General features: G+C 40.9%; 1 protein-coding gene across 1 annotated transcript; it reads right to left on the bottom strand.

Moving 5' to 3' along the window:
* Window positions 1–29,322: 29,322 nt before the first annotated feature.
* ADSS (adenylosuccinate synthase) lies at window positions 29,323–68,756 on the bottom strand. The gene is made up of 13 exons (XM_027683884.1): window positions 68,493–68,756; window positions 52,065–52,167; window positions 49,537–49,605; window positions 48,168–48,218; window positions 45,882–45,948; window positions 42,706–42,813; window positions 42,325–42,406; window positions 40,462–40,588; window positions 37,488–37,642; window positions 36,946–37,070; window positions 36,203–36,300; window positions 31,399–31,548; window positions 29,323–30,634 (listed from the first exon to the last, which is right to left on the bottom strand). The coding sequence occupies exons 1-13, from the start codon at window positions 68,652–68,654 to the stop codon at window positions 30,582–30,584; spliced, it is 1,350 nt and encodes a 449-aa protein (XP_027539685.1). The 5' UTR covers window positions 68,655–68,756; the 3' UTR covers window positions 29,323–30,581.
* Window positions 68,757–72,089: the final 3,333 nt, after the last annotated feature.

Below are 72,089 nucleotides of genomic sequence, written 5' to 3'. Positions count from 1 at the left end.
AGAGCACCTGTGGAGACGTCCCCCATGCTCAGGGTTGTGCTCAGCCATGGCCATGCCCCGTCAGTTCAGCAGTGCCCATGGGGTTGCCAGTGGTCACCTGATTTTCAAGGCAGCAGCCGCCACGTCAAGCCCTGGAACCCTCCATGTCCTCACTAGCAGGGCAATCTGGCCCCAAGGATCTTTGTGAGAAGGGTTTGCTGCCTTTCTCCCACCCCCCAGCGTGGCTGCCTCCCTCACTGTGCTCCAAGTGAGGAGTGAGACTCCTCTCCCCTTTCATCCCTTGGCCACAAATATCTGTGGGCCGCTGGGCAGCTGGCAGGCTGACTGACACCTGTGTGCCAGATCTGTCCAGCTGTGCCTGTGACACACCATCCATCTGCAGCACTTCTCACGTGCTGCCGCCAGTTGCTTTCCCTGGGGCCAGCTGGGAGAGGAGCCGGGGCCAGTGTGAGGGAGGGAGCTACAGCGAAATTTTCAAATAATGCTTTGCCTCAAAACTGATTTCCTCCTGTCGTCTTCTAGCAAGGGACAGGGCTTGCAGTTATTGTGACCCGAGGGTGCCTACCCAATAGGGCCAGGTGTTGCTTAGATGCTTGCTCCAGGGCCTGGGGCTGGGAGCATCCCAGTGTCACAGTGCTGGGACACCCCTGGTGGCTCCTTCCAGGCTGGCAAGGGCTTCTCACACAGATAATAGGGCTGAGATCATTGGTGCAGCTACCCAATGCTTTGCGTGGCTTAGGCACTTGAGGGGTCTGCTGTACACTTTGTTTTCTCTCCCTTGACCCAGGACAGCAGCAGAACTTTCCCTGACTTTTCAGGGACCGGGGCTGGGCTCTGGGCAGGCGGCAAGGGAGAAGCAGACCATAGATCTTCTGAATTAATTTTGGGGTCTATCACACACTGGAAACTGAGACCTACATGATTTTCTCATTTTCAAAATCTCCATCTATAACAACAGCTTTGCAGGAAATTAAACAGTACTTGAGCAGGAGTGTGCTCATGGAGATTTGATGCAAAAACTTTTTCTGATGCAGTTAAAGGCACAGGGGAACCACCTTATCTGCTCTTCTCCAGTTGCTAACCATCTCCCCAGAGGCTCCTCAGCAACTCTGAGCCTGCCACCCCAGCTCTCCAGCCCCACCTCTGTGCACCCTGCCACACCAGATAAAAACAAGGCAAACGCATGAAAGACCTGATTGAAAAAGAAACTTTTAAAAAATACACCTCAAGAAATACCAGCCAGGGAAGAGGTTAACGTTGGTTAGCATGAGACGTGGCATTCCCAGAGTGAGACCCAACCACAGGCAAAGATGGTCAACCTCCTACATTGTGGATCCCTGACCCACCACTGGCATGCACAGGGCTGCTCTCTTGGCACGTGGCTCCCAGAGTGGCCACTCTCTGAATGTGCACCTCTCACTTAGGCACATGTCCAGGCGGCCACAAAGGGCCCTGCGGAGAAAGCAGGATACTCCCAGAAAAGTGCAAGATGTGGATACATTGGTGGGAGCCAGGCGAGCAGTCACAGCACGTACTGGCAGTGGCGTCATGGCCTTGCTTAACCCCTCTCGAGCAAAGGCTGGATGGTAATTAAAGGGATGCCGGGTGCCAGTGAAGCTGGCAAAGTTGCTGCTGATCTGCATCAGTTCAGTGGTGGAAGATTTCACAAAGAAAACATCCATCACTGCATTTGTTGCAGCAGAGGGGTTCACCCATTGCTGCCATGACCCACCATCCCATCGCTCACCACACGCCAGGGGACAGCAAGGCACCTGAAGGCACGAGGGCCCTGGGAAGGACAGCTGGGAGCAGCCAGAGCAGCACGTAGAAGCTGTTTTTCCCCTAATGGGAAGCTTCAAATCCCCAGTGCTTTTCCACAAACTCATCCACCACCCAAGAACTCTGCATCCTGCTTCTGCTTTTACTTTGCAATCAAAAGGCAGGAAAATTCTCCCACTACTCTCCCTGCCCTGAACGGAAAAGTCCCTTCCCCCGTGTTCTCTGCTATACTTCCCAAATTACTTTTGCATTTTTCCTTTTCTTTAAATACTTGCCCCAGTTGACTCGCATGGGTCAAAAAAGAGCCCACTGGTGCCCACGTCATTACGCTCCCAGATCAGCACATCCTTCTCCTCATCGTCATGCAGAGCATAATTTTCACCTGTTATTGAAAATTCAATATTGGGAGTTTTTAATTCCAAAGATTTTGATTTTTCAATAAAAAAGTGAAAATGAATCTCGGCGGGATTGCAGCAGAAATGTTGCAAATGAGCTGCTCACATAAGGCAGAGAGGGAAGAAAAACACGGAGAAAGAGAAGGACAGAGTGAAGGAGAAGAATACACAGAGAAAGCCCATCCAGAAAAGAGCTTAAATAATTCAGGTGAAAAATATGACCCATAGCAGAGATGTAGTTTTTTGGGCTGCCATGCACAATCCAATGGAAAGTATTGCTGCTCTGCTCACTGCCCCATCAGTTGGTTGGACCGTATCCCACCGCAGCATCCCTGATTGCCCTGCTTACTTCAGTGCTCATGTGCCTACAGCTCAGTTTAGGCCACTCGTGTATCAGGGTCCCCCAGATTTTGTAGCCATTCTATCACATCTCTGTAAGTCTTTGTCAATGTCATCCTTATTAAATTGAATGGGACTTTTCTATCAGGGTTAATTGGATGGTTAAAACAACAGAAAAGTGGTGTTTAAAAAAAAAGAATCTAATAACCAAACTTAACTATGAGCCTCTTTTCTCTATTATTTATAATAAAATAGCTATATTAAATATTAATAGATTGCTTTTTGATCTTCTGTGTAGTTGGAAATCTCAGTGGATGAAGGGGATGGTGTTAGTCCTTCATTAGCCATGAGGATATGTTGTCTCCTAGATCCAGTGCTTTACTTGGAGGCCTGTCTCCTACCTACATCTAAATCTGAAGTCTCTCAGCTTTGCGTGGACAAGCATGAATCAGCTTGCACATAGCAAGGTTAAAACACAGTTTCCCGTCTTTTGCCTCTCCCTTTTGCAGATGGATCCCTGTTTCTGATAGCTCTGCACAACCCCATCCATCCACCCAGACACCCACCCATCCCTCCATCCACCCCTCCATTCATCCTTCCATACGTCTCTCCTCACTATCTCTCCACAGAGTCACCTGGGCAGCGGCTCCTCTGGGTGCCTCCCCCAGGCTCACATCCAAGTTTGCTCTCTGCTGCTTGCAGATTCTTTCTGCATAACATCTCTGAGATATGGCCTTCCTTACCCATCTGTACAGCTAAAACTCTTGTCAAGACTCTCAGCATTTCACATCTCAATTACTGTAAAATCCTTCTCCTTGCTTGGCAAATGCAACTTCATCCAGCGCTTCCTACTCCATCTCCCTGCCCAGCCACTATCATACCCGCCAACCACAGCTTAAAATCATTTATGCTCAAAAGGATCACACACAAACACCTCTTGTGAGTTATTTTTCTTGCTGGCAATCACAAAACAACAGTGAAGGTACAGGCTCCCACCTGGATGTGATATTAGAGGTACAGCCCTTGACATTGGGAATGGTGAGCAGGAGCTGGCTTACACATCTCACCATCACGCTGAGATCAAATAAAGCACCTGGGGCCAAATTCGGCTGTGAAGTATCACTGCCTTTAGTTCCCCTGGCAATGCTCGAGGGCGCCAGCTCTAGCACAGAAACCCCACGTCCTGCAGTGGCATGTGCCATCCCCAGTGCTGACCTGTCTCCAAACCAACACAAGCTTATGCCTTCTGCCATACTGGTGTGTTTAATACTTACAAATCCTTCTGCTGTTGCTGTGTAGATTCTCCTTTTTTTTCTCTCCCTCATCCTCTCTTTGCTGAGCTGCTTTTCTTCTTCCTTCTCCTCCTGCTGCTTCTTTCTTCCCCTTCATCTCTCCTCCACCTTGCGAGGAAGCGTGGAGCTGGCTCCCCCATTTCACTCCTATTTATTCTCAGGTCTGTGTGGCTTTTACTTGGTGTTCTCTGTTATGAAGACGGCACACTGAGAGTTTAAACAAATTTGGCTTTAGGTGCTTTAATGAAAAATTAACGGGTTTAATACTGGCTTCACCATCAAAAAAAGAACATTAATGTTTAATATTTAAACAATGCATCTTCACAATAATTCCATCACATTTCACATAGAGAACCCCAGTAAATGCCTGGGGTAAGGCAATGAAAATACCAAACTGTAACACTATTTACTATTTTAACCATGTCTTTCACAGTTTATACAATGCTCCTTTACAAAGAGAATTGAATCATTTTTTAATGACAATTCCTCCTGTCCTCTGCCACTGCAATAGGTAAGAATATTAGAATTCAGATCATAGTCCCGGCTGCTTAAGCCTTTTCAAGACTGAGGATATGAAAGTGTTATGCAAACTAGTTGGCCTTTAAATGCATCTTTAGGAAAAAACAATGCAACAACATCTCGCTGAAGAATGATTGAGTTGACATTTCATCTTCAGCGCATACTGTCCAGGTACAGGTCTCAAAGAAAAGCTTCAAATGATAGAGTGGCTTTAGCATCCATAAATTTGTGATGTCTCCCCAAATTACTGTACTAAAGGGATTTCTTGCCTTAAAATGAATTCTGCCTTTCACTGTGGTCAGAGCATCACTCCACATGGGTCTGGACTCCCCATGCTCAGGAGCACCTTCCCTGGAAAGCGCAAATCCATCATGAGTGCCAGCACTTTGGAGCAGATGTTGATGGTGACACCTGGCCTCAGGAGGAGCTGTGGGTTTGTTCACTCTCCATTTTCCCTTCGGCCGAGGGCCAAGACTTCCGTATGCTCATTATTTATGCATAACTTTTTGACTACGCAGTGGTCTCCCTAATACAACATAAACAACTTGGAAAAAAACCCCCACCTCACAAAGGAGGAAACATCAATTACCTTGTATTGCCTGGATTGGGTTCAAGATCCTTTTGCACGTAAAATGAGAATGATTTCTTAAACTGAGAGTATTTAACTGGAGAAAAGATTCTCACTTCAGTAAATATCCGTCTATAAAAAAGCATACACTATAATAGAGAGGAAAGAAACTACAATGCTTCCAGATGCATATTGCAGGAAAATAATTAAATAGCAGCCTTGGTAGGAGACATCATGTTTGAAGTAGATAAAGAAGAAAGTTCTGTTGACGTGAACCCAGAAATAAAGCAGAGGAGGAAAGCACTTAAATATAAAAAGTAATCAAAGAAGTTACTTGTCTGCCTTGATGGTGCTTCCAGACAGTTTCTGGGTCATCTGTCCATGCAGTTTTCCTGCTTTCAAATCTAAATTCTGTAGCATAACAACTATTAGACAGGAAAAGATGGACAGTGAAACAGGATGCAGACAAGGCTTCTCAAGCCAAGACAAGAAACATCTCCTTACATTCCTGATCAAAATGTCTCAGTGCATTTTACCCAGTGTACATAAGAAGGTAAATATATCATTAGAAAAAACACTGGAATAAGACTTCCTCAGCCACAGAGCTGGGACCCCTGCTTGCACAAACTCCCTGCTGTCCCATATGCCATGAGGTCATACGTTAAGGTGTTTTGATTCCTCAGGTAATAAAACGTTAAGATCAAGAATGTTCTTCTAAGAGCTGCCATGTCCAAACAGTCGTGGATTATGTGTACTGAAGGTTAATGCTGCTTTTAATCATCTGTCTTCCTGAAGCAGCTTGGACAACTGTTCATATGAAGCCTAACAGCTTCCAGGTGTCACACTCAAAGTCCTGATGTCCCCACACAGCCAAAGTCTTCTTACTGATGGCTACCACATGCCCTCAGTCTGTGAGGCTGCGAGCAGTCTAACGTAAGAGCCAACACCCTCCAGTCCTGTTCCTTGCAGTGTTACCCTTTACCCAACTGCCCTTCTGGTTCTGCAGTCTTCTGCAATACCCTTATAACTGGGAGCACTTCTTCCTGCTCTTCTCCCCGTGAATTGTGCCCTCCGCTCCCAGTGGAGCCAGTTTCCCTCCCCCAGGCAGGCTGATGGGCTTTGGCTGGGGGCCATTTTGGCGGGTTGCAAGGAAGCACCCTGCTCAGATTGCAATCAAGTGGAGAACATGCCGTCCTGTAATTATGCAGTTGTGCATGGCGCAGTGCAGAGAGTCCTGCAATTCAAACTGCAGCTGCAATTCATATCACAAGCAAAATGAGTATATTTCTGAAGGGGAAACAGTGACACACGAGCCCTGTCTTAACTATGGCTAATTCCACTTTCCTTGGCTATAATTTACTCCCCTGGCAATCACTGCCCCATCTGTGAGGTCTTCAGCAAGAGAAAAACCTCATATCGAGGACCTCAGAAGAGCAATGTGGGGACACATTGTGATGCTCAAGAAACTTCCTTCCATGCTGAGTGGCAGTTTTGTAACAGGTTCAGATTCTCGATGGTCTGTTTCACATTCAGCAGCAGCGTTCCATGTGCAAGATAAAGCCTTTTAACTCAGCTTTCTCACTTGTTTCCAGAAATTTTCACTTGTGGCAAGTACTAGGAGAGGGAGATGCTGCTTCCCTGCAGGGGCAGGTGATACCTGCTAGTTTAGGACGGTTTCCATTAGCATACAGGGCCAGGAAAATGTCAAACTAGGAAGGAGAAGAGGAATGGCCTCAGATGCACTCGCTGAACTACTCCGGTAGGAAAAGCATTTACTTCATTCAGTTGCTTGTCACAGCTTTTTTGTGTTGGTGCCATACACAAATATGCACTCAGAGCCAATTTTTGCACACCCTTGCAGTCCCTTCGCCTTGGGTACAGGAACCTGGACCTGTGTCTGTGTGCAATGCAAATAAACAGGGTTTAATCCAAGAACTTTTTACTGTTTTGTAAGTTTGCAAAGAGCTTCACATGAAAGCCTACATTGTTTTGAAGTGCTAGACATTTTCCTGCTCTAAAGTTTCTAACAGGGAACTTCTGCTTGGTTTTGGATTCAGGTCTTGTCGGTTCTTTGGCTGCCAAAATGACTTTTGTGAGGAAGATAAAACTTGGAATAGATCTGGTTCAACCTTTGCAGCCAGCTCCTACGCCTAAGAAGTTTCTGAAACAAAACCCAGAGTCTCTGCGGGAAGAAAAAAAAAAAATCCACCTCCACTTTCGATTGCGGTTCGGTTCTCAGCCGGGTTTTATGGTTTGGTCTTGTCGCTGCCCTAAAACCGGTCAGTGAAACCGCCTTTTGCGCTGGCCATCGCTTTAATCCTTTTTCCCTTTAGAGGTGCGAGCCCCTCGCAGCGCGGGCACGGCGTGCGCGTCGCTAACAAAAGAGTGAGCGGTGGCCGGGGCTGGCCGGGAGCCGCTCCGGCCGGCCCGAGGCTCCGGCGGGCACACCCGTCATTCCTCCATCCGTCCCGGCACGGGGCATCCGCGTGTGCCGCTGGGAAAACTACCTGCGTAACATGGCAGAAAAGAAAAAGAAATAAAAAGACAAAGGCGCGCTAATGCCCGGGGTGCTGACTTTGAAAGCCCCGTTCACTCCCCCGGCCCCTCTCCCCGGTCCCCGCTGGCCGCGCTCCAGCGGTGACTCCGACCGGGCCGCTCGGCGCGGCAGGAGCGGGCCGCCCTGCGGGGCTGGCGGGCGGCGGAGCGGCGGCGCTGCCCCGGGGGTGGAGGGGAGGGGGAAGGCGGCGGCGGGGCTCCCGGGAGCCGCCGTTCCCCGGCGCCCGCCCGCTCTCCGTCCGGCGCAGTCCCGCCGCCGCCGCCGCAACCGTGAGCGGCGAGGGACCCCTGGCGGCCGCCGCCCGCCCCGCGCCGCCGCTCCGCTGCCCCCGCCCCGCCACCTCCGCCCGCCCCGCTCCGCCTCGGGGTCCGGACAGCAGCCGGGGCAGTCGGGGGTCATCCCTGCGCCGAGGGATTTGGGGCGTTGGCGGCCCTGTGAGGCGGGAAGGAGCCCTCGCGTCCCCCTGCGACGGGGCGCAAGTTCCCCCCTGCCCTCGCGTTGGGCTCTTCGACCTCGACAGGAAACATCAAACAAAAATAAATAAGCGTGAGCGGGTGTTGGCGTTAGTGTCAGTCCCCGGCGATGTCTCACAGCCTCGCAGAGCCGAACCCTCAGCGCCGCCCTCGGGCGAGGAGCAGCCTGGGCCATTCCACCCCGGTGTTGCGCGTCCCCACCCAGCTCCTTCCGGGGGGCGCGGAGGGCGTAGGGGATGCGCATTCCTGAGCGGCGCCGCGCCTTCCCTGGAGGGGCGGCAGGAGAGTTTGTGCTTGGGCAGCCGTCGGCACTTTGCAAAACTCTTAAGACTCAGCCCATGCCCAAAAGTACAAAACACAGAAAATACAAAACGTATGTGCAAGTACAAATAAATATTTAATAAAAATAAATATTATACATAAATATTAAACAGACTTTTGTATGGGACTAGCTCTGGAGACCTCTTGGCTTTTTCCTCTGCACTTTGGTAGCATCTTGTGTGCTCATGGGCTTCCCTATCCACACGTCTGTCTCTGCCCCTGCTCCCTGCTGCATCTTCCTCCCTGGCCTTTTATCCTTTGAGGAAAAACTAAAAGTGTCCTTAAAAGAGTAGAAAGGTTGCATTTGTGTAACTGCACATGAACTGCAGAGATGATGCTGCAGCAATCACCCCACTCCCTCTCTCTGGCACATGCCTCGCTCCATCGTGCAGGCACAAGCACCTCACTTTTCCCAAAGCTCAGCCCAAGACTCAGCCACAGCTGTCCTTGGCGTGGGGGTTGATACCACTTTCACGCTGAGCCTGCACCAGCGAGCAGCCACATCTTATCAGGAATGGTCGATAGCATTGCGTTTGTCTGCTTCAGAAATGAGAAGATGGAGGGAGGACATGGTAATGAGGAAAGAAAGAAGCAGTTTCTCATTCTGGCTGGAAGCAGAGAGGGGAGCACCACTCACAGATATCTGCAAAAGAGGGTATCACCGGGAGAGGTGTTGCTTCTTGGCTCAGCAAGCAGGCATTTACTGTGTTCACTCTTTTTCTCGGAAAGGGCTTTTGAACCTTTTGAGCTGGGAAGCGAATGTGCTGGTGCTCTTTGTGCATGTTTCCCTGCCTTCCACAAGGATTAGCAGCAGTGTTTGGGCACCCACACACCTATGGACAGCACCTGAGCGAACGAGGGTTTACTGGTTATCTGGGGAGACCACAAAGTGTGTGCATTTTCAGATTTGGGAGTCCAAGGAAAGCAGTGGCCTGGCCAAAGTCCCCAGTTGCCTCAGCAAAATAGACATCAGAACTGCAGAACCAGCAACAACCACAATGCCAGAGCCAGCGTACAGGCTGATGCTCAGCATCCCGAGCCTCAGGGCTCTGGCATTCAGCATCCTTTGAGCAGACACCATCCCATTGCCCCTTCTACTCTCCCCACAGTCTGGAACTGTCCTCTGCTCCCTCTACCCAAAATCATCGCCCCTTGTTCTCAGCCTGCAGGCCGCCAATGTTTGCCCTCCAAGGAAACCATCCACAAGCAGCTGTTGAGTACATAGTGGCAGCACCACACCCATTCCTGGGTGTTTATGCACCCTTCTACTGCTCTTGTCCTTCCCCTGCTGAAACACTCAATGCTTCAGTAAAGCTATTTCTGATTCCTGCTCTTTATCTCCTCTTGTTTGAGCTCCCAGACTCAGATGCTGATGTACAAATACATGGATAATGCTGTATTCGTTGTTTTGTGTGAAAGAGAACAAGAAAAATTCACCTACAATACAAAGTGGCGTCAATCTGTTTTCCCACCATACAAGGTAATGTCTGTCTTGCCCTGCATTTTTTCTTGGAAGCCTGAATGGATGACACCGGAGCTTGTTAGATTGAGACAGAGGAGGAAAAAAAGCAGGTGAAAATTGATTTGCAAGGAAGTTACTTAATCATATTTTTGTACTTTTGGTTGTGCCTTGAGCTTTTGTTTATATCTGCATATATTTGAGAGATGCTTGAGACGCATGACAGCCCTGTTGATGCATCAATTAAGGGCCACAGTGACAAGTGCCATGCTCTCTGAGATGCCCAATGAGCTCTCCAAGACAAGAATCAATGTTTCTGGAAAATGAACCTCAGAGGGAAAACAAATGTCTTGACCAGGATATCTTATTTCATTTTATCTAGAAAAATAAAAAAACGCTTTGTCCTAGCAGCTATATATCACGAGCAATGAAACAAGTGTGTCCTTTTATTTCTTTCCACAGAAAGTTGCTTCCAAAACAGGCAAAGAAGAGCTGAAAGAACTGAGTATAGAGGAGGAGAAGCAGAGTTGTGCATGCCAATGCCATTGGACCCCAATCAATCTTCCCACAATTATACAGAAAGATGCAGACAAGCACACATTGCCACCTCTGAGCCAAGTACATCCTGAGTTATGCAGAGCCCCTGTGTCCTCCCTGCCATGGAAGTTGTGCTAGACCCACAGTGCTCATAGCCTGGAAAACATCATCTTAAACACAAGGCAGTGTGATGCCCTCTGGGGCTGAAAGCTGCTGGAGGCTCTTTGGGGATGGGGACATGTCAGCTGTCCTGAGATAACATCCACCAGTTCCTGGGAGGTGGTCTCCCAGGATCAGCAGCAGACAGGCAGGGGGACCATGTGCAGGGACAGGCTTGTGGTGAGGCCTGTAGACCATTCCCAAATCAACAGTGCCAAAAACTGTGAGGCCCCATCAGCTGAGTTGTGGAGGAGGCAAAAGCAAGGAAGCAGAAGTACAGGAGAGGTATGGAATCCAGGAGAGGAGGAAACAGCTGAGGATACTGCAAAAGAATGCAACTAAGACATGATCTCCACACTGACATCATGACCCAAGAAGTTTGCATGCGAGATTGAGTGAACTGGGAGAAGAAAATAAGTCACTCAAAGGCTGATCCATGCAAAGTTACCAACGCTGGCTCCATCCCTGAGCTGCCAGGGAACGTGCATAAGGGAAGCATTGCAAGGTAGCTGCTTGCCACCTGTCTCCCAGTATTGGGAGAGACAGGCTGGAGAGCTGTGGACCACTCTGCTCCAGCACAGCCTTCTTCTGGCTAGGTATCACACCACCTTACAAACGCCAGGACCAGGGTCAGGAGGAGCAGGGAAACACTATCGCTGGAGACGAACAGAGCCAGACTGCAGGGGAGATGGCAGTGGGTGAGGTTCAGCTTGCATCGTGACGGAGTGCTGGGCTTCTTGTTAGCTCCACGTTTTCCTTTCCTCTCCCTGCTGGTGTGAGAAAACGCACGCTGCATTTGTTCGGCTGCCAGGAATATGGCAGCTCAAGCACCATCTTGTTAGCTTTGCTGTGTGTCTTTTCCCACAGCATTGCTTTAAATAATGAAGGGAGTCATGATCCACCAGCTGGATTAGACGTTATGAACTTATCTGGCTCAAATCCAATGGTGATATATTTGGCCTCATTATTTTATGCACAAATGCCACAAAACAGCACAAGATTTTTTTTTTCTTTTCCTAAATACTCCTTTTCTTTTAGCACTGACATTTCTCTTATTTGCATTAAGATTTGCAATGAACAGTCTGTGCCAGACCAAATTTGTCAGATACTTCTGCTTTTATGGCTGGTTTGTTCCAGGAAATCAGGGTTGGAATTGTATCCCCTGACCTCAGGGATGGGCCAACGAGTGCTCCCAGGGTGGGGAACATCTTCTCGCCTTCAGGGACTGGCTGTGTGAGGAAATGGGGAAACTGGTGCCTTGGCCAGGACATCAGTTCAGGAAAATTGAAATCGAGTTCCTCATGTGTTGTGGCTTTTAGCAAGCATCTGAGCTGTAGTCTCCCTAGCTGTATGGGGAATATGATAACATTCAGCCTGCTTTATAAAGTACTCAGAGGCTTACAAGACTTTTATTAAATGGAGATCTAGATTGAAGTGATGGGAAGTGCTGTTACATGAACTTCACTTATGCTCTTGCTATTTCCAGTGCAGGTACCCAACAGTATGCATGCAGAGTGATAGATGCAATGGGGCAGGGAAGCAGACACGCTTGCTGTGGAGAGCAAGATTTCCCCCTGCAGTGGGAATCAGCCTCCCTGTCACTTGGGAGACAGAGACAGGGAAAGTTTTGCACAGGAGGACAGAAAACTGCCTGCAAAAGCCAGAGATACAAGAAGATCAGAGGTCAGGGATGGATAAGAAATGCTTTGAGCATAGAAAGATTAGAGGGCAAAAGCCTTCACTGTGGATGCTTTGATCTTGCAGCAGTACAGATCCTACAGAGTTTGGCCCTACCTAAAAAGCATGAAATTGCCTCAGACCAGGGTCTCGTGTCCTTTGCTATTCCAGGAAAGTAAAATAAAAAATTCACAAAGAGATGTGAGCCACCTGGGATAGGAATGCCCATCAGCTTCTAAAATATGATTTCTTAGTGATTAAAGTGCAAGAAATGAGGGTGTTGTGTGGGATGCTTTACCTAGCCATCCTGGCATGATCGCACTGTGTTACAATTCAATTCAGCCTTCAGGCAATGCACTCCTGCTCTGCTTCCAGAACCAGACAATGTCTGCTCTGAGTATTTCATCTGACAACCCAGAGAGAAAGGAAGATTAGAGAAGCAGAAATCTACAACATTTTTTTGGGGGGGAAGTCTTTTTTTCCCCCATTTGTTTTCTGTTTCATATAGTGTTAGTTCAGTATGTGCCGTTGTGCTGAGTCTGCTATTTGAAGTAGTTTCTGCAAAGTCAAGACCAAGTTTGGGAGAATCTGGAAATAACGTAAACACACTGAATCTGAAAAGCAAAATCAGACTCTCCTCATTTTGTTTTTCATTAAGCAGAGAAAGGGAAGAGCGTGCTCCATGTATTCAGCCATTCAAGTGCTATGTACTCGGATACCGTCTGGGTGAGCCGAAGCATCGCTCTGCAAATATTGACAGTCTCTTCATTCAAGCAAGAGCTCTCAGAGTCTAATTTTAAGTGCTTATTTTGTGTATTCCTCAATAAAAGTCAGGCAATTAGGGGAAGAACAAGCCCAACTGTGGTTGGTGTCTTTTCCAGACATTTCTATGCCATGAAGCTCCTACTCACGATTCGTCTGCATCATTGCTGTTGTCAAAGCTGAGCCTAATCCCCAACAGTTCAGCTCCTACATGGATGTTTAAATCTTTCATATGAAGCCAATGATTTAAGGTGAATTTTAAAAGGTGAAGTGTAAAAGTGCATTCAAAATTTTTTAAATTTATTTTTGGCTAATATTTCGGTCTTTAGCAGACTCAGGGACATTTTACAGCCTCATACAAATGCCTGCAGGGCTGAAGATTTCTTCTCAAGGCAGTGAGCACTGTTTCCAGGCACTTCACAAGCTGAAATGACAGGTTTGGATCTCCTGAATTCACAGTGGAAATATTCCCAGCTCTGGGACAATATGCAGTAACTATTTGATTGCCTACAGTTCAATAACATAACTCAGGGTAGGAAGGAGATACTGCCTCTTTCTTGCAATTTAGTCAGGAAGTAGGATTTAGAAAGCTGGAGTGTATTTCCACCTGCGCACACACCCCCACCCATGCAGACCCCTCCTTGAATGTGCTCAGGATGTGGGTGTTAGTCCTGCAAAAAGTACCACTGGATGTTTAATGGCCACAGGTGGCTGGGATTTTAACTACACATCATTTGCAGACAGTTCAATAAAAGAAAGGCTAGTGAGCTTTCTCTGCTGGGACAGTCCCTAATCCCATGGCTCCTGATGTAAATCGCAGGCCATCTGTGCATTAAGATGGCCCTCTCTCTTTTCCTGGGTTACAGAAATGAGATACAATAATTGGATCCTTCGAGCTGAAAGGACATAGGGCTAGTGCTTACTCCTTAATGCAATTATATGAGGCGACAGGCAGAGGTTTCAGCAGCATTTTAAAACCGCCAGATAATCAATACAGAGGCCAAGTAGGAGTGGTGGGGGTTCCAGCTAAACAGATAAGGTGCCGCATCACGTTTGACCTATTTCCCAGCATAAGCATCACTTCTGCCCCAGTTGTCTTTTAAAAGATATCAGTGGATACTGCTACCACTGCAGAACAAGAGGTAAACATCACAGTCTTCCAACAAGGTGTTAAATGGGCTCCATCAAAGGTTAAATTAGCAACCCCCAGTGCAATTCTTTTCTAATATTTCTTTAACATTGAAAATAAAAATGAATGGCCCAATGGTTCAGGGCAGGCTTGTGGCTTTCACATACCCATGGGTACACCCAGCCAGCATCAAGTGTATTTAGGTCCTTGTCAGGCAGCCTCATCCCTGAAGTAGAATGGGGCAGCATCTCCCATTCCCACCTTCCTGCAGTCACTACAGGCTGACTATTGCCAAATTCAGGACCCTGCCAACCTGCCAGGCTGGAGCAGGCAGGCAAAGTAGGCAGGCACAACAATGCAGGAGTGCAATCATCCTAGTTCATCCTGTAAAATGAGTCCATGTTACTGGAAAAACAAAACTGTGCTCATCAGCAGGTATTTGTGTGTCAAGGGTCCTGCCCCAAAGAGATGTGTTGGCTCACAAGCCTCCTGCCCCATCACCTGTAGAAAGTCAGTCCCAAATGCCATCACATGCCACAAGACTCATGCTAGTGTCCTGCAAGTGTTGTATTGCAGGTTTTAGGCCACTAGGTTAATGAAGGGGTAGGCACTGAGGAACTGGTCTGGGTGTATCTGGGGAGAAGGCAAAAGCAGCCATAAGGACACTTTTCCAGGCTGCCCCAGTACCTGAATGACTGGTACTCTATGACTGCCCCCAGATTTTTTAGGTTTCAGTGTACAGAAATACACAGATGATAGATGGTTCTTGTTCCCAGTGAGGGCACAGATGAAATCTGGGTGAAATCCAAGTGCATGCAAAAGCAGGACCATCCCTGACAAGGTACAAAGTGCTTTTCACCACTACAACTCCATGCACAAATAATTTCTTCCTCAGCAAGCTGATCTTACTCTGTGCTTCCAGGATCCCTTGCTGCAGGGCAAAGTTAAGGCCTCAACCAAGATATTTAGAAATGAAGGCAGCAATTTGTATCCCTCCTTTAACATGCAGAGCCAGTACCTCGCATGCTAGGTTGAAACATGAATGACATGGTTTAGATCCTCATCTGTCATTTAGTGGACTCTGCTCCCTGTGCTACTGGTCAGGAACAAGGACATTTTGGATATATGCTGTTTCAGGTCTATACCAGATTCATATCTAGCAGGGCTGGAAGTGCCTCAAGAGGACTGAAGAGTGGTGAAGATGGCAGGAGAGAGCTCCACCTGCTTTCGAGTTTGTGCACCTCTTCATCATCTTCTCCCATGCTGACTGGGCACTGCCATTCAGTACCTCTCAGTTCAGCTCCGTACCTCTCTGATGTCCCCAAAACTCGAGTGTGGGGGCTTGGGTTGAGTCTTGTGCTCAGGACATGCATCCCTTGTCGATTTCAAAGTACACAAATGGGTTTCAGTCCCTGGATGGAGACGCTCATGGGAAATTCAGATTCAGTTTGAAATGAATTACAAATAGGTACTGCTGGGCAGATGAATGTCTGAAGCTTGGATCCCTGCAACCACATGTCCTGCTCCCAGATTACCTCACATCTAATGTGCTCTCTTTAGCAATTTCTCCATTTTGTGCTGCAGAAGGCAGAAATCTGCAGCTTCAGTGCTTGTAAATCCCCTTTTCCTCATGGCACCTGGCTAACACTGCTCCTGAGCTCCTGCAGGTCTGGGTTTGTGTTTTCTTCTCAGGTGCTTGTTTAGACAAAGGAACTGAACTGCAGGGACTGAACATCTTTGAGAACATCACCTTCACCAAGCTGGCCAGAAAGTTTGGGAGTCATCTGGGGGGAGCTAACAGAATGATTGCCTAGGCCTTGTTTCTACATGAAACAAGATTAAAGAAAAGCCCCACAGATCCAAATTTATAGAGGCCTCTTTCAGCCTTAGTAGTGTCCTTTTCCTGTAATCCCCAATACAACCAGTTGGTGCTCTCACCCTTCCTCTTTCCTCCTCACAAAAGTGTGCCAGGCACCAAGACCTCACTCTCTGACCTCTGTCTCTTGGCACTGAAATAGTCTCAGTATTTAGACTTCCTTCCCAGCCATCGTGTGTCCCCAAGGGGGACCATCATCTTATTTTACTGTTATGGACTAATTTGATCTGGTTTTCAAGTTGCTTCCAGTTCCTGGGTGCTTTCCCCTTGCTGCCACAAACGGAAAGCCAGACAGGTTTCTCTGAGGTGAGAGCTGACTTCTTGCATCCTTTGTTTGCTTCTGCCTCACTGATCCCCCTCCAGCATGGAGCTACTATCCTAGTGTCTTTCCTTTCTATGATAAGAGCAGCATATGTCTGGATCATATATCTGGATCAAAAATCCAAGTTGTATCTTTATGAATCGCCAAGAAAAGAATACTCCTTGATCCAACCCATGTGTTGCTTCTCCCCCCTGGTGCCAGAGCATATGATTTGAACAAGGCACCCAGCTTACCTCTTCTGGGGAGAGCTCTGCACAAAGTTACACTTGTGCACGAGAGCTTAGAGCTGTGCAGTGCTGCTCCTCTTCCTCTCTTTAAGTGTTAGATCCAGGCTGTCACTCTCCTTCACTTTTTTTGCTATTGCAGGTCAGCCCATCTTGCAGTGGTGGGGGCTTGTCCCTGGTGTTAGGGGAGGGGGAGGCAGCAGCATCTCCAGGTGTGCCTGGACGACTGTTGGTGCAGAGCTGTGGGACTGGGACCGTTCTGCCTGGGTGAGCCTCTAAGAGCAGTTTTCCCAGAGCCGCTGTTTGTGTTAAACCACTTACTCTGTTATCTTCCAGAGGGAAATTATTTTATTTTTTCCACAGATTAAGAACATTAATGCCATTAAAATAATAAGAGATTTAGAGCATCCCTTTGTTTATACAGTGACATGCCACAGTGACATGCACAATGTAAATAGCTAAACACTGAGATAACCAAACACTTAGACTGATATAAAAACCCCAGCATTTTTCCCATTCCAAATTCTTTAGAGTAATCTGATTTGACTTCCAGCACAATGCATACTTTAATGATGCCTGAATAATAACTAGGCAAGGAATTAACTCCCACAGTGGGTTAATGCACTCACTTTCACCCAGAAGACCTAGGCTCAAATCCCAAATAAATCAAATGGATTTGGTGATCTCATTCCAATTCCTCATGGTCCTTTGTTCACACTCTGCAATTTGATAGAGCTGGCGGCCCCTGCCTGCCTCCTGCAGAGAGGGGCCAGCCTTTGGGGAACAGAGATGGTGTGGGCTGGGGGCGGGGGGAGCATAGCAAAAACCAGCATGTCCCTCTAATCCAGGGATCTCAGCTGCTGAAACAACAGGGGTAGGGGTGGGGAGGGCTTTCACAGATCGACAGCGTTGCCACACCACCTCCTGGGTGTTGGACATTCACTGCTGTCAAACACCTTGATGTGAAAAAAAAGTGTTTTTAGCTGCATGACAGATGCTCGAATATAAACTGCCTAAGTGTGACCAACCACAGGTTTATCTCTCCAGGTTTATGCGCGGGAGAGCAAACATAATTCACTTAGCCTCTGGCAGGGTCGAGGGAGGTCTTCAGTAGGTGACTGTGCTGACAGCATTTATGCGTCCTATGAAGGTGGTAGTGCCAGCAGGGCGGGATGAAACCATGCACCTATCAAACAGGGAACACGGAGAAAAAATGTTTTTTCTGGTGTCTGATATTTTCTGCATTACTTTTGTGATCATTGCTAGGGTCACTTGGATGACAATGGGAACCTCTGAGTGGCATTTCCAAGTCCTGTTACAGAAAGTTAGACTCCTGGCACCCATATTGGAACCTGCAGATTATGCTGGTGAAAGCTGAAGTTCTCCACAGCTATGAAAATTACATCACTCCTGCCTCAGTGCTCCACTTGGGTTAAAAAAATTGAAAGGCTTCTTTGTCTTCTATTGTTTTTTATTTAATTTCTCCTGCTAAGACTGTACCCAAATCACAACCAGTAACACTACAGACAAGTGCCAAGGAAATAACTGAGTCAGAATATTCTATTATTTTACCTTTCCAAATGTGGGGTGCAAAACAAGAAGGTCGATGAAACAAAGCGCATGTATCCATGCAAATGTAACTGGTATTAAGAACACCATGCAGGTAGTGCTTCATCCCAAAGAAGACAGAAAGAGAAACATTAAAAGTTTTCCGTGAAGCCTGAGTCATCATGTAAATCTACAAGTGCTTTTTAAGATGTTAATATGGACAAGTTTTAACGAGTTTAACTGTGTTTTTCTTTTTCTCAAAGTGCCATTGACTGCAACCCAGAGGCCCGCAGAGTGATGTGAAGATAGCTTGTGACAGCTGAGTAGCAATGTTTGGTGAAATTCTGGTCACACCAGCATCCATGGGAGCACATGCCATCATTTAAATAGTGACAGGATGTCATCCCATCTTTTCAAATTCCTGATGTGCATATTAATAATGAAGTGTTTGTGATGATGCACATTACTGAAATACTCAGAAAATAGTTTAGGTTTCAGTTAGGAAACCAGAGGAATGTTGCTGGTACCAAGCAGGATATCCTTCCTGTGCTGACTTGACAGAAAGAAGCTTTATTTCACATGTGAAACATACGGGACAAATCAATACAGCTGAATTATGGAGCCCACATGATGTCTACTAACTTCAGCAGGCACAGTCCTCAGCCTTTGTAGCATGAATCCTATTTATTAGCAGTGGCAGAGGGGGCTCATGGCTCTTTCCAAGCTGCAGCTCAGCAATTAGTGCCTTCTGGGCTTAGCTCAGTATTTGTGAGCTGTACCTGAGGCACAGATGCTGCTGAGGTGCGTAAGCTGAAGCATGGAATGATAACATGGCCCCTGAGCATGATCTCTGGAAGGAGTCACTGTTGGGGAACAGAGCTGAAAGGCAGTCCCAGCCCTCTTCCTACCCACTGAGCACCAATGGCTCTTGCCTTAGAAAAGCTGGGAAATCCACGCTGTCTCTCAAGGTATGGAAAACCACACCCACCCTGTCACAGCTCTCTACCCTAAACCAGCACAGCCAGTCACCAAGTCCTGGTTACAGGCAGGAAGCAGGAGCAGGAAACCACTGAGGTGGGCTGGAATGGTGGTGAAACCTAAGTACCCAAGTGAATCCACAAACACCCTGACCTTCTTGGTATCTCACTAAGGAAAACTTAGCAACACTGGAAGTCCACAGCAGCTCCCAGGAAATTACTCCCGTAATCCAGGGAAGGCTGCAGCAGCAGAGGGAGCAGACGTTTTGAAAATATCACATAGACCTGCAGCAGCCAGACAGGGAGAGTGCAGCCAGAGAGAGGACAGAGGGGACACAGACTGGCAGTGTGTGCTACCTCCACCCCTTCCCTCGCTTTGCTCTTGCCAGCCAAGAGTGATGAAGCCATGAAAGTGGATGGTGAAAGACCAAGCAAAATTAATCTCACCCAGTACACTCAGCACACACAACAGGGGCTTGTGCTCTCACACAGGCCGGGAGTCAGGAGTGAGACGCTCTTGAAAACTTTTCTCTGTGAGGAGGGCTTTGCAGCGCTGGGCAACGCTGAGCCCTGCAGCTCGAGGTAAAACCCCTGGGCGGTAGGTTTGTGGCAGGGTCTGCAAAGCTCTCTGCTTCCCCAAGGGCTTTCCAGAGGCCACCATGAGCAGGTAGGCCGGCAGCCACTGAGCCTTTCCCTTCGCCCCGTGCCTCCCGGGACAGGCATCGCGGCCCCGGGAGCCACACACGCCGCACTGTTTGTGCTCGCGCTGTTTACACACACGAATTTAAAGCATCTCCCCCGGTTCCTCCGCAAATTGCTGCATTCAGATGAAGTGGCAGCTGCTGTAATTAAGACACAGTTAATTACATATCCCCTTAATTGCAATGATAGGATTTTGCCAATTTGGTAAATAAGAATTGTTAGGTTTCTTCCGGCAAGTGCAGCCTCAGCACGGCTCAGATGCGGCTCCCTTTGTCTCCCGGCAAGTGGCGAGCTGACCGGCAGTGGGCCGGGACGGCAGCTCTCAGGTGCCAGAAGTGCTCACTTTCGGCTGCCCAGCAAATTTCAGTTCTCGAGCTGCCTCTGTCTAAAAAGCCTTTGCAGAGGGCAGCATCTGAAGGGAAATGTTTAGCCTAAGTTTCAATGCAAGTGTGGTGTTGGGAAACTTAGGGGGCAGGGGGGATAAGTTGAAAGGAGAGGAAAATGTTCTCAATCCTTTTCTTTATTTAAGAAATGAGTTGATAATTGAACTGAGTTGGATTCCTTACAATAAGGAATGAAATCTCTCACCCCCCCTGCTACTGGGAACAGACCATGGCTGTCGCAACCTTTTAAATTCCAGCTCTGCCCTCTAGAATGACTGAAAAAAAAACTTTGCAGGTTTCTTTATTTACTGTATCTATTTTTCTCCCTTACTGACTGTGCTGAATTTGGAAATTGCTCTTCTAAATAGCCAACCCAGCAAAGCCCATGACCAGCTCAAGCCGGTGCCCTCTGTCCCATCAGTTTCTGGCTCTCGTCTCCTATGCAGCCTCACCACTGGCAGGCTGCTCTTCCAGGGACAGGTCTCCACCTGCACCAAGATTACCACGTTGATACAATTTTGCCTGAAGGGAGAAAACAGGAAGACAAAAGGGTTGCAAAATGCCAGGGCTGAATCTGACCATCATTGCCTGTTTCTGAATGAGAGTGAACTGGGCTCCTACAGGGATGGCCAAAGCCTGGAGTAAGCAGGGTGGTCAATATGAAGAAAATCCGTCTTTCCATTCTGCTCTGGAAGCAGCTTGATACCAGTGAGATTATGTCCTTTTTGGAATTTTTTTTTGGTGCTTCAGTAGACAGAGCTGTCATCCATATTAATGAATGAGTTGCGGTTGACTGAACAAGTATGTTCAGAGTACTCTCACACAAAAAAAAGTGGCACAAAAATCATCTATTTACAGCCAATTTTCTAAGATCACTCTAAACTTAATAATTATTAAGTAGCTTAATAAGTTATGAGTAGCTAGGAATTAGTGAAAATATTGTTTGTATTTGCCTCCCACTTCTTTATCCAATAGGCAAACTCAAGCTTTCTCCTCATGGGAAGCAGCAAGTACCACCTCCAGGTGAGCGAGGCAAACTGGTTTGGCACAAGACTCAGCAACCACAAACTGAAGATCAGGTTATTTTCTTGACAGCATTAGCAAGCTGTTGGTATCAGCTCGAATTGTGACATATTCAGACTTGTAGGATGTTTTCAGAAACAAAGGAATGTGGTCTAGATAAATCTGCTTTGGGGTAGGTGCAGACTTGGTCAGGGGGAAAAAAATCACACCCTGGAAAATGGTTCATCATCAAACCAGCAAAATGTTTTCAGTGAACAGGCTCTGCTTTCATATAATTTAAAATAATCATTGGCGAAGTCAGCAATGGGATAAAGAGTGTCCTCAGTAAATGCGCAGGTGATGCAAAGAAAGTACAACAGAAAACACACTGAGAGTTCAAAATTACTTTAACATTGGAGAAAGGGTCTGAGAAAAATAGGCTGCAATGCAGTAAGGCTGTGGACAAGTTTCTACACCTTGCAAAAAAAATATCAATAAAGCAAATGGAAAATGGACCAAAATATGAATCAGCAAAGCTGTGACATTGAAAAGCTGGGAAACATCATACTAGAATCCATAATTAAGTTTCCTGAAGCAAGATACATGATGTCATCCATCCCTTTCACTCAGCACAGCAAACATCAGCAAAAAAACTGTGACCATTTTCAGGTCCCAACTCCTCAGTCACAGAGAAAAATAAACCAAAGACACAGCCTTGGAGATCTCTAAAGATTATGTCCAAGCAGAGCTTCAGAGAACTGGTCAGCCTGGGGAAAAAATGGGGACCAGCAAATACCCAAAACATTGCTGCAGAAAAAGAGGGAATGATCTGTCCTCCCTATCCATAGCAAACAGACCACCAAACAGCAAGCTTGAACTGCAGCAGGAGGGATCTGAGTGGCTGGTAGCGGAAACTTTCTAAGAGTGAAACACTGGAGCAGATCACCACAGAGGCTGTGAGGTCTCAGGTTAGGCAAGCGCCTGTCTATCACTGAAGGCAGAAACCATCCTTTCATACCAGACCCTCATGGTCCCTCCTGGCTCCAGGAGTCTGTGTTTCAGAAGCAAAGCTCTTCCTTCTTCCCTGCCCCACCTCATTTTTCCTGGTCTCCCTATTTCAGTGCTGAGATGTAGGTCGTAGCTCATATGACAGAAGGGTGCATAAAAAAAAATCTACTCAAATTACGCCTACATTTCTAATTCCAGAAAGGTTAAAGAAAGCTTTACCTTCTGCCTACAGCAAGTAAGATGTACTGGAGAGCATGTCCAATAAGACATCAGAAAAAGATTTACCCTTTAAGACCAACCCTGGACTCCCTCCTGTGCCAGATCATATTTTTTGTTTCTTCTCCCTTTGACTTTCTTCTTTAAAATTCACCAGTTAGGAGATGTTCCTACATGCAGACCTAGGAGTAACTTGAGGAGAATGCAACCTGAGGATTAGCAGACACTACAGTCTAATTTACCAAAGTGCAGCAGCACTCCGGATGGTAGCTCGGGTGTGCAGGGGCACAAGTTTCCAAGTGATTTGTTGACAGATTAATTTCTCGCCTCTCCTGTCCAGCTCTTAGGTCTCCCAAGACACCACTCCATTTTATTGTGTATAGTCAACTGCAACATTGCTAGTAAATTGGTTCAAACAGCACTCCAAAACGCAAGGGTCACAAGGGTGACACTGGTGGGACTGCTCCCCTTGCCCCTTCCAAAGTCAATAAGGAAAGTAGGAACTACCACAAAAATCAGGCCTAGAGAGGCAGAGGGACTTGCTCACACCACCTTAGCAAGGGAAAGAGAGCTCAGGCAGACAGCCCCTGTGACTGTGTGTGCAAGCTTTGCCTTTCCTGATCTTCATTCCATAATTTATCGAAGTCTGTAACCTCACTGCATGAACCGTGAAAGCAAAGCTAACGTTGCAGCCTCGGTCTTCGTCCAGTCTGTAAGCAGAAATACCACTTAGTTAAACTTTACTGGTATGAGCTTTCTTGGTTTTCAAAAGCAGTATGGATTTCACATTGGAAAAATAATTTTTTTCATTGTGTTAAGTTACACAGGGTTCAAAAGCAAGGCTTTTTTAAATGGATTATTACTATTTAGCACAAGCAAGTAGATTACAGATGGTCCGGCAATTTTAACTGTATGGCTGGAGCATTTCGACATGCTGCTTCCCCTTGCCTCCACAGGCTCCCTGCAGGTGCCTACATGAACCATTTATCCTCTGCCTTAGGCCTCTCTCCTATGGGGCTGTCTGTTAAGTCCAAAGCCACATTCACTCAGAGCATGATGAGGTTTTTTAATACAGCATGTTTCAAAAGCTTCTGAAACTTGTAACTAAAGTTTTATGTGCAAAGTTAAAAGGGAAAGATGTAACCTAAACATTCCAATGGCAAATTTCATAACTATTTCTGGGTGTATGTCCAGGGCGAAGGATAAATTCTGACATGAGGGCCCTTGAAGCGTACACCAGGAGACAGACAAGCTACCCAGGGTTTGAGAGAAACCTTGTCAATTCCGTAGTAGACATGGTTGCTACTGGCACTCTCTCAGGTAGCTGGGCTGGCAACCTGAATACAGAATTCCTGCTGGAGAAAGGAAGATGCAACATCCCCCACTTCCCAAAGACGAGGGATGAAGAACGCTTCCTGCTGAAGCCATGCCAGGGTAAAACTGGAGAAGAAGAATCACCCCCGGGGACGAGTTGGGGAGAGGAGAGGAATCTCTGTTGGTGCTGCTGACTATGATGAGGACAACAGTTGTGCAGAACTGGCTGACAGGGATATGGAAATGTTGGTAAATATAACAGTGATTCTCAACAGCTCATATTGTGTGTGAGTGTTGGAGTTGTCACTTTTGTATGTTGTATAGCTACATTTTCCAAGATTGACTGAAATTATCTAAAGCATGAAAATACATTCTTTTGTAGACTGAATTAGATAAGGAGGTTTTACATCGTGCTCTACAACTAAGTGGAAGATGTGATGGTCTTAGTTTTAGGAAAAAAGAAAATCTAACTGTGGATGTATTCAAGGAGTTTCTAAGACGGCTGTGTCATGACACTATTCAAAACAACAGTCTGACTAAGATCTCTGGTGAGAACCAATTTTAACACCAAACTCCTGGAGCTGCAATATTAATTCACACTCCAGTGAAGTAGTTGCCATGGAGTGGCCAAAACAAAAATCACCAACTTTGATGGGCAACAAAGCACAGAAAATATCTACTTTGTTTTCCAAATACTGGTGAGTCAGTGTTTTATACACAGCAGCCAAATTTCATTCTTCAGGAGGCAGAATAAATTATTACTTAATTGTGACAAACAAGCAGACCATATCAGACCACAGATATAATGAATCAGTCTGCAAAGAAATTCTGCCTTTAGTCACAGAGCAGCACACTGTTGTCCTGACATAAAATACTCTTTAAAAATTAACTGACTCCTGCATTTGTCTCTACTCTATGACCTGCCACTGATATTGTGCAACTCATTCTAGAAACTCCCATAGCTCTGCAAAATTTAACATTTTGTAGAATGTTTACTATTACATGCAGACACTGTTTCTTTTCTTCCTGGAGGATCCCTAATAGGCATGCTATCCCACAGGGATTTTGCTACCAAAATGGAGATTAATACATTCAAGCCATGTAAGCAAGTTCTTTCAGGTCTATCAGCAGCTCCTTAAGAAAAAACCCCAACCAACCAACCAAAAACCCCCAAACATTTAACATCATTGCCTGTAGGAATTTGGCATGTTATACTCTGTAAAGAAACTAAGGGAGTTTATAGATCCTGCACCGATCTTGCCATCAGCCTCTTGAACCACAGAGCACACAGCATGTGCACAGGTCAGTTAGTTGTACAAAAAAATCTGCTCAAGACTTCTAGCATTTCAGAAGGGTACTTTTTCGGGGGGGGAGGAGAAGAATTGCCCAGTTCTCAGTTCTTAAATTAAGAAAATAGTGCCTTCATCTGCAAAAACTCATATTTCTTCAAGAGAGGCAAGATTTTGCGTTGTTATCAATGCCATCCCCTTATTCATTTGTAAGCTCTCTACTGGGACAAATTTTTTTTTTTTTCCATAACTGCCATACAAAATAAATTACTTTTCCACAGCTTGGGTGGGATTCCTGCTCTCTGGCCTCCTGCTTATATCTTCACTAACTTCTTTTTGCTTGATTCATGAGCTCAGCTGTTCATCCTGAAAAGGATGTCCAATTTCTATCCTGCACAACTAGGATGGGCCCACAAGGCACCTGCATCCAGAGGAGCTCCAGGGTGAGCTTGTGCATCAAAGTAAACCCACTGGACCTGTGGAATAAGCCTTCCCCTTTTATGCCTATTGTGAGCAATGCTGCAACAACTTCTAATGATTTTTTTATGACTTTGGTCTACAAGAGGAACAAGAGAATCCAGGCAGAGTAAACCAAAACTACACCCAAAAGTTTTAGGCCATACCAGGAGTGCTGCATGACTTTATCATGTATATAAGAATCTAGAATGGAAATAATTGTAAAAAAAAAAATCTGGACTTCTTCCCACCATGAAAATTTGTTGTATTGCATATTAACCTCAAAAATGTTTAATTAAAAAAAATAGTAGAATGTCACTGGCTATTTCTGTTGGGAAGTCAAGGCTTTGGAAATTCTAGTGATATTAAACTAATACAGTTAGTTGCTTGACTGCAAGAAGCACAACCCTTATCAAGCTAATTACAAGTCAGAGCCAACTGAACAATACTGAATTATTAAGGTCTTACTGTACATTCTCAGGTTGTTAATATCTATTAGATTACAGCTGCATTATACTGAGCGCTCATTTCAGCAGGAGATTAGAAAGTACATTTATAATGCTGGCTACTCTTTGGGTGGATCATGGTATTTACATACCATATGTCAGCATGAGATTACAGAATGATTTATGCTTTTTGCCCAGACCTTTCAGTAAACTGCAACTGGTTCCAGTAAACTACAAAGCTGAAATCCCATTCCAACCTGACTCTGACAATTCAGCTCTCAGGGAAAGACCACTAGCGACTGGTACAATCAAACTTCATAAAAAGTAGCATTCAATTTACCCTATCTAAACTCAATTAAGTGATCCATGCTGTTTCTCCTGTCAAAAGGGACACACAAGATGAACTAGGGAGGTCTGCCTCACTGTAAATGAACTAGTCCTAACTTGCATGCACAAAAAAAGTTAACAGTCATCTCACTTTTTGAAAAAAAAAAAGCTGCCCCCAAAGCCATACCAACTATCAACACTCAGGTATCGCAGTTCCCTCTGTAACGATGCAGAGGGCATCCAACAAACAAGGAAAATTATTTGTACTTTGCAGTTGTTATCTAAAAATAGTTACTCAAACACACTGTAGATAAGGCCAGTAGCGTGCATAAAGAGAGCTAAAGACTAAGTACCTGGATGTATGCACAAACTGATTAATCACTTAAAAAATCTAACCTAGTGAAAGAAAATATATTGCTTTGATAAATTGATTTAGTGGTTCTAAAGTGACAGTGAAGATCATCAGGATTTAACTCAACTTTATCTGTTTAAAGTCGAATGGAACATACTTGAATGTGTATCTATTGCAAGGTATTTTAAAGATGATACGTCAGATAAGTTGTAACACTCAGCCCAACAAAAAATGGTGTAAAACTTCAAGTCTCTTCAAATTATGCATCACCTGTGTGTACGTGTGCATGCACAGCAGTATGTACTTTACCTTCAGTAGGTAAAGCTGTCACGCACCAAAAACAAGTGTGCTTGATTACCGTAATACCAGGTTTACTAAGTTTCACTGTTTCAGAGACTAGGAACAGTATGGGCAGGAGAAAACTCACCAGATTTAGTTGTCACTTTCATTCCCAGGTACTTTGGCTTTTACTTTTTCTAAACCAGTCAAACCCTCAATTAAGGTTCATTAAGGGAGCTGGCCGTGACATCAAAAGCAAACTATCATCTTCTATTAGGATGTAGACTTCCAGGATGATGATAGACAAAAGCAGCTGTCATGCAGGACATCAACATTATCTATCTGCCACTTTATCTGAAGGTTTTGTCCATTAGCTGCATGCCAAAACCCAATTACACGTGGAACACAAATGGAAAGGCTAAGCAGCAGAAATATCCCTCACTTTCCTTCCTATCTAGTTAGTAAAGGAGGCTCACTAAACTGTAGGAACTTAAGGGCTATTAATGCTGCAGTACAGCACAAGCCGGGGAGAATCAGCCTTGTAAATATTTCAGTGGCAGCAAGAACAGAATGAGATCAAAATACCCTGTCTGTCATCAGCCTTGTTGGGTCTAACAGGTATCCATTCCTCCTGAAAACATCCCATTAGCGGGAGGGGACGCTTGGAGGAGAATCAGTTTCAACTACTATCCTATGCTGCCATCCTCTCCCCTTACATGCCAACAACAGAAGAGACTTCAGAGATGGAGCATACAGGATGGGCCTAAGAAATATATGCTTGTTCAAGCATGAATGTTTTTCTTTTTATTACAGCTCACTACTAGCCTGTGACAGACAACTGAAAGCCTTTTGCCATTAAGTGTGGCATTCCTTTCAGACCAAAGGGTTCTTGACTAATGAGGGGGGGTGGGGCGGAAAGAAAGCAAAACACTGGATTTTATCTAGAGGAAAAAAACTACATGCGTCTTCAAAGCTATTAAATTTTGCCCCTGCTGAACACACTGCTGGTGGCAGAGTATTAGGCTACTGGTCTCTTCTTCCTTCTTGCTTCCACAGTTGAACATGAAGCTTGAAACAATCTCTGAAACTTTTAATATTTGTTTCCACAACAGTCAGGTTGGTGATAACACATCACAGCCTTTCCCGCTAAGTGCAAATGAAATAAAAGGTAGAAAAGGTCCCATTGGGGGAGGGGGAAAATCTTTAACAGAAGGAAAGTGTTTGTGCACCAGGTCCAAGAATTTACTCCAGGAAAACTTGGGCAAAACTAGCATGCAGGGACAACACCATAGCTTTACAGATGCCAAGCTTAACCACCTGAAACTGGAAAAGAAAAATTCTTCGCTCCAGGTCATAAGAGTAAATATACACCAACAGATCCTGGACCACACATATCCTAGACCAGTACTGGTAGGAGGACGTTTTCAACTTTCCAGTCCTGCACTTGAGTGGAAGAACCATAGAAAAATCTCAGCTGAAATTAAAAGAAAGCAAAAGAACATAAATCACTATTGCATCCAAGACAACTCTGTTTTGTTTCTTTCAAAATACTGCACAAATACTTTGTATCGTTGTACGCTGTAGCTGTATTGCTTAGAAATATTGCTGCATCTGGGAATATGATATGAATTCCTCCACTGAGAAACAACAGTCATTTGTACAGTGGAGTAACAACAGTGGAAGAACTGAAACATGCCCTGAACTTGAAGGTCTCTGCTTCAAAGAAATGAAACAAAGCTACATAGCTGTGCTTTATTTATTACTTACTGCAGAAGGAAATGCATGCCCTCATTTATCTATTTCCTCACTTCTTGAACCAGCTAGACCCCTAGTCCTTCGACAGTAGTTTCACTGATAGCAGAAATCCCTTTGGTGCCTCCTACAGCTACAGGAAAACAAGAATACTCAGTAATTATTACCTATTGTTCACATTGCAAGGTCGATTCTCTCTATTGCCTAGAAAATAGAATTTTTTTTTCTTCTAAATACACTGGAATTTATGTTTCACACAGTTATATCCCTCCTTCTCTCCATCAGGGAATTACAAAGGTATTTTCAATTCAAGATGTCCTTCAGCTAGAAAGGGATGGTATGGTTCCTTCCCGGACTGTGCGGCTGACAGCAAAACTAGACCCTCATGCCCTCCGAGAAAAAACAAGCGTCAAGTTATTTGATTTTAACGCAGAGGACAATTATCTTTACATGCAATGCTGATGCACAGGCCTCTCTCAATGTATTTGCCAATTTTCCAGCATTCTGTGGTATCCTACTCTTTCTACACATTACTCAAGTAAAATATACACCCTGCTAACTGCTCTGTCACATGGAAGCGACTCAGTAGAAAATGTTCCTTAAATATCAGTAGTTTTATCCTTCAACCCTCCTGTCTTTCCTCTTATGATAAGCAATTTTATTTTGTGTCAATTTAGAATATAAACAGTGTGCTGAACACCTCAACAGCAGAACCAGTCCAACAAATCTATTCCATTTCAGGCAGTATATGGTTACTCCAGACAAACCAAAAGGCCTTGAATCTTTTATTTTGCATTAGAAATTTCTTATATTCATCTGCATGGCTGAAATCTACTAAACTAAATCTAAAATATTGCCCCACCCTGATACAAACTTGGTTTTAGGAAACAAAGTAAGTTTTATTTTAAAGTGAAAAGAAGCATATGAATACCATAGTATAATGTGTAAAAACAGTCATTGTCAAGAAATCTGGAAAGGGAATATGCAGCTACTGGGTTGTTGCAAACAGAAATCAGATTCTTTGGAATATATAATAATGGTTATAAATTTAAATAATTCTAGAACATTTTCTCATTTCTCAACAATAAAAAGCCAAAATATGTCAGATATCTTGAGGTGAACACTTGTTATTTACTCTACATCTAAAGCAAATACATGGAATACTTTAAATGTTATTTCTAAAGCATCTTCAACTTATAATCACAAAGTGTGTGCACTTTGGCAATTCTCCAGAGAAACATCTTCTATTGACTCTAAAGAAAGGAATTTAAAAGGCCACCAAAATGTTAGACTTCTCACCAAATATAAATATAACCTCATTTAATTAGGGAAACAGTTTAAGATCTGCGCCTTGGAAGCAGAGAAGCACAGTTAATAAAATGCCAGAAAAAAAAAGTAACATTATAAAACATTTAACTCAAAATCAGAATAGTTCTTTAATAATCGCAAATGAACTTTTTACAATATCAATTTTCTAACTTTCTGGGCACACTTCCTGGTAAACACTTGAGTATCCTCTGTGAGTTACAAAGAGTAAGTTTTCTGTGTTATACAGATAAAAAAACCTGGACATTCTTAACAACTTGGCATCACATCTTCTTTTAAAAAACAGATCACACAATAATTTAGACAGCATTTATAGCATTATAAAATCGGACTCCCCCTCTTTTATTACTCACAAGAGCAGTCATTTAGAATACAACAGCCTTAGGAATACAAATAATGAGGATGTAAAACTATCTGTGCAAAACTGCATTATTTTTACTGTCTAAAATTTCAGGGAAGTAACACCGCCAAAAGCAGAGAGAGGATAACAAAGACAAACAGTCATGAAAGCAATGCTACCTTAGATTTTCAAACAGGAATTACATTATGAAGTAAGTATTTGGTAAAGAAAAAAAAATCTGATGGCACCTTGAACAACAATGACAAGTGTCCTGGAAATTGCAGTTGAACAAGAATTGATACACGTTCATGTTACAGTCTCTTTCAGGAGTAGCAATTGATTTGGGGGTATCAACTCTAGCATTTCTTTCCATGCAAAAATCTATCTTTCCAACATCTTTGCTTTGCGGGCTACTAATGCATTTAAGAATGAGCAGTCTTTTGAGGAGTGTGCTTTCTTCCATGCATCTGAAATCTTTAAAACAGCTGGATCATTGATTCCCTGGATTTCCCTACTCCAATCCATTTAACTGCAGGAGAGAAAAGCAAACTTTTATTGTAAGTAATACAAAGCAAGAGCAGATTGTATCTTAAGATGTGCACTTATCTTCTTAAGCACTTAAGATCTTAAGTACCACAGTCTGAATAAAAACACAGCATATACTATTTGCACATTAAGAAATTATAACGATGTCTGTTGTTCTTAAAGTAAGAACACACTGGTAATTTAGAAAAGCAGGTACAGTCTTGAAGTTGCCATAATAAATGAATTGCTTTTCCAGATAAAAAGGCAAATAGAAACTGTTAAAAAAGTAAAGATTTGCATCATCTCCTAATTCCCAGGTTTGGTTGGAACCACAGGATCATCTTTATTAGGGAGCATTAGAGAAATTTATTAGTTTAGCAACTCTTACTGTCACATAAAATTAATCACATCAATTAATAACCAGTAGTCCCATTGACTTCATGAAGTAGCAAAACTAAACTCCTTTGATAACCAATCTGAAAGACACTTAAGCAAGTTATAAAAAAAACAAAAAATTTCAGTTGAACAAGAACTATAGTATAAGCCGAAGAAAGAAGCATATTAAAAGCTTCTGAAAATTTTCAGTTCAACAACAAAACAGATGGATAAGAAGAAGTAAAACCATCATCACAAGTGTCACCAGGTACATCACAATTATGACAGCTACAAACTAGTTTTCAGTATTTTGCATGTTCATTAATACAAATACCAGACAGGTTTCATGGAGCAGGAATAAACCAAACCAGCAAGAAAATCTGTTTTACTTACCAGGAACACCCAACTCCATTTCTATAAAGCGAACATAATTTTGTGCATTTACAGGCAGCTCGTCAAACGCCCTTGCATTTGATATGTCTGTATCCCATCCTGGGAGTGTCTCATACTGAACCTCTACTTTATTTAAGACCTCCTGGTTGGCTGAGAAGCAAACAGAAACAAAAATGTTATGTCCCTGTATATTATATATTCTCTATTATGAAACACAGAACTATAAAGCTTTTTATTCTTTTCTTACACAAAGAGGTTTGCTCATAAGATAATACAGGCACTGAAGGTGTCATTTTTTTGTTAATATAAGCATAGGGGAAAAAATCTAATAACTATCAGGACTTAGACTTTAGGAATTCCAGTGCTCAGTCACATGCATTTATTTTGCTTAAACCACAATCTTTTCAGTTCAGAAAACAACTTTTTGGGGAAAATAATTCCCAAAAATGTTGATTTTTTTTTCTGAACAAATACCAAGATCCAGCTCCCCTTTCATGAGGGAATTGTGAAAGCAAAATTAAGCACCAGCTTGTAAGGCAGTAAAAATACATTTTAAAATGGCATAGGAGCATACTTTCTACTAAACATAGTCCTAGGATGTAGTTTATACTTAACAGACTTCTGATGCCCACAGACCCTTTGCCCCAAAACTCTACAATGGATTTCTCAACCAGTGTGGAGTCCCACAGGATGTATGAACATAACTGTTCCAATTGCTTCTCAGAATAGAAACAGTAAGCACATTCCATTTTGTCCTTCATTTGCTACAATGTTGTCCATTAACTCTGAACCCTGTGATGATTTCAAGTACTAAAAAGATGCTAGGCATATTGTTCTGGAATTCAATCACTCCAGTAATTATCTGAACATTAGTCTTGGAATGACATAGGACAGCAAAAAAAAAAAAAAGCCTTAAGCCTGAAAATGGTCAAAATACATTGATTAAAAAAATGGGGGGTGGCACACATTCATTCTTGCCTCCTAAAAAAGACAGGGGCCTGCCAGAGGCACTGTAATTAATATTATGTAGGCTCTCTGTCTTACATCAAGTTGCTCTTGCAAAAACATCTAGTCAGCCTGGGAGAGGGTTTTAGGTGCAAGAGGCACAGCAGAGGTACAAATACGAAGCCATAACTAATCCCCTCCAGCATGTGCGTAGCCAACAAACTCAGACTCAGCATATTGAACAATTTGTCCTGGTGCAGGCAGTAGTTCAACAGCAGCAATGTGGTAAGGACAGCCTTTACGAACCACACATTTTGAGTAAGACAGAAAAACTCTGCTCTACTGTCCTCAAAAAGGCAAAGAAATGCGCCATTTTTGGACTCAGGTGTTCACAGGTTAAAGGCAAACAATCCTAACTCAATACTTGTGGTAATCCAAACAGACAGACAGGCACATTAAGTATGTTGGGTTGTGGAGGCCAAGGGTAAGCACTTTCTTAACTGCCAGCAGTAACAACTGAGGTGTTGTCTGCTGCCCAGGAGATCTGTAAAACAGAAGAGATATACTCAAAGTGCAAAACCACAAACTAATCTCCAGGCAGTGCAGATGGCCACTAACCTCTCTTTCTGAAAAGGGAAAGTGACTGAACACCTCATCTGGGATGTCCACAGGCATTTTTACTTTGAAGCCTCTCTGATGAGGTTAGAGGGAGAAAGCTGAAAGCAACTGGAATTGAATGGTCTCATTTTGACTACCATCTTTCATTAGTCTGTATCAGCTCGATTCCTTACTTCCTCATAAGAGAGAAGAAAAAGAAGGGATACATTTCTTGATGTTTCAAATGATTCTTTAATTTTGTTCCAGCAGGTGTGATAAAGATAAGCCATAAACTGAGCTCAATGTAGTAACAGTAACAGATGTAGTCACCATCTAGATTTCTCTCAGCTCTTCACTAAGGGGATTTGTCTTTTAGTGTTTCTAGAATATTCTTAACAGCTTAATTAGATAACAGACAGACCAAATATAACGATATAATTTGGAGAGTGATGTGATGTTACTTCCAACTCAGAAATAATAGCTTGAATTTGGGACCTGGAACCACTGTAAGAAAAAGATCCTTCAGCAATTTCCAGAAACTGAACATGAAAACAGTCATATAGATCAGACAAAGGTGCATCTAGAATAGTGTCCCAACTCTTTGATCTACAGCAGAAGCCCAGGGAAAAAGCACAAGGAAAATAAAAAAGCAAGCAAGAAGCTTCTCCAAAATCATCTCCCAATTTCCTAAGGATCTGTGTTTTCAAAGTTTCCTGAGCTACAGGTTGTGTGTCTCTCTGCTGAGATCAACTGATGTCTGAACTTGGCCTTAGCAAAACTAGACCACAGCTTTCACATTCCTTTTAAACTGATCAGCTTAGAGCTACCAGAGAGTTCTATCTTCCATGAGCTGCTATGACTGGCCAGCTCCACAGCAAAAGACTACAACCTCAATAATACCAACCGAGGTCAGCTATAAATTTATAAGACATTTAAAGTTCTTTTTCAAGAAGCCTTTATGAAATGCCCACAGAAAGTTAAGCTAAAAAAAAACCCCTGAGTGAGACTCACATGATTCTCTGATCCAGGTGGAAAAAGGAACAATATATGAAATATGGTATGCTTTTCCTGAGATGGTGGGTACTGTGTGTGCTTCTAATTTAGAGACAGTCATTTCACAAGAAGGGTAAATCACGAACATCTCCAAGAGAGTGGGAGGGTAGGAAGGGGAGAGAGAAAGAAATAGTATGCCAGTGAGAGATTCCCAGACTAGATCTCTTCTAAATTAAATTCAAATGTCAGTGGCAAGTTTGAAAAAAAAAAAAAAAAAGAAAAAAAAAGAAAAAAAAGGCACACAGCATGCAGAGATGCAGACATCAGAAACAGTCTAATGGTCTGCAAATCAAAGTGGGAAGAAAGTTACCTTTTGTTTTTTGTGCCAGGGGCAGGGGTAACCTGCAGCATATGTGCTGAAAATGCTGCCAAATGTTGAGGAGTATAGCAAAGAGAGGTGTGGAACACAGAGGCAGTGTGAGAGACAGCATCTTCCAGCTTACCAGAAGTTCAGCTCAAACTCCTTCCTGACACTTTAAGGAAGACAGCATGTCAACAGCTTCTACTAAATTTCTACCAGAACTCTTAATTGTTCATACAGTAAAGAAAAACACAGTTAGGCAGATGAGCCACATTATGCTGCTAAGACCAAAAGGTCAGCTACCTGTTACCTGGGCACATACAAAGGGAACAAAGTCTGCCTCCTCAGGAGGTGTATGTAACCAGATTCTGGTTCTGAGACACACAGTGAATAAAAAAAAAAAAGTACTGGACAACATGGCCACATGCTTATGTCATCTTTAACGATGGACTGCCAGAGAAGGTCCTTCTGGCTTGAGCACAAGACAGGCCAAATAGCCTCAGGTTAGATGACAGGGCTATAGAAAAAGCATTTACTGAGTAGTTCTCAATTCAAATATGCAACCTCCATAATGTTCAAAGGCCATTTAAAGCATATACAAATGTCCTTAATGTTTCGATATGGGTATCAATTGGGATTATCTGAGTCTTAAAAAGGGAAAAGCATTCCCTGGTTTAGTGCAAGATGAGTACTAATTTCCTGAATAAAAGTGCATGACGTCTTTCAGCATGCATTCAGACTAACTGGCATTTTTGTTTGAAGATACTGAAAGGCAAATCAGAGAATTCCCACTAGCACATGGAGAAACAAAAGATTTTTTTTTTTAATTCCTTATGAATTACTCTACCAGGTATGTGCTATTTTCAAGGACTACTGGCAGATCATCACTTACTCCTTCATAAATAATTACATCTTTGTACTTCATAAATCCTGCTGTGAGTTGTATCCAATTACTACAGTTGATCTCACCCACAAAAAGTTCTCTGTTGATGATATCACATGAAAAACTGTAACCTGTGACCAGCCTCTACCTGAGTTATACCAATTAGAATGAAAATGGGCATCCACGCACACATTAGAAAAATCAAAAAGCTCTGTCTTTCGTACTGTCTAATGTTCTTCCTTTTTTCTGGAGTATCTCTACTACTGCAAACTGAACAAGATGCATTATCTATAAAAATACTGGTTTGTGGTAGTTCAATATTTTAACATGCAGGTACACTGATGAAGTAAAAAAGACCACTAAAATGACCACTGTCCCTCTCAGAAGCTACAGTTTCTATCATGCTAAGATGATGTACTTTGGTCACGCATTAGAAAATAGACTTGCTTTCACCTAAACTAATTGTTCGTTTCCTCCTCCACCCCTTTTCCCTCTTTTCCACTTCATAGGTGTAATGGGTTTTTGGCTGCTCTGTGAACCATTTAAGGAAGTGAATTGTTATAAAAGTAACACACAGAGAGAAAAATGGGGCTTTTCAACAGCACCATCTCTCTCATGTGGTTCACAACATGCTTAAATGAGACCTGGCCTGCTAAAAATGGGAATCAATACAGTAGTGGGAACAAGATAACTGGGTTTAAGAGTATGAATCAAGCTTGTAATTCAGCTTGGAGGTGATTCAGACTGTATAAAAGAAAAGGGATAAAGTAGTAACAACATTTCTGTTTTAGAAGCTTTATATAGCACTTTGCATCTTTCTAGCAAACAAACGACAGTATTTGGTACAGGTGTCTTCAGGGTGCGGGTACAGGTGTGGTAATAGATGTCCCTGCCGCATCTGGGAAGACACTAATGGCTAGATACTGAAGTAACACATTACTGTCCTAAGTTTTACAAGTAAAATGCACTTAAAGTATCAGATTATATTTCACCAAAATCTAAAATTGTTAAACAAGCAATCTTACCAGGAAAATGAGGTATGATTTCACCATCTAGTTTGTATGCAACACCAACTTTGATTTCTGGAAATACATCCAAGATATCCAATTTGGTAAGTGCCAATCTACAAAGAAACATTACTCCAGTTAAACAAGTTCAACAACTCATGAATCTTATCACATTGTAAACGACAACAAAAAAAAAAATCAAATATAACACTGATTTCTGCAAATTGCAATTAATCTCATGTAGCACTAATCTACTATCTGGTCTGACTTCAAAAAAATCCCCAAAAAGCAACCACCACCCAAACAAAACACTAAAACAAAAAGCCTTAAACACCCTTTTTGTTGCATCCTTAGATCTAGTACTACAAGAAAATGGCAAAAATCAAAAACGTATTCTCTAGTTGAAGTGATTGGTCTATAGCTTAAAGTGTTATAATTCTAATGATAATATATAATGTATATTTTTAATGAGCATGCTGCCAAGATACTTGATGACCGTTCATTTGAGATGGTTTCACTTCATGATGCCTGTTGCTGTCTGTTCCTGTCCTCTGCCAAATATTCCTGTCCTACAGCGAAGGCAGCAAATAATCAAACATTGGCTCTGCAAATACCTGGCTGCGTCTTATTTTAAATTAACAATCAACAAATCAATACTAACAGTCTGAATGTTACTAATTAGCATATGTACAATTTACAGTAATCTGCAGCATTTCATGATTTTATGTCAGTTTGCCAGCAAAGCTGTCAAAAATACTCACGCAGTAAATCCATTAATCATGTAGGCGTATCGGAGTGAGACGAGGTCCAGCCAGCCACATCTTCTCTTTCTACCAGTGGTAACACCAAATTCTTTACCTCTCAGTTGCAGCAATTCTCCAATTTCCTAACAAAGAGTAAGACTATCATATAAGTGTGTTGGTTTTTTTGCTTTGCAATACATCATGCAGGTGATTACTTAACAACATTTTATAATATATAGTAAATTACCGTAAAAAATTTTCACAGTGCTGTCTGTTGGGATGAAAACAAATACAAAACGCTCTTCCTAATTCAAGAGAATGCCTTTTATGCAAACTTCTCAAAATTTGTTCCTGCTCTAGCCTTCTATTCCATAGAAAGGTTTAAGAAACTTACAACCATATTTGGCAGCCCTGTAAGCTCAGTATAGAATCAGAAGATTGAGACATCCAAACACAGTCATCTACTTGCATTTAACCATTAACTCTGATTTAATATAAGAGAGACAAGACACAAGTTATTTCATCCAGTCACAGGTCATATTTAGGGCTATAATACTCACATTATCTTGTTCTGTAGGAAAGGCACCGATTCCAACTCTTGTTGTATATGCTTTCACAACTCCATACACTTCCCCAACGTTCTGTGGTGGCATGCCCAGACCAGTACACACACCTCCAACTGTGCAGTTTGATGAAGTCACAAAAGGATATGTGCCTATTAAAAAATAAACTCAATGGTTTTAGAAACTTATTAAAACTTGGGGTTTTTTTGGGGACCCCTGGTGGTCTAGTGGTTAGGATGTGGCACTCTCACCACCGCGGCCCGGGTTCGATTCCCGGTCAGGGATACTCCCCCGGGCAGATGGAGCTCGTCAGCCCTGTGAGGCCATCCATCTATGAGAAGGTCACTCTAAAACAAACCTACGTCCTGAGGACCTCACTGCCATTGTCCAAGCTCGCTTGGCCCCGGCAGATGAACCTTAAGATTAAAGGGTGGGCTCAGTTCAGCACATGCTGTGTCTCACCTAAAAAATCCATTGCGCAGAAAACCATGCCTTGCTATCTTATATACTCACCAACAGAACAATGCAAAAATTTAAGTGAAGACTTAAGAAAATAGTATTAAAAGGTTAGAGAATACAGGTTTACCATTTTTAATACTGGGAGAAAAAATAAAATACAATCTCTACATACTGGTCACCACACTATAAGGATAAGAAATTGCAATAAAATGCAGAGTTCTGGGAAGAACAACTTTGCTTCCATAATCAAATGAAAAAAAAATCATTAAAAACAGAAGACTCCTGAAAGGTAGTCTAGTTAAGTAGTGGTAAAAGTTTGTTTCTAGTTAAATAGTCATCCCTCATTTAAAATGCAGCCTGGACTGCAAAGGTAAGAGTTAAACATCTCAAAATCCTTAGGTTTATACCTTTTCTCTTTTTTTTTTTTAAGTAATGGAAAATGAAACAGAGCATTACAGTCCTTAGCTGAATTGTGAACAAATACTTCAGTCTCATAATAACTGCACATAATCAAGAAACTTCTATCTCAAGCATCAGACTTTTTTTTGTCTTTTGATACGAGTCAGAGATGGGTAAGAGGGGAACAACCAAGACAAAAGGAACTGAAAGCAAGAGAGTTCTTTCAGCACTACAGACAACTTTAAAAAGTCAAAATCCTTCAGAGGCTGTTCAGTGACGTTTTGCAGATTAACTTCAGGTATCTCTAGCTTCTTTTGCTTAACTCAAATTGCTCAAGAGGAAAACCCAGGCTTACAGGTGATATGTAACAGCAGTTTGCAAGCATTAGTCTTTATCTTTATTAGAACACAAAGTAGTTGAGTTTTTCTTTACTGACAGGTAAATATAGCAAGTAGAGGTCAAAACCAGAATCTATGAGACAATTCTTACTCACTTTTACCTCCCAGCCTAATATATTTACATTGGTTTATCATCACTCAGTGTTTAAAAACAGGAGAGCACACATCCCCAGACCTGCACCCCCAACCCCAGACAAATGCACATGTAAGCTTAATTACAGGCTTCAGGAAAGAGTGATGGACTGCAAGGCTGGGGATTTACCAACCTCACTGACAATAGACACACATTCATAAAACTCACTTCAGGATTAAGACTTTTATGCAACCAGGCACAGAAAAAGCCTCACTCAGAATACTCAAATGATCAAATTTGGCATTGTCAACCCTTTTGACTACGGCTTGTCTATTGTTAACCCAAGTGTCCAATCTACTGATGGTGTCTTCCTAAGGAGAGCAGATATTCTGTGTGTGGATCATGGCACAGGCATGGAAAAAAAAATAAATCTAAGTGATCCAAGCAATTCTGTATATATCACAGACATACCTGATGAGTTTCAGATTATTTGCATCTCCTATTTATATGAAATCCAAAATCCTCACCACTTAAAAAAACAACCACCTAGAGTTTTCTGTAAATACCTCAGTTTTGTATCAAAGATTTCCCTGTGACAAGCGTATTTGAAGAATTCTTTCCTCTTTGTTTTTTTTCACTTGTTAAAAAAGGATGTGTCCCTCTAATATGCAGATAATCACTGGAAAACTTGGTGCGCTTACAATTAAGAGTGACTAGTCTAAGACATATCTTTTCCTCTTAAAGGAAGAGGCTTTCAAATTCAATATGTTTGAAAATGCCCAGTATCAGAACTCCTGTCAGTTGAAAGCAGAGTGCACCTCAGTTTTATATTTGTTTGACAGCACTCCTTACAGGCTTCAATTTCAGGCTTTAGCATCTTTCTAACAACAAAAATGATACAGTTACAAGGCTAGTGAGACTGACAAAAAATGTGACAAAATGCAGGAGTCAATCATAGAGGCTATGAGATATATATATATACACACACAGACGTATAATAAATTACCTGTTCTTACAATATAATGATAACCAAACAAAATTATGTCATAAAAAATAAGAAGCTGCTTCTATCTAGAAGCTTCTAATTTTATTAACAAAATCACAGTGTTTTAAGAAAAACTGCACCATTTTTAATATCAAATTGATTGGGATAACCTTTTTACTCTTGCCTCATGAGCAATTATCAACACCTTTCCTGACATTGTGAAATAGTGGAAAACTAAGTGTTATATAAAGACCTTAAAAAAAAGGCAAGCTGATTTTCCAAAAGTCAAGAAGTATTTTGCGTATACACATTGCCTCTTAAAGTTCTCCATTGCTATTATCAAGTGTTTTCCATAGATGTATACAATTGTGAGTTACTACAGACACTGAAGTAATAGGTACACTCTAAGAAAAGCCACCTGATCTTTACTGTTATTTAAATAATTACTCTTGGGAGAGTCTAAAGCTTTTTGAAATATTTTAATTAACACATCCACTCATCCATCCCTTATTATTTGCTAGTCATACAGAGCGCTGTTCTTCCAAAATACAAAACACTTCTGCCATAAAAGCAGCTAAGCACGAGAGAGTTTATATTTAGTGTTTTTCTTTCACAACATAAGTGTATAGCAACGTGTCTCAAAAAGGTCATACCTACCAAAATCTATGTCGAGCAGTGCTGCATTTGCACCTTCTACTAAGATCTTCTTTGGTGGTCCATGTAAAGCCTCATACATGAAATAAACACCATCCCTTACCATTGGTTTTACTTTTTCCATGTAGCCCTGAATAATACAAAAGACTATTGTATAGTATAATTTCATTATGATAAAGACAGCCAGAGTAGAATTGCTATTGTTCCCTCATAACAATGCTCATATTCCTTCTGAAAAGGAAAAGCAAACAAAGAAATCTAAATATGACATAGTATGTGAACAAGGGAAGGAAGAACATGAGACTCAGATTTACACAATAGACATGTACGCTCTTCATAAGAGGAAAGAAAGAAAAAAGGGGAGGGAAGGGGAGCAGAGAAATAAAATCCAAACTTCTGGAATACTTCAGAAATGTTCAAGCATGACTATAATCACTATACTTTACTATATTTGGTATTTCATTTCTGAGTGTTCAAAATTCTCCCCAAAAACCAGCATGTAGGGAATTTCACTTCTGGCCATCTGAAGCCAACAAATGCACACAATTGTAAATTGCAATTCGTAAGTAAAAAAAAAAGTTACATATTTGAATTAAGGGTCAAATGTTTGAATGCCACTGAGCAGCTGGATGCAAGAAGCCAGTAATTTTCAGATTATCACTTGGTACACAGTCTTTTTCCCCATTAGAACATGTGCAAGTTCTCATTCTAACAATTTACTTCACATGAAATATAACACTTTGTCTTTCAGAATTGAATGAAGTGTATTAGCATAACAGAAGTAATTTTCCTCAAGCTACAAATACATGTTGTGTTTCCACCCTAACAATGAGTTTTAGATATTCTGTAATCCTAATGTGTATTAAGTAAACTATAAAGCATTATGAAGCACTCAACTAACAGGTTTCTAGGTCTACATATTGATAAAAATACTACAAGTCAACAGACATTATTTAAAGTAAGAAAAACAGAAGTGCTAAGAACTCCCATATATTCTATTCTAGAGCTGTAGAAATGAGTTTAGTGCCAACTAAGGGTACAAGAAGGATGATTTCTTTGGCCTAATTTTCTGAAAAAATGAAACACGTAATAACTCCTTGTTCCACACATACCTCAATGGTTTTAAACAATGTGTCACATTTGGTTGAAGTTTTCTACAGGTAAAAAAAAAATCTCATATAGTTAAGTTTCTATAAAAATTATTAACAAAAAGGCTGGGTGTCAGGGTAAGACACTTCACAATTTTTTCAAATAAGAACTTGGATGAGTGCAAAAATAAGTTAACACTAGTGAGAAATCTCTCAACTGTCCCAATTGCAGAGAAAACACCAAATCAGAAACTGTAATTAACCACAAGACTAGTTTGCTGGTAATCAGGCAGGCTTCATTAGTTTTGCTGCTATCAACTTACATTTTTTTATGTTGCTAGACATAGGTTGTTTTTCTTTTCTTAAGGCTTGTTATTCAGAATAACAATTTACTTCAGTTCTTAAGTTTCTGACACAAGGAATTAATATTCTGCTTTACAATGAAACATACTTTCCCCAACTACAATCCTGCGTTTTTTAATCCTAGACAGTATGTTTGAGTCAGGAAAATGAAATAAAAAATGATTCTCCATATGCAAGCCTTTTTCTGAAAATTTACAATATTTCTCTTGAAACCAAGTATTGAAATGTTGCATAAAGTGGGGTAAAACGTGTCCTTAAGTATAGCAGACTCTTCAAAATGGATACATAATGATTTTCCACGATATGTATTCTGTTTTAATTCCTCACACAAGTGCAAGCATCAGTCACCAAGGGATTTACATATCAGTAGCTGCACACAATGATCACGTAATTCAAGAGACAGAAGCAGGCTTACCTTGAGCTTTTCCAATTCCCCTTCAATATCTATCTTTAAGGTAGGATATATTGCTTTGTACTGATTGGCTAACACTTTGAACCTGGAAGGCAAAAATGCTGCATTAAGGTTTCTGTTTGTTTTCCACCTTAACCCCCCCCCAACCTTAGGTTTTACTGGTTACATATCTGCAATAATTTGCTAATTTAACAATTTTAAATAATAAAATATGTTAACAATTGACTATATTATTTAATAAAATTATAAAGTTATTTTTATATTTAAAAATAATTTTAATTTAAAAATAAAATTAGGAGGAACCAGATGTAATTGCTTACACAAGGTACTAACCCAGAAACTGAAAACTAGGCTTACAACTGTGTATTAAAATACAGAAGTTACCTCTCAGAAAATTCATCAAAATCAGAAACAAGATCACACATCCTGAGTCCACTTCGAGCTGCCTTTGAAGAATATACTGGACCAATTCCTTTTTTAGTAGTTCCCAAACTTGCAAAAGATAATAACAGGAGTTATTCTTGATATAAAACTAAAGTTTTTCTTGAAAGGCAATACATCCTTAGCATTAAATAAAATGCTGTTAATTGTGAGCATTTAACCTTGTTTTAAGCATTTAAAACAAGATACTTCTAGTATGCGATCTAGTTTCAGAATATCAGTTTATACAAGCAAATATGTTAATCTTACACATACTTCTGGTTTTAAACCAATAGCTTTTCATACTTAAGTGAATTCTTAAATATTTATTTGTACACAATTCCCAACTTTTATAATTAAAGAACCAAATGCAAAGAAAACATCCTTCAGTACTAAGAACTGAAACTAATTAAACACCTTCTAAAACATTGTCCTGAAGACCTAAAGAAGTTCTCCACAAAGCAACAGCAAAACCAGTATGGATTTCAAGTCTATATATAAGAAATATTTCATTTAATTCTAAATACATGAGCTGGAGCCAGGAAAACAGAAAGCACTGCCAAGCATCCAAGAGTGGCAATGATACTCTAAATGCTGTATATGTTAAGGGTTTAGGAATGGATTTTTCACTGTAGCTGATTCTGAAAACCTGAATTCCTTCTCCTCCTTACCTGCCTACTCAGCCTGAAAACCCTTTTTCAGCTTAAGTCAGTGATATTATAACATATAACTTGCTTGCACTGACTTTACTAGGAGAGAAGTACAACTAGTTCAGAAAGGGTATTCTGCCAGTCTTGCTAAACAGCTATCAAAATGGAGCCAACCTGCACTTGTCACAGGTAGATTATCAAATATCTTCCCCATCACTCTCAATAGATTAAGGAACTTAATAAGAAGTGCAATGGCTGCAGCATTTTCAGAAATCTGCTGTATATTGCTAAGCTTAGTTTTGCACTGAGTTTTAACTATTTTGGTTTGTTTGTTTTTTCTGACCAGACACACAACCTTATTTTCTTCCATTATAAATTCTGCATACACAGAGTGGTCCATATTTCTTCCAACTGCCTTGAAGGTACTATACCATGCCTCAGTTCAAGAGGGTCTCCATTTCAAGTAGGAGGCACAGGTCACATCTAGATTTTATGTTAAAAAGTATCAATTGATATGTGAGTGAACAGAAATACAGCTCATTACTCATTTTAGTTAGGTCCTTAGTAGTTTGTATTACATTCAACACAATAATTTTGTAAAAAATACCCATCATTCTTCCAACTAGACTCAAAACCAAGTAATCTCAGGGAGTGATGTTTACCTCCAGTCCAAAAAACCAGACATTTTAATCAACTTTGCATCACACAGTATCATTTAACCAGACCAGGATATTGTGGATTAAATAACTAACTCTAGCCTCCACCCCAATTCATACCCTCCACAGAGAATCTTTTTAAGGAGGAGTAGTTTCCATTTATTTTGTTTCATTAAGACACATCAATTAATAAAAAAGTTAAGCTGTCAGAAGACTGTATTTACAGAAGTTATAACAATTGTATAAGCAGAAGGTACTGCATTAGATTACCTTTTCTATAACCTTTCTGCAAGGAAAACTACATGAGCCTTACTTGCGACTGGTTTTGAGCTACATTTGAACAGGTAAAAGCATTCAGTTAAAATAAAAAATAAACTTACCTCTTACAATGTTCAAAGTGTTAGACACAAAAGAATTTAAACACCAGATATGCTATGTAGTCAAATCCACATAAAGACATAATAGCAGGCTATTTCAATTCCTCACCCCCAACAAACAGGAGACAATCTTTTGATAATCCATGATAGCCTGTTCTTAGCCAGCCTGCAGTACTACTCTCCCCACTACAATCACATAGACAGCCTTAAAATTTAGGAGGAAATAGAGAAGAGTTTTAACAAGTTTGAAAACGGTATGATTGTTGCAGAAGAACTCCACAGAAAGAAGAAATAGAGAATTTTTAAGAGTGACTTGAGTTTCTTAGCTTTGAATGCAGCTTTTTTTTCCTGGGTTTCTTTAAAGAAAAACCTAATTGGGCTTTCTCTGACAATCAATAACACTAACCAACAAAGTAGTACCTTCTCTCAAGTAGTTCATTGATTGACAGTATTTTTAATTGCAAATATTGTCATACAGCAATTTTGGCTTTCACTCCATCAATATTCAAGAATAGCTGATACATACATACTGACTCATTAAAAAAAGTATATTCTTCCATATACATATATATGTGTGTGTGTGTTCTTCCTGTTTGCTTTTTAATTCCTAAAATAACAGGTAAGGAGACAGCTGGTACAGCAAAGTCAAGTGTGAAAATGACCCAGTGTAAAAATAACTGACAATTATCACTCAATAGCAGCCTGAGTGAAGTAAGATACACCCAAACCAGACACTCTCTTAAAGGTTATCATTGTAGATGATACCTTTTACAGGTAAGGATGTCGGAACTACTCTTCATCCACACAATACCTCTTTTTGCAAGTTTGTCTAAGTTTACAGGTATCTGAGAAGTTTATAGTGCTACCATTACTTTCCAGCTGTAGACACATCACTGTTAATTCTGCCAGCTTTTTCCCCAACCCCAAGAACTTGTGAGCTACTTAGAAAGCACAAGTTAAAAACATAGCAGATAGTTTCTGAAAGCTTCAAAAGCTTCAGAAAGTCAGTAGCAGCCTGTAGTAGACAATGTGAACATTTACTTGCACTTCTAACAATAAAGCATTGTGAGATACTAAATTAGTTATACAAGAGACCTTTCAGTTATTTGGAGATGACAGAAGTGTCCTTCAATCTTCATAACAATAAATATATTTTTACAGAAACCAATACCTCTAATAAACAAAACATTTGGAAGCGGGAACTCTTTTTAGAAAGCAAATTAAGAATTAGGAACTTTTTCATAAGACAAAATATCAAGATAAAACTCTTTAATTAAGAATATAATCTTTCACTAGCCCGTGGAAGACTAAAATGTAAGAAATGATCCCTGCATTTTCCACATTGAAGAGTTACATGGATAATTAATATTTTTTAACTCAAACAATAACAGATATTCAATGCATTAAATCATGTTTGCACTAAGTCATCTCACATTTGACAAAATAAAACTACCTACTTCTTTCCTGCTTGTTCCTGCCTCTGTTGTTCTTGGATGCCATCAGCAGCTTGGTGGAAATCAAACACTAAGAAAATAAATAAGTTGAAAATTTGTGTGAAACAAATTACTATATTATTAATGATTTCTTCAAATCAACTCCAGCCTATTTTTTTAACAATGTGGAAAAATAATATACACAATGAAGAGAGGCAAATAAAATGAGAAGAGTATTTTTCTCCTCTTTTACAAGTTACATTTTTTCACAGGGAAGAGTTCTAAGGTTTTTCAGATACTTTCTTTAAAAGTGTTTATTTTGTAGAATACTTGCAGACTGAGTATGCACATCCCACAGAATAACTAAGCCATTTCAGCTTTGTAGTAGCCCAAAAGATTATATGGATTACAAAAAACCATGCAGTAGAAAAAATCCTGGAAACAGATTGTAGTAAAAAAGGTCATACTGCTGAAATTTAGGTGGAAACTTAAAGTGAACATTCTCACTTATTCTAAAGATTTCTTAAACCATTTTATTTTTATGTTTTAGATGACATCAATTAAAACACATCTGGAAATAACAAAAGCTCCCACCAACATCTGTTATGATAACAGAGGTCATCTTCATAAGGCCCGATTTTTCTTTTAATGCATTACATTGTTATTAGTTACAAAGATTATGCAAAGTATCTCTTGCATCAAGTCTTTGTCTACCATAAAAGCCAAAAAACCCCCAACAAAAATCCCAAAGCTTACAAGACTCATGTCAAATACAAACATCTGTGCACAGTATACAGGTGAACAGAAGCCAGCTTAATTTTCTTAAGTGCTATCCTCCTGAAAGTTAAAACCTAATGTACACATTACACAGGAAAGACTGAAAACTTACAAGAAACAGAGTCATTTAATAAGTACTCTAGTCTCTCTACAAGTGTGGTTTTCCTGTTTGTCTTATCAATTTGTTTTTGTGTTTATTTCCACACATTCCCGTATTGTAAAGGATTATGTTATGCCCAGCAGCTTGAACCTATCTTTGGTTGATCCTCTGTAATAAACTAATTATTCACAGATCAACAACAGCCCTTTTAGAGAAGACATTTTTATCATGACAACAGATCTTCAGATTGCCATCAAAACTTCCTAAACAGAGGCATTCTGAGAGTTCATTTCTGTTAAGAGGCTGAACAATTATGAATGACAGTCAGTTACTAATCCTTTTTACTCACAATTTGTTTAGTGATAAAAACTTCCCAGTATTGCTATTGCAATATAATCACTGCAGAAGAAAGTTTTTCTAATAATCAAGCAAGTTCCAAGTAATTCACCTACAGTGATTCTACTATCAGAAAATATATTGGTAACTTATATACAGTTACTAACTATTCCAAACTCATTAGTTACTCCAAAGTAAAAACATTTACTGTGAAATAACATGTTCACTCACTAAGCTACGCCAGAGTTGTTTAAGAAAACAACACAAAAAAAACCCCAAAGAAAGCAAAACCAAAAGCAAAACCTTTTTTCGGTGTTATAAGCTTTTATCTCATACAGTCCTTAACAGTTTGCACTTTTAGAAAATGACTACCAGAGCAGCAATAATGTTATAATATCCAAAGAACTAATTTAAAGGATGAATCCACGTAATAAAGATGTGTTAGGAGTGGTACAGGAAGAGTCTCTGAAGCTCTGCATTAGTGGATTGGACTCTAAACACTATTTTACTCCAGGCTCTGAACTGCAGTGCTGTCTGGAGCATAGCCTGGAATCAGTGCTTGACTGATGAGCTCCTTGTGAGGAAGGCAGTCATTCTCTCCATCCCTACAGAGTCCTTACCATAAAATCTCCTTTCAGAAGCATGTGGCAATTTCCTTGGTAGGGAGACCACTAGTTTGAACTCAAACCTGGTCATGTTTTTTCCCCAACAGAAACGTTGCTGTAAGCAACACTGCTTTTGCATCAAAAGGGTAAATGAATCCTTCAGTCAATTCACTTCTGAATGCTTTCTGACTGCTTCTAATCTTTGACTTACAAAGTGAACCTGCTTTCCTGGCTAGGTGATGCTTATGGAATAGGATTAAAGAGTCCCTAGAATATAAAACTGGGAGGGTCCTGAGTGAGGAACAGTTTTTTCTGGGACTTTCAATAAACCAAAGCAGCCCACAGAGACTTAATCCAAAGAAAAGTACAAACTTATGTAAAGAAATGGCTAAAAATGGTCACACTTTTACTGCCACAGAAAGTTCAGAGAAACCAGAGATTAATTAAAAAAAAAAAAATCAACAGAAAACCAAACCCCAAACAGGAACTTACCAATATGAGCCCTGTCAGAAATTATTAGTCTTTTCTCCCAGCCTTCTAGCCCTTAAAAGACAAAATTAAATAGTTGAAATTATGTTTTGTATAGCGTTTTTGTCTTCTGATGTATAAAGTATAAATGCTTTTCATGTTTAGTCTTCAGTCAATCTATTTAAAGACTAAGCAATCACATTGCAGAGTGAAAAAAAAAAAGTAATTTCAGTAATTAAAACTTGGCATGAACCTATAAAGCTGAGAAAATCAGGCTTATTCTGAAGAAGAATTCAAGCTATTCTACTAATTCCTCAATTCTAGCAAACAATTAGTAGCTTTTTTGATTTTGAATAATCTAGACTACTGCTTTACCTCACTTACAATAGACTGCTGCCAAGCACAGCAATAGACATAACACAAAGTATCCAAAAACTGAGTTCTGAATCAAGAAGTGATTACCACAGCACTTGTTTACATTAACAAGGTCAAAGTGTACACCAATATTGTAAGAGGTAAAACAACTCTGAACAGATTAACACACTTAAAGAAGTTGTTTCACTTCTTAAATTCACTTTTTTAAGCAAAGAAAAATGTCTGTAGATAATTTGTATTTAGTGATGCCTTAAACCCCAATGGTTTTCTTATTTTTTTACCTTATAAGTTTTATAGGTAATAGAAGTAGATTTTAGAAACCCTTTCTCCCTCCTCCCTGTAGTACCCCTTAGTTTATACATTCCTTAATCCTCTCACCCCATTCCATACCCCCATATCAACCCTATTCCCATATCCGGTAGAAGATGTTTAGTCTCTTAGTCAAGGCAAGCCTGTCTTGTTTGGAGAACGCCTGTATCTTGGCCTAAACCGCAGGACAGAGTCAAGGAACTGTGTGACTCTGCTCTCTGTACCCCGAAGTTGATAAAGAATGATGAAGAGGGGGTCCCAAAAGGCCCCCCGACCCAATTCCAGGAGGTGGGCCAGGGGGTGGACCAGGCCAAAAGTTAGAGGATGGACACACTTGGGATTGGCCAGATATTGTTATAAATGTAACATCTCGGGCACAGCCCGGGGCGCGCGTCGTGTAACATCTTTTGCCTTGGCATAATTAAATCCTTTCTTATCTCACCCCAGCTTACGGCTCCTAGATTTTTTTCTTAGCACCAGCTGAGCAGGCATCATTAGAATATATTCTGAAGTTCTACAGAGACTTCTTTTATCTGTCTTGCCATGAGGGCCATGAAACTTCTAGCAAGACTCCTGCCAGTAAGCAGCAACTAAAGGGAGTTATGGAAACACACATTGTATATAACCTCAACAGAGGCATCCTCCATCTAAATTTTTTGAAGAATGCCCCACCAACTATTTTAAAGGTAGTAACTTAAAATTTTCTCACCTTTTCCTTTCTTTAAGTTTTTTTCAGCTTCTTCGAAGAGTCCTGGCAAATGAATTACAACGCCATTTCCTGAAGAAAACCATTACATTACATTAATTTAATGCATTGTTGAGGATGGGAAAAAATATTTCAAACAGCTCAAAGACACTTCATGTTTTATGTGCAGAGTATTTTACTTAAGTTTTTAAACTTTCAAGATAACACAATTTTTTTTCTTAGGAATTTGTCTAGAAGACAGATTTACTCCTTTCTACAGGCACTGAATCTTTTTAATAAACTCAACTAAACTTTCAATTTAAAGGAGAACAAACAGTAACAAAATCGTGGGACAGTCTGAAATGCAACTTCCTCTTCCTCATCTAAAATTAACTTCCTGCTTTATACTTCACTTTAATAACTCTATTGTTTTTTAAAAGCTTAGCACATTTCTATGATCATTATAAACACTAGCATCCCCTCAGGCTGTGTTCCTTCTTCAACAGAGACGAGATATTCTGTATATAGAGCTGGGGTTGTTAACAGACTAGCAAAAATAACAGAGGAAAAAGATCTGTCGACAGCAAGCTCACCTTCCTATAGCCATGACATTGCTCAGAAAAAGACTACTAGATCATACAATTAACCGGCATCACTGAGTGCCTAAGGAGGAGCATTCCCATATGGCAAAACTGAACCATCTTAAGATCATGGCAAACTCAGTAGATCCAAAGCTACCAGTATAACATCTAGGTAAAAAAGGGACCTGCCGTTCAAAACTATTTGCATATCACCTAATTTCACAAAGATAAAAGCATTCTAAGCATCAAAATACAAAGTACTTTAAGACTTCTTCACTAAAACCTTCATGGTGCAGTCCTAACCAATGGGAATACTTTATTATAATACTCCAATTATTTTGCCCTTGCCATTTTTTGAACCCATAAGCTCTTTCACTGGAATCCTAAGTTGTTTTTTTCCCCCAAAAGAGACTTTAAACACATCTTTTTTTACTGTTTTCAAGCAATAACCTCCTTAAGAAACATAACACAGTAACATATCAAAAAAGAACAGAAGTACTATCTGCCTCAGCCCTCAAAACCAGAAACAGTTAACATCCCAAACTTCCCTTCATCAGCAGGAATCTATTTCCATGCCCATTGACTCAGTTTCTATAGAAGTATTAAGAAGGGCTTTTCATGGCTAGGCTTTGCGAAAGAAGATTTGGGGAAGGCTCTATCCACATTTGTTACAAGCACGCTGGTGGCTAATGAGGCCAATACGAGATAGAAATGTCCGATTGCAAAAGGCACAACAGAAAGACTCCTTAGGTGGTATATTCTGCAAGGCATGGTTCTTTCTGCGTTAGGAAGGGCAAGTTGATCCAAAACTATCCCATTAGCAAGTTACAATATAACAGCTGAAAAGAGGCAATTAACCACCAAATCCCATCAAGTACAGAGTTAGTGATGGCTGAGAGTATACAGTCGCTACAAGCTGGACTGTTTATGAATCGAGTAACTTGTGACAGAGACTCTGGAGTTGCTGTTTAGCAAATGGTCAATACTGTCAATGATCACTTGCTCTTGGCACATGTACCAAGCTGAGAGGCAAGACCAGAGTCTCAAAGCAATGAGGTGTAGGAAGAAGGGACAGGAAGAGCATGGCAATAGAGTCCTGATTTGGACAACTACATGTGTAAGGGACAGGAGTTCTGGATATTAAAAAAGCAAGATGAAAGTGTTGTGAGGTCATAGCCTTTAGTGACCCAGAGATCCACCTTCTTAGTGAAACAGCACTCAAGCACATAGACAGTTATAATGCTGTGTACACATTTTATATTTATCTTCATTTTTAGAAGGAAATTGTATGGGCCATGCAGCATTATTAAGGTTGGTCATACAAGCAATCCAAAGGAAGAAAAAACCAAACATGTAGGATTGGAAACAGGATTCCAAGACAAGGAGGGGGGTAAGTAGTTTTGTAGGGACAACAGACTGAACAGTCTAAATCCCCCTACATGAAGAAAACAGATCATAGATCCTGACATCACCTAGTACTGCCACTGCCCTAAAGTTCTAATGTATTCTCCAGAGATGATTTCTTGGTAAGAACTCTACAGTGAGGAAGTCTTTTAGAGTCAGCATTCATTTCACAATTCAATGGAAAAAAAGAGGAAAGATCTACGTTTCAAAAAGTACCAGTAGGTCCTTAGCAGGCCTAAAGATTTAAACAGAGAGGAGATATTGGGAGAATAAAATAAATAATTGGTAGAGAAAATAAGAGGGAATGGGAGAATGAAGATATCCTGGGCGGCTAGCTGTTTGTATCGATAGATAAGAACAAAGATGAACTATCCAAGACAATACAAGAAGTTTCCGTAATCCAAACTTCACAAATGAGTTAGGGCAGTATTAGGATGATAGTAGAACAGTTCAAGCCTATGAAAAACTGAAGAAAAAGAATCCTTATCCTCTATGTCCTCAGATACATTATTTTAATGTCAGAAGACTGTAACTACAGTACTCTATCTTTTAGAGATATCCACTTACCAATGAATGCAGTGACTCTTGGATTGATGATCCCACTTGGCAGAAGGTGAAAGTCATACTCCACAGCATCCACAACCACAGTATGCCCTGCATTATTGCCTCCCTGAGCGGGAGGGAGAGAGGGGAGAAAAAAAAGTGTTAATAGTTTTTGACACTAAAGGCAAATGAACATAGTATAAAGATGGAATAAACTTGTTCCAGCTCCAATTCCACATTTTCATTTCTGTTACTGATAAATGATCTTTCAGAGATTTCCTTTTCCCAGGAAGTTAGCTGAACTTTTTATGTCAAACCAGACAATTTCAACATCAGTATTATCTGCCATATAGACTTTGCACAGTGTTTTGGTTCATCAAAGGTACGAAAGCTTGGAATAACATTAAAATGTTTCTAAAAATTATTGGACAGAAGCATGAATATTCTAGAACATGCAGTCATTTCTGAAAGCCATCATCAGTTTCATTAGCTTCCTGTTACAGTTACGGAAAGTGTTGAAAGTGGAACTGCAACCTTAGCCAAGTAAAAAAAAAAACAAATCCCCAATTAAACTCTATAAAACCATTCAGTTATTGGGAAAGATAAGTCTAGTTGTTTGGCAACATGCAGGCTTGTTGTTCTAAATTTTGGGTTCAGTCTTTTGAGTGCTTTTGTATGAACAGTAACCAGCAAAGTCAACTAGTTCATTCTATACCTACTATGTGATGAGAGAGGTTATGTAACAGTACAAGTCAATTTTACCTTAAGTGTTTTGTTTATGGAGAGAATCTAGAAGCAACTATGACTTTGTGGGTTTGTAAGTTACCAGAAACCATTTACATCAAACCAACACTTAACATTTCTAGCTCTTTTCATTACCACAGAGAAAGTATTAAGAGATTTGTTAAAGTGTGAAATATGTCTAAAATACCAAAAGAAGCTTGTGACCAAGTCTTAAAGAGGGTCAAGAAAGGCTTATGAAACTAAAAAGATTACAAAACAGTTACCAAATATCCCCAGATCTTGTTTATTGTACTTTTGAAAATAAGCTTATACTCTCTTGTGACCCTGTCATTTGTGCAAGTTAAGGTTACATACAAAATGGTTCTGTCTGTCATAACCACAGGAACATCCTTTACAGGCACCTTGTACCAGAAATAAACCAACTGCTTCAAAGAAGGAAACCTGAAAGGAAAGACTTTTAAACTAAGCTGCCTTTCAGCACAAGACAAACTGAAGAAAAGCATTATATGATAAGAAGACAAATTATATGAAGTATTAATCCATGGAGTTATAAATTTGAAATATTATAGAATATTGTCTCACATAAGATCTTTTCTAAGCAATGAACTCAACAGCTACTCACTACTTCTACAATGTTTACAAAGCACGAATCCAATACATAAAGCCACAAATAGACAATAGTTGTAGATATCAAACATTTGTGCCAGTACATAAACACACATGACATAGGTTTTTTCCATGTAGTGAACATTACCTGGAAGCAGCTGTAAAGATTTTTGGATGCAGATTTTCACTGCAAGTGATCTGACTCAAGAAGAGAATGACAAATTTTTGATTCACAACATGTAAAACATATTGAATGTAAACAAAAAACAGGCCTTTCAAGTTTCTTCTTTTAAGAAAATAATAAATGTTCAGGAATAATCCTCCTCCTCTTGCTTCCATTTTTTCTACTCAATAGTAGCTCTAAGAGAGATTATTTCTACCACTCTACAAATGTATCTTTGATTTTAAAGGATGTTAGCTAGCTACATTAGCAGGTAGATCATTTACAACTATTTTTGAAATGAAGTGTTGATACTCCTCAGCTACTACAAGTTACTCCAAAACTAGATATTATTCTGAGAACTATTAAGTCATATAGTAGTTTTTCTAAGTAACAAGAGACATTGGTTTTCTACTCAGTGTTTGAGAATCTAAGCAAAACCTTTCCTGGTGAAGAACAATTATGCACTAAAGTAGCATTTACATTTAAGTACATCTGCTGAATGTGGTAGTTACCTTCTTTCACATCAGATTCCTTCAAATTATTCCTTTCTATTAGATCCACTTTTATTATCAGTCTAGTTAATATCAGTTTAACATGAACACCGAAGCACTTTAGACAAAAATTCAATAGATAGGTCTAAGTACAACACTGAACTACTGAGGTATTAGTAATTTACATGGGAAGACAAGTCCAAAGTCTCCCACTGCAGCATAAATAAACCAGACTAACCCATAAGCAATACTAAGATTAGTAAATTCATTTGAAATTCTCTACAAGCTGGATGAGTTAATGTTTTGCTTCTCAATTTAAAAAAAAAAATGGCTCTCTAGTGTCATGAATGTCAAATAAAGAAAAAATGGTCACTGTAGAGATTAGATCATGATCAACAATAAATTCTTAGTATCAAAGTTTGCCAAGCTACTGGAGCCATTCAGACGTGGTAATTTAAAGTTCAGCAGTCACATGTGCTTGAATAAGGTGTACAGCATGCAGCCTCTGACTCTGCTAATCACGAGAACATAGCTCCTGACTTTTGGTGGTGTCAAGATTTCTTCTTTGCACTGCTGAGTGATGCAAACGTGTGTTGGTTCCATGCTCACTGAAAAATACTCCACTGTTAAACAGAATAAAAATGGCATTTTACCTTTTAAACCTTGAACTACTCACACAGCAGCATTCACGATTCATCTAGAAGTAAGGTAGCTGTATTTACTTCTGCATGTTTACTGTGAGCATTCTACTTTAAGAGATTTTGCTAGAGACTAATGTAGAAAGTGTGTGATGAATCACCTTCTGAACATGCTCTTAGGCCATACTAATACCTGAAGGTTTCCAAAAGCTTATTTTCAGATTAGACTCAAATTTGAATCTCAGAATTTAGTTGTTTATAATGTTAGGATGCCAACAACAGGAAAAGATTCAATCCCAAAAGTGCTATTGATAGCAGCTGTCTGGAAGAATATTAAGTCAGTCCATGCCCTGCTTTGGATGTCATTCTGCCAAAATGTGCCATTTTGAAAAATATTTTTAATTTTAAATGCTACTTTAAGAGACCATTAAAATAACAGCATGTCATGAACTCAGTTTTCAAAATTCTTCTGCTGATTTACAGGTAAGCTCTACCCTAACCACAGAAGTGCAAGCATATGAATTGTAATATATTAAAATAATGGTTCACACTGCACACTTTACAGTGAACTTGCAGTGAAGTGTACACAAGTTGTGTGCTCAGACATTGCTCAACATGGGTTTGGTAAACAATTCTAATAACAGAAATCTGAACTCAGAGTTCTAGTGGTGGTCAGATGAAGGGGAGGGTTGTTGTTGGGTTATGAGGTTTGAGTTTGTTTTGGGTTGTTTTTTTACTCCTCCAAAAACTGATGTTAATAACTCCAGCTGTAAACTGGAGTTTTACAGGATAACTCTGAGGATAACTCCAGCTGTAAAACTGATGAAGTTGCTCCTGGTTTCTTTGCTTTTCATCTGGATTCCTCACTCCTTCTCCCTCAAACTAAACCAAATGGGACCAGTTAGGTCATTCAAACTAACTTTGATTCAAATGTTTAAACATTATTAATGGAGAACTAACTGTGGAATTTATTTTCACTATTAGTTAAACAAAGTTAATGCTCAAATGATCTTCAATACCTTGCATAAAGCTTTTGCCAGAGGGAAATTAAGACATACAAGTCATTTCTTGAGGCTGGCAGTATTCCCTAGTTCACTAAATAAAATGATCAGTTTACCACATCTCAGTAACTTCATAGGTACCAAAGCAACAGAAGTTCTCTCCCATAAATGGGAGAGAAAAAACTGAAACACCTGTGCGCAAACACAAACAGAGAGGAAAAGTGTGCAGCAAGACCAAAAGATGCTGCTGCTCAGTCTGGAATACACTACATACATGTAGCAGTGGCTCCTTCTGCCTTTCGCCCTGCACAACAAGACTTCCTTCAGCTGAGCCAACACCTGTGCCATGGCCAAGATACTCACTCATGAGGGCAAGGCAGCTCTGGATTCAGCTTCAAATAGATGGATTGCACAAAAGGATAGAGGGGAAATGATGACTTCTTATATCTGAGAGGTACAAGAAGGCCGCAGTAGCACTCTGAACAAAGAGCTTCTTTACTAGGATGCTTTCTTCCCATTCCGCAGAATGGTAGCAGAATTCAGAATGCAGGCTGTGAAGGACATCAGGCAGCCTAGACTTTGCCAGAGGAAGAGAAATAATATTGTGCAGGTATAGAAAAACTGGAAAAATTAATTAAGAAGTAAAGGTAATCAATACAATGAAATAGCATGATATAGTCAGCAATGTCTAACAGACTCAAGACTTTGCTTGCATGGTACTGCAATGCAATATTTTATTCCAAAATTATGCAAAAGACACTTTCTGAAGGACAGTAAAGACACAAATACCTAATAAAAAACACAAGCACAGAAGCCCTTTTGAGGGGGAAAAAAACCAACAAAAAAATCCCCAAAAAACCTAACAAAACAGTTCAGGACAGGCCATGTAGGTAGGACCAGAAGAGAGCTTTCAAGGTCAAAACACAGACCCACTGAACCTGCTTCATAAATTTTTGTGTTCTCTCCCTCTGCTTCCATGGTTTCCATGCTCTAATACAGCTGTTATAAGAGTGGTCTAACCCCACTGACCTAACACAGGAAGGAAAAAAAACCACACCAAAACAAAGCAACCACACACACACACAAAAGACCCGCTTGTGTCTTTATGTGCTTCCCAAAAACACGTTTGTGAAAATTTTCCTTTTTCACTGCTGCATCTCACAGGATGTTACAATACTAGATACAGCATTGTAAACTCTCAGATCACCTGACAGAAAAGGAGAATAAAGATTTTGGACCTAAATAAGACTGTCTCAAGTCTCTTAAGAAACTTTTTCTTCTCCGCAAAACCTCCTGCCTCTGTCAGTTTAAACACTAGGAAAAACATGTATAATTAAAAAAAAAATAAATTCATAATACTCTAAACATTAATCACTGAAATTCTGATTTCCATCCAACCAACAACTGTGCATATTATTTTCTTAAATTCAGAATTACCAAAGAGAAGATAAATCGTTGTGTTCATTTCTAATTATAGCCCTGTGCACATCATTCAAGTTCAGTTACACACAGTAGAATCCCTACACACTGCGAGCTTCTCATTTCAATAGGCACAATCTAGAATATCCCAACATTTTGTTATTTTAAATCTTTTCATTCTGGAATTCATGCCAGAAGGTATTTGCTAGTTACCTGAACATTTTCTTAGCACAGCATCATCCCAGAACATACCAAGGACACAAAATCAAAGAAACACAAGAGAAAAGCAGATGCTTATTCCCCAAGAGGTTGTATCACTTAATATTCAAATTGTGCGAACTGACAGTATGTTGTTGGAAAGTATTAGAAAAAATATTAGGAAAAAAAATCAGTTTTTAATATTACACCAGCACTAGGAATCTAATGAAGTTAATGTGCATAATGCTTAATTTTTGCTTATTTAACAATGAAATATCTCTCTAGATTAGGTTATTACTAGGCTATTTAGGTAAGAATATAAACAGACTTCTCCCTTTAAGTTCTAATACAGCTCACTTAGAAGAGAGTGACTTTTTTTAAAAAAAAAAAGCCAAACCATTTCTCTTTAGGTTTTCCTTACATTAGAAAATAGCCTCCAGACTTGGGCTCATTTCATCACAGAAAAATCAGTATGTAGGAAAAGAACAAAGAACAGAACACAAAAGCGATTCTCCATCTAGCAACAAAGCAGCAACCCAAAACAAAGACCACTAAGAACCAGTAACAACACACTATACTCCTATCTAGATGCTAACACAGCCACTACTTGTGAAGTCCCAAGCATACTTTGCTTCAATACAGCACCATTTATTTGTCCATCTCTATCAAGGTACAGAACTGCAGTTTAAGTACACTTTGAGGTTTCCAAAATTGGATTTTCTGCTTCAGCAACCTTCTTAGCACTAAAAAGTTAAAAGCATTGTTTGTGTGACCCTTCTCCTTTTCTTCTATTATTTTTTTCCTTGTATTTTTCAGCACAGTATTTGGAACAGTTCTCTTTCCTTTCCCAAAGGATTTTTTGGTGACCAAAGAATCTGCACTTTCAGCAGCCCACAGATGTACCAAATTACAATGTTAAATTGTGTCTCTAATTGAATTTCTACAACTTTCAACCGCCAGGAGCATGAACCTTTTAACAGAAAGTAATATAAATACAAGCTGTCCTTCCTTAACTTTTGACTTTACCTTGGAGTCAATACCTAGGACCACTGCTGTTGCTCAAGACTTTGAAATACACCAAAGATAGGGTAGTTGGTTTCATCGTTGGACCCAGTCTCCAGTTTTTCAAGATTCCCAATTGCAGCCTACACTGCTGCCAGCAATGCTGAAGGAAGAACTGCCACCAGGTGACACTGAACACTTGTGCTGGTAACACGGAAAACATGACCTTGCTCAAAGTGAAAGGAAAACCAAACACCTATTTTTTTCCCCACAACAATATCAGTTCAAACAATTCATGGAATTAGGAAGTCGGACATCTTAGAAATAGCTGCTCTAATCATAGTCTTCATGCAAAAAGAAACAAACCAAAACAGAATAGGAAAAACCACCTCAGCCATGAAAGCTTCCTAGTATTATTTAAAGAGTTGCTGGTTTGGTTGGGGGGGGCTGTTTGTTTTTTAAAGCTTCTGCACATATCCAGCTGAGAAGGGTACCAGTTGAATTGGAAAGAAAATATTTCTTTCCATTTATCTGAGGACACAGCGTAAAAGTCAGCATGAATAGCAAGTGTGAAACTATGCCACGTGTCCCAACATGACATGAACATGTTGGAGTAAGTCCGGAGTAGGGCCACGAAGATGATCAGTTTTGCCGAATCTCTCCCGTGAACACAGGTTGAGAGAGTAGGGCTTGTTCAGTTTGGAGAAGAGAATGCTTTGGGGTGACCTTACTGAAGCCTCCCACTACCTGCAGGAAACCTACAAGAGAGCTGGAGAGGGACTTCTGACAAGACCACATAGCAATAGGACAAGAGGGAATGGCTTTAAACTGAAAGGGGGTAGGTTTAGATTAGGTATTAGGAAGAAACTCCTTACTGTGAGGGTGGTGAGGCACTGGAACAGGTTGCCCAGAGAACTGGTGGATGCCCCATCCCTGGAAGTGTCTAAGACCAGGCTGGGGCTCTGAGCAACCTAGTCTAGTGGAAGCTGTCCCTGGCAATGGCAGGGGAGTTGGAACTAGATAGTCTTTAAAGTCCCTTCCAACTCAAACCACTCTATGTTTCTATGATTTCAGTATATGGATTTAGTTTAGGGACTTCTTAGTTTGATGCTCTGATGGATGAACAATTTAAAATCCTATTAAGAGACAGTAGCTTTTTTTCTTCTTACATAATCCTGACACTACTGAATTATAGTATTATTTTAGAGTCTTTCAAGTGGAATATTGAAAGTAAGATCAGGTGCATGAGCTTTACCCAGTCTATAATATTTTAAGCAAAACCTGTTGTAGGATAACCATATACATAGGCTTTTTAAAAGGTACTATTCCAGCTTTACTGGTACAGTATGCTTAAATCGCTTTCTTGAAAAAGCATATGATCCCTAACCAGTAGCTGGTAATCTTGAAATATCCAAGCTATTCAACATGTAGAAAAGTTAAGTATACAGGACATATGACAGAAAGGTGCACACCAAGAGACAAATTATCATACTAGTACTGTTAGAGCGACAGCAATTCTTGTAACAAACCCCCATATTTACCTGATTTTCTAGAAGCCTAATTCCATAAAACATTCCCTATGAAACACTACTTTTGAAATCTTTTACAGTGGTAAGCTGCTCAGAGATATTTTTTTTTAAGAAAAAAAAAAAAAAGGTTTTTTCTTTCAGCTTGATAAAGAATATTAAGTAGCCTAAAAATCCTTCTCACTGTAAGCACCACACCCAAGAATCTGCATATTCAATTTAGATAGGTTGATCAGTACTACACACAAGATACTATTCTAAAACATACCTATCCTGGCAAATGTGAAAAGAATCAGTGACACATGCACAGAGGGGTTATTAGATAGCAAAGGCAGCTGCAAGTATTGCTCATCTGGGGGCTGTTTGATAAACATTCTTTGGAAACACCCTTTTTGCAATAGTTTTGAGTGCCTGAAAATACTAATTTGGAAGGGGAAAAAGTCAGCTAGCTATCTGCTAGCTGACATTGGACTAGACACAAGCTTGAAACATCAATAAATCAAACAAGTGACTCCCACTAGCCAAAATCTACTATCAAAGTGCTGGAAGGCAACACTTGCCACAAACACCATGCTTGTGCACCTGACACAAATACACCAGGTAACACAACACTGTGCCATGGTCCAGATGGTACTACTGGAAAACTTACAGAGGACTAATCAATAATATCGAAGAGGACACATTTAAAACACACTGATTGAACAGTGTTTCTAACAGAACATCTATGGTAATTTTAAGGTCAATCATGTCAGCACTTCCCCCATCTATGCAAAATTACTTACTGCCTCTTGCCTTCTATAGCTTTTAACTATCATAACAGCCACCTAAAGTATTTTGGGTAAAGAACAGAATAGAGCTAGCAACAATACTCATGCAAGTACCTGACTACAGTTTTATGGGTTTTTTTTTTTTCCTTAGAGGTCTGAACAGTGAAACGATTTTTAAAAGTGTAACTCTTAGAAAGGTATATTTTGGATCCAGACTGGTAAACTCTAATCTTTAAAGTTGTTCATACATTCAAGTCTTCTCCCTTTGAACCTTCCCACAGCACAAGAGCTCTTTAGCTTGTTATATTCTGTCCATGTACAACAGCTTTCAAATCACATACAAAGCATGGAGAAGGAGCATTGATAATAATATTTAACAGCAATTTTTCTTCTGGAATTGCATTGCTGTACTAGTGAGAAGCCCTTAGGGAACATTAATGTATTGAGCTGATTCACTAGATAAGTAAGAAGCAATCTTTTTTTCTGGACTTATGGCAGTAATTTGGCAAAATAGTAATGACTTATGTTGGTCTTCAGAAAGCTGTACTGATGACTACTTCATCAGCCTTTTTGCAACGTGACCTCTAATGACAGGATTAAAGAGAGATGCTCTTTTTAAACAAAAAGATTATTTTCTTGCTGAATTTAAATAGCACAATAAAGTTTATCAGCTAAGACTTCAAGTTTACAGTGAGTAACCAGCACTACCAAAACTGAGCTAATGGAACTGGGTGTTACAAACTCTGGTTTATTCTATATGCCTGCTAACTTAGAAGCTTATCTAAACCTAAGTGAAGCCAACAATTGAGGAAACATGGAATCTCCAAAAAGACTCTGAAAATGATACAAAGCCCTGCTCAAGTGCTTACACAGGGACATCCTGAACCAGAACCTTTTTCCTCCGGTAAGTTTGATTAAAGAAGTTCCTTGCTCCTGGGTTTGCCTGAAAAGTATGCAAAGGACTTGACCAATCAAGGGATAAGGATCTGCAGTTCTTCCATTTCCTGGCACATGGGACTCTTCCAGAAAAAATGTGCATATTTAATATAGCCATTTTTCACTTAATTTCAAATTCATTCTAACTTAAAACTTTGAGGGTTTCCCGTTCTCTTTTAGAAAAAAAATGCCAACAGTCTAATAGGAAACATGAATGTGCCAACTCAGATTTTCAGCAAAACCAAAAAGGAAAGCAGAGTTGCTTGTTCTTAAAATGAAAGCAAAAATACAACTCCTCATTATAAGAAAAAAAAAATACATTCCTTGCTTTTTAAAACCTTTGTGTAGAGCACAAAGAGCAAGAATAAACGTGTGCCACATGTGCTAGCCAAGGAAGCATACACTTCAGTGTGACGCACATGCATATACGTAAGTAGAACATGCAAGTAAAAAAGCACTGCACGTGAAACTAAGATGGAGGAACAATAGTGTATCTTTCTCCATTTTAGATCTATGTAAGTTGACTTACGTTTTTTATTTTCAGAGTATGTCTCCATTAGTCAAGGGCAGACTAGACGTTAGTATAACAACCAGAATGGGTAAATTCATTTTAGACACATCAAGACAGCAGTTCAAACCCCACTGCCTCACCTGCAGCCAGCAGTACTCCTGTAACCGCTAAGACCGGTTTGCATTACTGCAACTTTACCTGGCAGTAGAGGTGCATAGGGAAAAAAACATTTGAGGAAAGTAGACTGGAATTACAATTAACAGCATATTGTGAATGGCTTTCTATACTGGTACTAAACACGAAAGTATTTAAAGCAGCTCTGAAATACTGACGTGCATTTAAGAGAACCATCTACCCAAAAAGTCTATGATGACAATCACTGCCTTTTCTTATGACATGATCATGCCAAGTTGTCTATCTCAAAAATACGATGCCTCAGGGAAGAGCAAAAAAGTCTTTCAAGTTATTTCCTCTAGAATAAAAATTAGTTGTCTACTTTAAAGAGATGTTATCTCATGCAACGTTTAGGAAGAAGCCATAGACTCCTTTCAACTCTCCCCATCAGATGTGTGTGTGCATAATTTTTTCTACAGTTTACTTTTATTGCTACCACATTCCAGCATTCATTTTTAGCTCAGGGCAACCACTGTTGTTTCTGAGCTAGCAGTCCAAGTGACTGCCAAGTTGGACAAGAAGCAAGTCGATGCTGCTTTGGCATCATATGGTTGTAAACATTTTCTTTTAACTCTTAGAAGAAAAGTCAAAAATACTTAAAGAAAGCTGGATACTACCACTACTTACAAGAAACACACAAAAGGCTGCTTCTTGCCACAATCAGATTCTGTGAATGCTGAGCACATCTTTAAAAAGGTCATCAGTCTAGGGAAGAGACATATCTGAACCTCTGTGACACACCCCAACTAGGCACAGCTTTGCAGTTTCTAGGCTATTTGCTCTCATTTGAATACATAGTGTCAAAAACCTATTTTGAACTTCAGACTGCAAACAATCCCCCTTTCAAAAATGCATAAATAATTAAAAAGAACTAAAAAAAAAAATCAAGGTTTTGATAACCAATTCATTCTCTCACATCCCAGATGTTGTGATTAATTTCTTTCTCCCCCCTCCAACCCCAATTAGTTAACAGCTAACGAACTCTATTCTACTCTGAATAACATATTCCTGAATTTCAGTACGAACAACATCCAGCAGCTAGCCATTTTCTCATTTAACAAATCCATTCATGTTTGCAAGACCTAAACCTAGTTCAAGGAGCCATTATGTCACAGACTTATTATGAAGGTGTCTGAAACTTTGGCTAGACATCAGAAATTTTTGAGCATGTAGTACAAGTATTGCTGAATCAGAACAAGATCAAGAGTATAGTTTGAGGCAGCATATGACAGAATAAACACATTATTTTACACATTCACCTATGGTCTAACAAATAAAACATTAACTTTATTGAAGTCTATTAATCTCAAGAAACTCCATCTATTTCTCTGTAGTGACAGAATTAGCTCTGATGAACTGCTATTGAAAGACAGTATTCAGAAAGACTCTTTAGAGATAGTTTTGACTTTGTTTTATCTCACTTGCAAAACTTTATATTGTTGTAATGCCTGCATATGTTAGGTAGGCAACAGGAGTCATTATTCAAGTCCAGAATAAAGACCAATTTATCCCAAAGAGATAGAAGACATCAAGTGAGGCAGGCAGATCAGGAACAAGAAAAATGTTCAAAGCACAGATTCGTCCAGCGCTACATTGCTTCAGTGCACAAAACCCTACCAGTGTTTGCTACAGTCATAAGAATATTCAAGAAAGGACAACAAAACCAAAAAGTGACTTTGGGAATACTTACAGGGAACATCTTCCAAATGTGTGAGGTAGTATAGTACAAATAGAAAAAGCATTTGAAATCTTAATAAGCTGCTACAGAGTACTGCATCTTAACCAACCAAACACACACATTAAGCTTTTGTAGTAATGGTAAGATTGAAAGAGCAATAAGAAATCAGTAGATCAAGGTGTAATTTGCTCTTCAGTGCTCTTAAGGCTGCCCTTGTTTATGGCACAAACTTTATGAACCGTAAAATCAGATTTCAACTGTTATTCTATTTAAAATAACCCTGACTTTGTGTGATTGTTTACAATAACAAGAGATCACCTGTCAGTGATGCTCTAAAGCAGGTCTGTAAAGCATATGACTCACTGATGGAGTAGGCCAAAGAACTCATTTTAGTGACCTCTCTTTCCTCACCAGAGCACATCACTGGCGCACTGCCAACAACTACAAGGTCCAAAAGTGCACCCAGCACTGAAAAAAAGAAAGCTCTGGCTAGGCATCACTTACTGAATGCCTGAGCAACTAAGAAAAAGCACTAATAGCTATAGCTATTGATTCTGCTATTCCTAATTCTGCATGGCTTGCATGGGCTTTAGACTAAAACATTTTTTAAAATGAGAATATTTAGAAAAACAGTGGGCTTGGTGAATCGAAGATAAAAAAATTCCAGTTCAAAACAAAAAGTGGCCATATACAGATTATAATATGGAGGTATCAGGCAGCATTGGTGTGAGGACTTCAGTCAGCAGTTGTCAGCTGGTCGATGGTAACTGCTTAACCCCAAGGATCTGCACACTGAAGACTTCTCTAGATCGTGCACTGCAGTTGCCACATATCAAGTGATCAGCAGTGGCATTGCTAAACACACTGTTGTTGGGGCAGGAGGAAGAGGAAAAGGGACTACAAAGACTTCACACACTGTAATTCCCATGCATTAGCAGTTCAGGAGTAGGAATCGTGTGACCACACAGCAGGTAGACCACACTGAAACTAGATGAGAAGATTTGGTAAGAAGCCGCAAATCTGCTTAGAAGTAGCAACAAGATGTACAACAGAACCGAAGAAGCAGGAAAATGGGATTCTTTAGCATAGGGAACATGGCATAGAAATTATGTGGAGGCTTAGAAATCTTACCTCTGTGAATTATATTCTCTGAATAAATCAGCTCCCTCCAACAGTAAGAATAGGAAGCGAACAAAAATTTGCTGACGAAATGAGTGAATGAGAACAGATTCACGCAGTGCAGACATTACATATTTTGCTGTATGGCACACATTGGTAGATTGAGTGGAGGGGCGGTGCTAATGCAAGAGACACATAGCGTATCTTGGTACTGTATTTGATAAAATTATTATCTAAAATAATTTGCTTGCATTAACTTGCCACTTCCATCATTCCCACAAACGAATGAAACTTAATTTCCCAATTTGGTTGCATTCTGCAATGGTAGGAAGTCCCTTGATCAGAACAAGAAGCTTTTTCCTTTAACTCTCCATTACCTGGGGAATTGATGAAAACACAATGCATACTTTTCAAAACTGCCATGTTTGATGACAGCAAGGCTAGCTGCTTACTAAGAGGAAACAATGCCAATCAAAACACACAAACCCACAATTTCTCTGGCAACTATCTGTGAATCTCAAACCAGTTCTTGTTCTATTTTATTGTCTGGACTACGATTTATGTGATAGCAGGTAAACAGACTTTGTTCTTTAAGCCACTGAAAACAAGATGTAAGTTTAAGGGCAAAAGTCTCACCAATGCGTTTGTTTTATCAACAGCATCATTTTACCAGATATCTCCTAGAGGTAAATCAAGACCAGTTCAACTTTTACAGTAGAAGAACAAGTACATGTTATGTAGACGTGTTTGTTTAAACTGTATCTGAACCCTTGGTGCTAGCAACATTTTCACAAAACTATCATAGTTGCCAACTTTAGCAACAACATGTGGCCCCTTGGATGTATTTTAATTTTAGCTTAGCCTCTTCAAACAATTGGATTTGAAACCATAATACTAATTCTGATAAATGCAACGCTGTCTCCTGAAAAGAAAATACCATTCTCTTGCTTTGAGCCCAAGACTCCTTTCCACAAACTCTAAATCCAAGATAAAATACTTGGGAGGGTAGTGTTTAAAAGAAGTAGTCATATTGCAACTTACTTCCTGACACACTCATTCAGCTAACTGTGCCTAAGTAAGTACCTGGTTCCAAATGCCACAGCTGGCCAATCAAACAAGTCACTGGAATCATAAGCACACCTGCTACATAGGAGACAAGAAGGCACGGCCATAGATTTGAGAGTACAACTTCTTGGAATGCCTTTACAGGCATTGTAAAATTAAGTGATAAGTTGCTTCTCATTTCTGGGGCAGGACGTTTTTATGCTTTGCATCTGCCCAGAACAAGGGTCAACCCTGGAGTGTTTCACTGCAAGTATAACCCAAGTTTCTAAGACATCTTAGACCTGCTACAACAACTTCCCTAGTCCTCCAACAGATGTACTAATAAATTTTCCACAAGAACACACTGGAAATATTTGATGTTATCCACAGGCATTCTAGCAACTCTGGCGTGATGAACAGAAAGAACCATCCCGGAATATGTAAGAGTATAGTGTTGAAATAAGGATCAGAAGCTCCAGTTATGGAAAGCTGATATTAGCAAGGGCCAGACCAAGTGTGTTGTGACTTTTTTTTCTGGACTTGGACCACTACAAAAAGCACAAAGGTCACACTCTAATTTACCAGCAGTAACAAAAACATCACAAATATGCTCGCATACATAACAAGATTATGTAATAATACTATTATTTAATAATTTAATAATAGATTTATTTAATAGCTCAGTACCACTGAAAGAAAATATTCCTATTTTCCCCTCTCATTCTGAGAAATTGTTCTTTGTGCTTGCCCTCTCCTGGGCTCTCCTATTCACCAAGGCCCTCTAAGCCAATAAAATTCAGTTTTATTTTCTAAAACCGCAGCAAGTAAATCCAACAGAAAATAGTTTCCTGCCACTCCGATGAGTTTAATCAACTTACAGAAGTGTTCAAGTGCCAGAGTCAGTACATGGGAGGAGACTTGGGGAGCACGGCCATCAACAGGAAAGGGAATAAAGGAGGAAGAAAAACTCCTTCCTTCATCAGAAGCAACAAGTGTTAGAAATGGCAGAACTGGCCAGGAAATTCAAGCCTGAGATAACACCATAATTTTTCCCTTTTCTTGATCCTTTACCAAGTGGATTCAAAACAAGTAACAAATACATTAAGACATGTGCACACAGAATTCTCTGTCTCTCCTCCAAAACTTCCTAGCATTAAACATACACACTCACCTAGGTGCCCTTCAAGTTTCAAGAACAAAGTCGTAAAGGACGTAAAGGATGAACTGAGTCACTCTGTTCTATGACCCACAAAGCCAGGCAGTCATGCCAAAGCACCAAATCAGATTATTTTAAAAAAACATGATCTAAGGTGGAAAAAAAATTTCATTTGTGAAAACATTATTTAAAAATATGTTTGTTTACTTCAAAATTAAATTCTCTGAAGTTCAAGGTATTGATTTGTCAGCTTTGCAAGGACTCGTTTTTTAAAACACCAGTTTATGTGCAGTTCTCATTGGATAACACAAACCTTCAGCGTCTGCACTCTCCGGGGAATGGTATGCTTTTCCAAAATACGTCTATTTAAGAGCAAATTTAAATTGTGCATTCAACAAAAGCACATACATAACAACACTTACATGAAGCCTGCACATGCTGTAGGCATTTTATGCTACTGTATCTCTTAACTTTAAGAAAACACCGTGCATGGCTTTAGCTCATTGTGTTGTACTCTATAGCGCTACTGAACTAGAGATGTTAAGAAAAACATCTCCTCAGATCTGTGTTGTTTTAACGTAGGCATTTAAGAGTACTGTGCTTGCAGGCTAGACTCGTCTGGTTGTTTGTTTGTTTTTCTCTTGCCGGAATAAGGCCTCTACACAGAGAAGAAAAATTATAAATAAATAAACAAACAGCTAATGTAGGATTCCATTGACACAACAATCTTGAAAGCAAGGGTAGGCATGCTCTAGCAGCTCGTTTTAGCCGAAGAGCCCGAGTTGTGGCGGACTACAGGGATCCCCCCACGTGCATCCTGCAACTCGCGCTCGACTCCGCGCTGCTCCCGGCGCTGCGGCCCGGGAGGGCTCCCGCCGACACAGCCGGGAAGGGGATCCTGGCCCCGCGGCGATGCTGCGGGAGCAGCCGAGCGCGGCCCCATCCCGGCGCCCCCCCCAACACGAAGAGTGGGAAGCCTGAGGGGGAGGGAGGACGCGATCCCGGGCGCGTTCCTCCTACCAGGGGCCAGCTCTGGGCGACGAGGAGGGCGCCCTCCTCCTCCTCCCCCGGCGCCGGGACAAAGAAGGCGCGGGAGGTCTGCGGGGCAGCGGAGCCTTTCCCGGCGAGAGCCCCACAGCCTCCGCCGACCACGGCCCTGCGCCTCCCCAGTCACTGGGTGGAGAACCGTGGCGAGCACAAGCGCCCGGCGGGGCCGCCCGCCTCAAGGTGACACCCGCGGCCTCCTCTGAGCCCCCGGCCGCCTCCTCCTCCTCCTCACCTGGCACCTGCAGACGATGTCGGCGTCCTGCGCCAGCAGATCCACCACCTTGCCCTTGCCCTCGTCGCCCCACTGTGCGCCCAGCACGACGGTGACCCTGTTGCCAGGGCGGCGGGCGGCGCACTCGCCGTTGGGGATGGCGGGGCCGCCGTGCTCCGCCATGGCTCGCGCTGCCCGCTCCGGCGCCGCTCCAGGCACATGCGGCAGCGCGCGGCGGCTCCGCTCCCCCCGCCTCCGCCTCCTCCTTCCCCTCCCCGCCGGGCGGGCGGGCGGTGCCGCCGTTCCCGCGTCCAGGTGGTGCCGCCGCCTACCAGCTTGGCCTGCCCCGCCGCTCCCCGCCAGCCCGACCCCTGCCCTCAGCTAGAGCTCCCCTCGCACTCCCGTGAAAAACCAGAGCCGCCACCGCTGCCCCCGGACGCCGTTTTCTTCCTGCCACTCCCTCCGCGCCTCGCGGCCGCGACTACATTACCCAGCGTGCCGCGCGGCCTCACCCGCGGGGAGGTCCACAGGGAGGCCTGCAGGGAGGCAAGCGCAGTGTACGCTGGGGCGCGTAGTCCCCTTTCGGCCACCTGCGGCAGGACGGCGCCCCGGCGGTTGCCCCAGGCGGCCCCGCGGCGGCAGAGGCTGAGCCGGGCGGGGGCCGTGCCAGGGCGGCCGGAACGGGATAGCGGCGGCGCCCAGCAGAGGTGGAAGGAGGGGGCCGGGGGGCGCAGATATTGTGCATGTTCCCCAGAAGTGGCTCCCGTTACCCCTCGGGTTTCAGCTGCCGCGGGACCTGCGTCCCTGTCGCGGGTGTCAGCCCTGCGTGTGTGTGTGTGTGCAGCGTGTCAGAGCATTGCCCGCGTGGTTAGTGTTGTTAGATTAATGATCTCAGGAGTGTAAATTACAGTTTGGGGAGCCAGGGGGTGAATGTAAGAGGCCATTTTCTCCAGAGACACCGGAACATGGCCCCAAGCCTATTCATGAGACCAAAAAAAAAAAAAAAAAAAAAAAAAAGAAAAAAACCCAAGAACAGAAAAAAGCTTTCATCATGTGTACTTGGAACTGACGTCTCAGTGGCTGTTTTCATTCTTTCCTGCTTCACAGAACCAACAACCCTGGGGGAAGATTTTTTTTTCTTGGTAAAGTAGCTATTAAAAAGACATAAAAAACTGAATGATGTAATTATTGCTAAGACAGTTATTCAAAGACCTGAGTCACTGAATAGTCACAGTCTGCAGCTGTCTGGCAGGTTGTAATGCTTGATTTTAGTTGCTTCTTTGCTCCTTCAGATTTACTCCAACCAAGAAGTCGGGGATCTATAAAAGACACTGGAGAAAAGTTTAACTGTGTCTTGTAAAGCTAGAGAGACATATAACATAATTAAATACAAAGTTGTCAGCATTTTTTTAAACAACTGAAAGTATCTAAATCCTGAATGTCAGTGCAAAGAGATGCTATGACCAAGTAGTCAGTTCAGAACAAAAATGTTGAACAATTGCAAATGATGGGAAGCAATTGTGTGTATACACTTCAAAGAGCGTAGTTCCTTAAAGATACCTTAATAGTCCGTATTTTGTCTGCTTGTCCTAAAAAAAATACATAGACATGGTTTCTGTATCACTGCACAGAGCTAGTCACTAAAAGCCACAAGGAGCTGCTGAAATCAGTTTCTCCAGTCTTGTTGACACAATGGCAAACTTTGTTTTACTGCACTCACTTCTGAGGCCATCGATCATCTCACCACTCCCCAAACAATGGTCAAGATTAATGTTTCAGGATATGATTTTCCAGTATAGCTGAATCATATTAACACCTCACCGTTGCCAATACAAATATTCCCTTGGATCTCAAAATAAATTTGAGCCTCTCATAGTGTCCTAGTAATGTGGTATTAGTGTAATGCCACTTTCCAAAGAGTCTCAGGCACAGGAATCCATTGTTCTGCTATTTTTTAGTGTAGAAGAGCTCTAAGATTATGTCTTGGTATGGTTTCTTGATAGGGAAGAAAGCTATAAAGACTTCACTTCCAGAAAACCTGTAAGTGTTTACTGAAGATCAAGTTAATCAATACTGACTGGTACTGTCAAGTTCAGAATTTTTATTTATTATATGGTATTATGTGCATCCATCATCCACCCCCTTTTCCTTGCAAACTAAATGGAGGCTTTCATTCTAATACTAAAAGATACTAAATACTCTTTATTGACACAACTCACTAACTGTATTTATAATATAGTCCTAAAACATGGTAACTCTTGACCAAAGCATGAACACAACTGGCGTCTAATGCCCCTTACCAAAAATAGGCATTGCATTTGTGGTTCATTCACTATAGGCAAGAAAACCATCAAGAGCATGCAATGGTACTGTACTGGGTTTTCCCTGTAACATACATGACTATAATAACTTTTTTTACTACTTGGGCAAGCTGAATCTGCTCTGTGAGAGGTCAGGTGGGTATTCAGAGGTGGCACAAAATAGCAAGAGTTTATATTCGAGGAATGAAGGAATGTGAATGCCTTTTCTGGCATTAGTAAGCTGGTATATAGGACTGACTTTGTAAAACTGAACCCATGGTAGAAACGCAAACTGATAAAGTTTAGGTTGTATTGTCTACGGGATTCTTCAATGCTATTGACTGGGTATGAAAAACTAGAGAGTTACATTTATCACAAATTCACTCTAATTTGGGTACATTCAGGCTTTTCATGCGACTGCATTTCCCGCCTCCCAGTAAATTACAAGAGACTCAGGAATTTTTTATAAATGCTGAACAGAAGCAGTATGAGACATGCATTTCATTCAGATGTGTCAAAGATACATGTGGAATTGTTACATCCATATGTTTTCAATTATACTGACAAAGTATCCCACATATTCCGATTGTGCATTTAAAAAACTATGTACAAAGTAGTTTAGAGGAGAATTTGGGTAAGATCTCCAGTAAATCAAAAGTAAGCATGAACAAAGAGAAAATGCTGTAACAAGCAAGAAGGCCAGATGGACTATTAGCTAATGGCTGATGGGTCATAGTGGGCTATTTCTTTCTCCTTAATACTTCTTAATTGTGTTGAAGGACTACTGAATTATGTTAATACTTTTTTGATACTGTTTCTCCTACTGTAAGCAATTTCTGAGTTTCAGGAAAAGTATAGATTGAAGAAATAACCGTTGGCAGTGAAAATGTCAGGGCACGTGGTCTATGGTAGGAGTTTTCTGTTAAAATTGGTTCTGCCTGTGACAGTGATGTATTACACAGATATTTTACACTGAGGTCTTATCTGCACTAGAACAGTGGTTGCAGAAAAGTAGTCTGTGGGCCATTGTTAGCTAATCTGCATATGTCCTACAGAACTGCGTTAAACAATAAAATTTTGAAGTTTTTCACTAATCTCATTAAAACATTCAATAAAATGTAAGTCAGTTTTACTTCCTGATTATTTACAGCATCTTTAGAGCATTTTCCTCATTTAATTTGATGTTAAGATGTAGAGTGACTCACAAAAAAATATTAGGTATTGATAGTGTCATAGTCAAAAGAAGTCTAAGGATCACTGTGCCAGACACGGTTGGCATCTGTAGCACTTCAAACTCTCCAGAATGCTGTCAGCTTAG

The sequence above is a fragment of the Neopelma chrysocephalum genome, unplaced genomic scaffold (genome assembly GCF_003984885.1).
Source record: "Neopelma chrysocephalum unplaced genomic scaffold, ASM398488v2 Primary Assembly neopelma1_23, whole genome shotgun sequence".
Classification (NCBI taxonomy): domain Eukaryota; kingdom Metazoa; phylum Chordata; class Aves; order Passeriformes; family Pipridae; genus Neopelma; species Neopelma chrysocephalum.
This window is presented reverse-complemented; position numbering and strand designations above follow the sequence as displayed.

Bases quoted from the DNA above. Each gene is read 5' to 3' on its own strand.
- ADSS (XM_027683884.1), bottom strand. From the start codon at position 68,654: ATGGCGGAGCACGGCGGCCCCGCCATCCCCAACGGCGAGTGCGCCGCC. The intron at 49,606-52,064 runs GTAAGTGGATAT...GGTTTTCTTCAG, and splicing joins AAGAGTCACTGCATTCATTG to GAAATGGCGTTGTAATTCAT. The intron at 45,949-48,167 runs GTAAGTTCCTGT...TTATTTTCTTAG, and splicing joins TTCTGACAGGGCTCATATTG to TGTTTGATTTCCACCAAGCT.